The following is a 72,089-nucleotide window of genomic DNA, read 5'->3' on the forward strand; positions in this document are numbered from 1 at the left end:
AAACACACATCTATAATGCATGAAACAATGTGAAAATGCAATTGTGATGCAATGCATGAACATATAGGATCATTTAAGCAAAAACCAACTCAAAAATTTTGCAAAAACCTCATCAATTTTGAAAAATCCCAAAATTTTTCAAAAACCCCTAAAACCTAGATCTATATGAATGAAATGCATGAAAAAGAGGAAAAAGAGGATCATACCAGAGATGGGAAGATCAATCTAGGCCGAAGATCCACTAGGTAAGAGGTTTAGAGAGAGAGAAAAGTGTTTGGAGAGGTGAAGGGTTAGAAACTATCAAGAGAGATCGGAGAAAATGAGAAATTATCGCAAGCTATATAAAGAAACACGAAGCTCAATGGATTGAGAGGTGTCGAGAAGCTATTGAGCACTAAATCTCCACAGATGAAGCTGTCGAGGTGTTATCGAGAGCTGTTCACAGCAAAGTGACCTCGATGGATCGGACTGCTATCGATCATCTATCGAGCAATCAGAAACTTTCTCGATGGATCGAGAAACTATCGAGATAAATTCTCAAAAACTTCGATAGATCAAGATTGCGATAACAGCTATCGAGAAAGAAGATCAAGAGGCTCGATAGATAGCTTAGCTATCGAGATGTATCAAGAAGATGTCAAGAAGTGCACAAAACAGTTTTTCAAGGAAGAGAAAAACACAAATGAATGCAATCAAGCATGCTACTCAACCAAAGATCCAATCAACATTTTAAGCTCTCAAAAACATCTCTAAAAAAATGACAATCATTTAGATCTAAAACACACACACACACACTAAACAAGTCTAACCAATTTTATAGTTCAAAAACAAGTCAAAACAGTTTAGTAAGCATACATTAACACATGTATCCCTTGTGATGGCCAAATCACATTGTACCTGCACATGTATCAAAAGTAGCAAAGAATATTGTGTGTTGTGTGTTAAAAATATCGCAAGATTGCATAAGTGTCTACATGTTATGACGATTTGAGATATGAAAGAATCAATTTAATTCACACACAATCATAACTACTTGATGGGAACTATCACCTTTGAGGTACATCCTATAACTCCCACATCTCCTAGAAGACACGCTTGCAATCATATATAAAACATTTTGATTCTTTTTGCTTTTGATTTCTTTGCATATTTTTCTTTTAAGCATACCATGCATAGGCATATAAGAGAGAGAAGAAAATACCTAATTATGTTAAGCTCTTGACATTGCACTTTTGCTATGTCGAAGCATACAGATATCATTTTATGATTGGCGAGCAACAATGGTGAGATAGTTATTTATGCCTTTCTCTTAGGATTTTTTAGACCTTCCTGTCAAAAAGAGTGATATGAGAGTTAAGTACAAAAGATTGCTTAATTTTACTTATCACAAACACGAGCCACAAAACTCACTTGCTTAGTTGTGCATTGAAATGCTTATCTAAGCTACAAAAGATACAAAGTTTAGAAAACTTTGTTCCAATGGCCATCCTAGGTACACAAGTACCAATGTACACAAAACACACACTGTTTTTGTATTTTTCTAATTTTTCAATTTTTTTTATTTATGAAAAAAAAAAAACAAAATTGAAAACAAACAAACAATAACATGCTAAACAAAGCAAAGCATAAAACTAGGCTGACTCAAAACTAGAAAGCAAAACACATAAGTAATGCAAGCAAAAAAAAAAAAAAAGAGGGAGAGAGAGAAAAGTGACAAAATCACTTCGAGCCTTTTTCCCTCCACACCTTGGAAGAACCTTTCCGTTTAGCAAACCCTTGATCTGGCGGCGAGAGGAAAGAATTAAAACCGTTCAAATTCGAAAGGAACATAAGGGCTTTGAGAAGATCTCCAAGATAAGCAAAAGAGGATGGAAACTGATTCTGGTTTTCTGATGAGATCATATATTTTTTTGTTGAGTGACTAACCACTTATAGCGATTAGGTCAAGTATGTCCAATCACTCCACATTGATAACAGAGATGCTACTTCTTCTGTTTAAACTTTTGATAATTACTCTTCTTAGCTCTAGGGTTTTTAGTCTCTTTCTTATCAAGCTTAGGGGGTGCTCCTAAGATAGATTTACCTTTGTCTATGTTCTTACTAGCTAAAACAGTTTTTACGTCATTATTCTTAGATTCAACATTATTAACAGGTGAAACAAAAACAGTAGTACTAGAAGAAGTAATACTAGAAGAAGAGAAATCATACCCTAAACTGGTTCAATCAAAAGCAAAATTCTAGAAGCTAAGCATCTCGTCAAGTTTTGCACTTAAAGTCCTCTCCAAACGAACTATGACTTGGAACAACTTTGTCTCAAGCTTCTTGGTCTTCTCAGCCAAGAAATTGTTCTCAAACCGCAATGCTCCAATAGTATGATTAGCTTCATCAAAATTTGTGGAGATTTCTTCTTGTTCAAGCTCCACATCACTGAGCTTCTTGGTGGCCAACCTATACAATATCTCATGCTTTTCTGAGACCTTGTACAATTTTGCATAAGCTGTATGGATGTCATCTTGTTCATCCATCTTCTCAAACTTAAACTCCACCAATTCCTCCTCTTCATCCACTGTTTAATTAATCCCCTCAGTAGGATTTATAGTGATAGTGAAGGCATTTTAGGATTCCATCATCCTTATTATCCGAGTCATCCTCAAACTCGGTGCCACTCAAGATTACAGCAAGGGCCTTGCTTTTTCCAATGGTCTTAAGATATGTTGGGCACTCTTGTTTCATGTGTCTAAAGCCTTGACATCTGAAACACTTAGGTCCGAAGGGAACAGTGTACTGACCGTCATCCCTAGCATCCTTCCTCCCTTTATCTTGGCTTTTTAACTGAGATGAATTGGACTACTTGCGGTCTTTGTCAAATCCTTTAACATTGGCATTCTTCATAAACTTTTTGAACTGCCTTGTGATATTGGATTTCATCTTAGAATCTTCATCATCAGAAGACTCATCCTTGTCACTGTTTTTGGCCTCTAATGCCATGCATTTACCTTTACTAGATTTCTCAATCCTTATCAAACCCAACTCATAGGTTTACAGGTTGCCAACCAACTCTGTCAAAGGAATTTTATCAATGCCCTTTGATTCCTCAATTGCGGTGATCTTGGCATAGAGATCTGAGCACCTTTCTAACAATTTTGGGTTTGGGAATGGTTTCCTCAAGATTAAAGGCTAAGTTTACTATGTCCTTGAGCTTGGCATAGAACTCATCGAACGACTCATCCTCCTACATCTTGATTTCTTTAAAGCTTGTAGTAAGCCTCTGAAGTTTTGAATCCTTAACTGCCTTAGTTCTTTCATAGGTTGTCTAGAGGATGGTTCATGCTTCCTTTGCAGTTTCAGTAGAGGATATCTTCTTAAACTCCTCATTCATGAACGCACTGAATAAAGCATTCAATACCCTGCTATTGAAGTTAGCCGCTTTGATCTTTGCATCGTCCCAATCAGCTGGCACTTCCTTAGGCTTGGTCCAACCTATCTCTATCGCTTGCCACACTTTTTCATCTAATGATTGTAAGAAAGCTCTCATGTGTACTTTCTAGTATGCATAGTTAGTGCCATCAACTAAATGAGGTATAATAAGAGAATGTCCTCTATCCATGACAAACAGGGGTCAATGGATCACACAGCAAAGATTAAAACTTAATCAAGGTGTGCCTGCTCTAATACCACTTGATAGGCCAAGAATGTATTGACCCCTTTGGTAACTCAATCAATTAATTTAGCCAAATGAAATTAATTAGATTCAATTACATGTAATACGCATGGTAGCACAAACAAATCACCAACTAAGTTAAATGCAGCGAAAAATAAAGTTAACATGGTGATTTGTTTACGAATGGGGAAAACCTCCAAAGCAAAAACTCCACCGGATGATTTTAAGGTCACCACTCCCAAAAATCCATTATTATCACAACAAGCGATTACAAGTAAAGAAATCTTAGTACCTTATACCAACCTACAGTTGAATCCTTACCCCAATACCCAATTGGACTTGTTCTGTAGTGACAATCTCTCATTTAATATGCACGGCTCACAGTACGTGACTAACCAATCGAAGCACATATTTAAGTACATGACTAACATACCAACTTGAGAAGGATGTCGACTGCAAAGTTCTTCAGTTCATCCACACGATGAAGATCAAGAAACTCCTTGGTTACAAAACCCTACGGCGTACAAATGCAGCAGCTTCTTCACGAGAAAGATGAAATAGGGCATATGTCTCTAGTCACAATATGCTTTTAGAAAACCTTTTGCATTTACTTGCATCATCTTAGACTGCCCTTAAAATAATTCTTATATATGTTTATTGTTGTGAGAAAAGAAAGCCTAAACACATACACATGGATATGAGTGAAATCAAATCTGAAAAACTAATTTTCGTAAATCTCGATAGATAGGGTATTTGTCGAGCAGCTGTCAAACATCGGACTAAATTTGCATTGGACTAAATTTGCATTTTAAATCTCGATAGATGCTAACTGTCGAGTTTTAAAATACAGCACTTCGTCACTTGTTTCTTTCACAGATTTGTATGATTTTAACTCTTGACTTGCACAACATGTTTCTTGAAGACTTAAACCATCCTAGATGTGTAGCAAAGAGAGCACTTAGCCTTTTTGTTTCCTCATCTACTTTAAGCTTCTTCTCCATGTCTGGTAAGGTCTCACTATCACAATTAGCTTCCTCAGTTTTACGCTTTAGGCCTTTACTTCCAATAGGGACGTCCACCATCATCTCTAAAATGGGCCTGCTCGTAAGCCTAGTCCACTGCCCTTTTTTTGGTTCTTTTATGATCAGGGGCCCATCTGTTGATTTACCTTTTTCACCTCTCCTTTTTTGAATTTTTTTCCTTTTCCTGATTTCGCGCCCTTACATTTCTCCTTAGTTTTAGCCCACCCTATTGAAAACCATGCATTCCCCACATCACCATCAGAGTTTTCAGGAAAGTGATTAACCTGCTCATTTAAATGACCCGCTACTCTCTCCAATAAATCAGCTAGCTCCTCCCTCCCCTCTCTCCTTAAACTACTTCCTTTGATCTCGTGAACAATTTCAGCAACAATAGGATTTGAATTGAGTTGACCCTCAAAGAGATCCTTATCAATTTCCTCTATTATAGCCTCAAAATCCGTAGGTTTTTGGTTCAAATTTGAACTCCCGTTAATCCCAAAGGAATCCAAATTTGAATCTAATTAAGCTCGTCCTTCGGCCACCATTAGCCCCTCCACCGTTCAGTTGTCCTCCCCCACCACACCCATCACATCCCCGTTGGTTAATAATGGAGGATTACTACTACCTGTCTTATATTGCTGGCCCAACCCACTAGCACTAACTTTGAAGCTTGGTTCTTTATGCCCTTCGCTTCGAAAACCTTCACCTCTATGGACCTTCGTCTTGTCGGACTAAAAGGACTAGCTCTAATCCAATGCCCAAATTGTTGTTAATCCATCGAGAGGGTGCCCTTGCTTTTTAGCCATATTTCACAGTCCTTGTCATCATGCCATAACATGCCACACCAAAAACATAGATTAGGCAGCCGTTCATACTAGAAAGAAACCCAACCCTCCTGACTTTCCCCAAACGTTACTCTCCTCCCCTGACAAAGTGGACAAGTAGTATCAACTGTAACTCAGACACGCATGAACGTACCACCCTCCATTTCAGTTAAGTCTTGTGGAGAAGTAACTGGCCCAATAGTCTCCCCAACTTCCAACGCAATCTCTTGGGTCATGAACTAGAAAGGAATATCATGAATCTGAGTCCAAAACTTACAGAACTTGAATTCTAGCTCCTTCACCGACTTACTACCATCAAAGCGTTGTATTACCACTAAGTGCCTATCATATGCCCATGGTTCACCCAGAATGACTTTTTCTGCATCCACCTTCAAATTGAAGGCAAATAAAAGAAGATTATTTCCCACGTTTGTACTGTGAAAACCCTCCTTTGTACGCCATAGGGGTCGAAAAGTACGTGCCATTGCCTCCATATTTAAAGCTCTCTTCGTATAAAATTTTGTTGCTAAAACAAACCCTGATGCTTGGCGTTTCTTCGACAAAACAACCTTCCTACCCTCCCTCACATATAGAGATAGATTATCACATCTGCGAGTTAGGTCTTCCATCCCTACTCTAAATTGTTTCCCCACCCCACATAAGGAAAAAACCCTAGCCCTACTAGTAACAGTATTACTATAGGGAAGCAAACCTCTTTCTCGAAGAGAAATGAAACAAAAATACTAAAGACTAGAACCAAGAAAGCATAGCCCCCTTAGCCTCTAGGCCGAGAACTATTTTTTGTTTGGGACTTGGAGAGGATATGTTTTACTTTGAGCATAACTTTGACATAAGGATAAGGTAGAGTAATGTCAATTACAAAAGAGCATCTATTTAAAGATTATGATTCAAAGTTTTAAACTGAAATGAATCTAATTTAGATTTTACCAACTTGTTTTACTAAAAATAAAAAGATTATATCTACTTATTAACTCTAGTTTAATTTTATCATAGTTAAATTTTAGATAACTCGCCATAAAATTGTGGCAAATTATCTATCCTAGTAATACTCGGTCGCACTTCTAAACCCTAGAGTCATTCTCTACTCAAATTATACGGAGTAGGATTTAAATAGACACCCTCAGTTGAAACGGATAAGACTTTCAAGTGAAAATCGGATGAATCCAAGACCACTAGCACTCACTCTGATCTCTGACCCAATCAACATTCTTTCCGAAATTCTCATCAATCACACACTTTCCGAATCCCATAACTATGGGACCACCTTAGTTCGCTGCACTCTCAAACACCTGAGTCCCACCCTTCACTGTACAACCTCCCCCCAACAACCTCAAAAATTCACAACAGAGGAGAGGACAGAGCTCACAGAAAAATCAGAAAATGGCAACAACAAAAGTGAAACCAACCATTCTCGTCGTCCTATTATGTTTTCTCGTCACCATTACCTTATCATCTCAGCCGTCCCTCGCATCACAGCCTTCCAAATCCAACCGTCCCTCCTCCAAATGGGCCCCACGCTTCCTCGGCAGATTCTCACAACCACCGAATCAGCAGCAACAGTACCGATACGAAACCAAGTACTTTTCGCAACGACTCGACCACTTCAGCTTCTCCGAGCTCCCAAATTTTCCGCAGCGGTACCTCATCAACACCGAGAGCTGGGTGGGCCCGGAGCGCCTTGGGCCCATCTTCTTCTACTGTGGCAATGAGGGAGACATCGAATGGTTCGCCGAAAACACCGGCTTCGTCTGGGAAATCGCTCCTCGTTTCGGTGCCATGGTCGTTTTTCCCGAAGTGAGAACTTAGTTATAATTCGAAATTTCTTTGTTGATGTTATCGTCTCTGTTAGAAATATTAAGAGGGTGTCTATTGGCGTGAAATTTCATGTTATTAATATTGGAAGTGTAATTACTTAGTCGTAAGAGGTTGTTTGATTAGAATGTAAAATGTGTGATTGAGGTTGAATCAATTTTGATGGGCAGCACCGGTACTATGGTGAATCGATGCCGTATGGAAGTATAGATGTGGCATATAAGAATGCCACTACCTTATCCTATCTTACGGCTGGCCAAGCCCTCGCTGATTTCGCCGTGTTGATTAGGGAGCTGAAGCGAAATTTGTCAGCGGAGGCTTGTCCTGTGGTGTTATTTGGTGGATCCTATGGTGGAAGTAAGTGAAATGTTGTTATTTGTGGCACAACTTTTTTGTTTTTGGTGAAATAGTTATGTACATTGATAGTCTTTTTGCTTGGAAAGGAAGAAATGATGTTTGCAATTGCATTCTTTTCTATAAATGTTTGCTAATATGTGTAGTATTGGTCGATTGAATAAAGGAATATGTATTGGGTGTGAGTGTCATCTAGAAATGTTCTTATATGATCTCTTTTTGAATTGAAACAGTGTTGGCCTCATGGATGAGGCTCAAGTATCCTCATGTTGCGATTGGTGCACTGGCTTCTTCGGCACCAATTCTTCAGTTTGAAGATATTGTGCCGCCAGAAACATTTTACGACATTGTTTCCAATTCTTTCAAGGTTTGTGTTACTCTGCACCTTTTGTTTTCATCTTTGTTATACTATTTTTGTTTATATAAATGTGCTGCATTATAACTATGTTACTTGCTTTATTTCAACAGCGTGAAAGTACAAGCTGTTTTAACACAATAAAGGAATCCTGGGATGCATTAGTATCCGAGGGTCAAAAAAATGATGGACTCCTGAAATTGACTGAAACTTTCCACTTATGTCGGTAAGCAAAAGAAGTAAACAATGTATGCCCTATTGGTTTATTAGCTAATGATGATAGAAGATATGCAGAGTTTTTTTTTTTTTTTGGGTATGTTGTGTCTTAACTGATCGGAGGCAGTTGACAGGAAATTAAACAAGACACAAGATCTGGCAGACTGGTTAGATTCTGCTTATAGTTATTTGGCAATGGTGAACTACCCTTATAGCGCCAATTTTATGATGCCTTTGCCTGGTCATCCCATAAGAGAGGTTAGTTGGGAGTTATGATACAATTTGTAAAATATCTAATGGGCTGTACACACATATACGGAGGTTTTCATACTCTTAACTGTAAGTCCTTCCATACCTATTATTTGCCACACCCTATACTAAAAGGCTAGACGCCACTCTGCAATACATAGTATGTCAATGTTCTGTAATATTGTTTAAATTTCTCTAGGACCAGCTATTTTCTAAGTGAGAATCTCTTCCTGTCCATCATTCTTTCAAGTTTCGATGAATATAGAATTTTTATCATACTACTTTCTGTATAAATTTGAACCTGTATGCTTTTAAGCATTCTAATTTTGATGTAGCTCTAAGTCTGTTTGTCTATGGCCTCATCACTGCTTTTTGAAAAGTCATCTGAATTCTATACTGTCAGGGTATGCTTCAAAAGCTTTGCATTTTGTTATTATGAATTAAAATATCATTTAATTCTTCTTGCAGGTTTGTAGAAAGATTGACAGTCTTCCTGATGGTACTAGCACTCTAAAGCGCATATTTGAAGGAATAAGCGTCTATTACAATTATACTGGAGATGTTGACTGCTTTGAAGTGGATGCTGAGGATCCTCATGGCTTGGATGGTTGGAACTGGCAGGTCTAGAGTTCTGTGGTATTTAAAAAAATAAAAACAATAAAAAATAATGGTTGGATAAGAATTCTCACAAATAACTTCATCAAAATATTTATTATTAATGCAAGTGCCTTTTCTGTTTCCTTTCAAAATATAGGCATGCACTGAGATGGTTATGCCAATGTCTAGTAGCAAGGATGTGAGCATGTTTCCAACATTCGATTATAATTACTCTTCCTTTCAAGAGGAATGCTGGAAGGACTTCAGCGTGAAACCCAGGCCTAGATGGATAACAACAGAATTTGGTGGACATGTAAGTGGATGGTGCTTTTCAAATTTATACCTTCCATTTAACTCAAATTGTATTGTAATCTTTGCTCTTGCCTACTACTGTTTCTTTTTGTTGGCAGTATGTATTTGGTTGGGGAGTTACATAACCTATTTTTCTAAGTGGATCTTATGAGAATTTTCATATATTAAAATCAAATGTAGAAATTTTCAGAAACCATTAACATTTTTGTAAAAGCATGGTCTATGCTATTGATTGATTTCTTTGAGTCATCATATGCATATTATGAAGAATGCTTACTTCTCAAATGCTACATTATGATTTCTGGTCTTTGGGATTTTATTTTGAAGGACATCAAGACCACCCTGAAAAACTTTGGAAGTAACATCATTTTCGCAAATGGCTTATTAGATCCATGGAGTGGTAGCAGGTGACCTCTCATTCAGCCTGTATTATGGCTAGTTTTGTTAAAGATTCACGATCTGAATTTGATCTTTGTATGTGACATCTGTTGCAGTGTTCTGCAGAATATATCTGAAACTATTGTTGCTCTTAATACTGAAGAAGGTAATGCTTTGACTGATCACATCTTCTGTTCTTAAATCAACCATGATAGGCTTCACTTGCATCTGTGAGAGGGACTGTTTGGTGGGTTGACATTGACTTTTTATTTTTAATAATATCCAGCATAATAATTGTTTTCAGAGCATGAGAGCCTTTAGCCACCCATCTTATTTACTTTAAATCTACAAATTTTGGATTGATAATAATTTTTCTGAAAACCTACCTGGTCACATTTCAGAAAAATATTGTCGTTAGTTGCTCCCGTTCAACTTGTGGGCATCAAATGTTGAAAGATATGACAATATAGATAATTTAAGAACAATTTACTGGAAATCCTAATGTTTATGAGTTCTGACATGTGGCTCAATCTCAATAGCAACAATTTAATTTAATTGGCTTGTTCTGTTGCATTTAAAATTATTGTGGATTCTTAAATCAACCAACAAAGCCACTTTTCCCACTAATTGTATTTAACTAAATTGATCGTTTTTGTTTTTGTAGGATACATCATGTCTTTTTGGCTCAAATTTTTCTTGTAGCCCCTTCAATCTGAGTAATATAAATGGTGTCATGTTATGAAAATTTTTTAAAGACTTCTCTCAATTTTTCCTCATACATTGTTTCCCTATATATTTCATATAGTTGATTCTAAATTTATATTTGTTTTTTCTTTCTGTTTTAATATTCTCATTTCAAGGAAATTCATCTTAAGTACACATTATAGAACTTTGTAAGAGACATTGCTGAAAATATTCAGCTAATACTTGGTTGCTATCTTCAACAGCCCTCTAATCCAATGGAACCTGCTACTGAAAAATCATACTGATGTAGGACAGGGAACAACAAAATCTGATTTAGAACACCAAGGGCAGATCTGGTATAGCTTGGGTTTTGAAGAATTTGGGTTAGGTTTTGGTGGGGAAAGGATAGAAAATAATAGGGGTTATAGGGTTTCCAAAGGGTATAAAGATTAATAGAGTTTGGGAATGAAAACAAAGGTGAAAATCATGATTTGAGTTGCTGTGAACAGTGATGTGAATAGTAACCGTGGATGGTAAAATTAAAGAAAATAAATAAATTCTAGGAATCACACCTAGACTTCCTAAGCATCACATCTAAGGTTCCTTAGCATTACACCTCGGAGAAGGTCGCATCACACAAACCATAAAAGAAAGCTTCATAACTCTTAAATTTTGAAAACATTAATCGGTAACCAACTTAATAGAAAGTACTACAACTCTTTAAATAGAAGACTAATACCTAATCCTAGTTTAACTAGGATTTCTTAAGACCCTAATAAGACTTGGACTTGGACTTGGACTTGGACTCCTTAGGTTGTTACTACTAAGCCTAACTAAATAACCAAACTTATAATAAGACTAAAGACCCAATGGACTATAAGCACAGCCCATTCCAGAATATTAGGAAATTACATAAGTGCCCTTGATAAATCAAATCAAATAAAATATCAAATCATACCTACCTCATTTCGTATGCTTGTTCAGCTTTAGTTGGCCAACATCGGTTTACACATCAGTTTGTAATTCCTTGATTAATTGAGCCAATCACCCCTCCTAATGAACCATAGTGATAATGAAGGTTTGTTCAGATTGGTTGGACTGTGTTCTTTAGCCCTTTTACACATTAATTTATCATTTGTATTATTATATATTGCATTTTGTGAACTCATCCTTGATTAAGAATATTGGTTTTGACCCTCCAGAGATTACTTTTATTGTTTTACTACACCAAAGTAGTTTTGGTGTGGTGCTAAATTATGGCTGCCATAACTGTATGACATGAAACCAAATCCTAGAAAACAGTTGCAGTTTAGCGTTAAACCAGCTTTCCAACTGCATTGTTTTATTAGATTTAAAATTATGATTCTATGCTTTGTTATGGCCTAGCAAGTGGGCTAAACAATTTGATGTGGGTGGACATCATACAATCTCAATGCCTGTTAGTTCTTTTTTGAAATTTGATAAAATCTCCATGCTTCAATGTCTAGAAATTTTAAAGAAGTGATCTCTACAATGTTAAACCTTGTTTCGTGACATCCCTTGCTATATGCTATTGCTATCTGGCAAGTTCACTATAGCTCTCTCTGTTTGTGTGTGTATGAGGGGAAGAGAGATGACTATTTAACCTGCAATGTGATGCTACTATCAGCTAAAGGACACTACATCCAAATAATTTGATTGATCTATTTTGTTATATGGAGCCATTAACTCTACGGTTGGTTGGAGGGAGGGGAAGGGAAAGAAGAGGAGAGTAAGGAGAATAGTTGAATCATAGCTACACGTAATTTGGCTAAATGTAATTGGTTCCTTTTCCCATCTCTATGTCAGGTGCCCATCACATAGATTTACGTGCTGCAACTGCAGAGGATCCTGATTGGTTGGTAGAGCAGAGGGCAACTGAAATCAAGTTGATTGAAGGCTGGATAAATAACTACCATCAGGAAAAGAAAGCGATTTTCAATATGTAGAGGAATGCTTGGTGGATGCAGATCTTTCTGCTAGATACTTCTTTAATCTTGTTGTCTGTGTTAACCCTGCAGCCATCACCAGATGAACAGTGTAAGACTTCTCTTTTCTAATGTCAAGGCCATCATGTTCATCCTTACCACTTATAAACCTTGTCTGCAATAATTATGTATGTTAAAGGTTATGAATTGGTCCAAGAGGCTTAATTGTATTACTCAGTCCATGCAAACCTAACCTTAGACTCTACAGTTATTATATAAACCTAGTAGGGTCATTGTAATTTAATATAGTGTTAATATCAAAGATGTAGCCAACAAAGACTTTATCTTGTGGACGAATCACGTAATTCCCTTTGTGTTATATCTTTCTTTCTCTAGTTGTCTCTGCATTTCCTACAATATTTTTTTTATTTCAAATTTCATTTCAACAATGTAAAAATAAATAATAAAAAAAAAGGGTAAATAAATACTCATTACGAGATGGCAGTTCAATTGTAACTGAATTTTTAGTGCACCAAACTCGAAAGAGATGCCAATTAGAACTCTGATTTTCCAGTCCGTTAACTGTCTTTTCCTCGGCAAAAAGCAAGCTCAGGGAAATCTGATGATTGGAGATCGCAATGGATAGCAGTATCTTGAAATATTGGTTTAAATATTTGCGTATTGGGTTGGCAAATGGGAAGCATGCAAAGATTTGAAATGTGGATCATGGTTCATGAAGTCTCTGGCTTCTTGTCCAGCATTGTCATGTCAATTCCTTTACCTACGTTGATGAACTATAATATTGTTGACAATTCAAAGAGAATGTTAAATATTAGTATTGATATACCATGTTGAATATGCTAGTATAGATGCGGAAGCGAAAGTATAAAGTATAGAACACAATAACAAACGAGAATTACGTGGTTCAGCTTGACGGCCTACATCTACGGAGGAAACCCTAAAGGGCTACATCAATAATATATTAGAGTGTAGTACAAATCCTGTATTACAATGAACCATAACATGTGTATATATAGTAGACTAAACCCTAGACTAATAGACTTCTAGTACAAGTAGGAGATTTGGTTTGCACACAAAGTATAATTAGGTTTGGGCTTATACTAATGGACTAATATATCTCTAACACCTTCTCTTAAATTCAAGATGGAAACTTGATGAAACCTTGAGATTGGATAAGGTTGAGATGATCCCTTAAATGAAGTTTGGCTCTGTGACGGTGGTTTGAGAAAGGCAATGGTCTTGCAGTGTTGATGCGACTTCTATCGGTGGCATGACTATACCAAAGAGATTTGACGGCAGCAGTAGGAAGTCAAAGAAGATGAACGCAGCAAAGAAACACCGAGGAAGACAAAGATTGCTTTTAATATACCATAAGGACAGAAAATCATAGCCATAGAAAGGTGGCTCTGATACCATGTTAAATATTAGCATTGATACACCATATTGAATATGCTAATATGGATGCGGAAGTGAAAGCATAAAGTATATAACACAATAACAAACAAGGATTACGTGGTTCAGCCTAACGGCCTACATCCACGTAGGAAACCCTAAAGGGCTACATCAATAATATATTAGAGTGGAGTACAAATCATGTGTTACAATGAACCATAACATGTGTATATATATATATATATATATATATATATATATATATATATATATATATATATATATAGTAGACTAAACCCTAGACTAATATACTTCTAGTACAAGTAGAAGACTTGGCTTGCACATAAAGTAGAATTAGGTTTGGGCTTTTACTAATGGGCTAATATATCTCTAACAGAGAATAATGAAGATGGCTCAAATGGTGGCCTTTTTATGGCTATATTTCTAAATTGTTCTTTCACAGTTAAAACTTACTCTTTATGGTGCATCTGATTTGTTTTTGCACACACGGTCCCTTTTTGCCATGTTGATGAAAACTTGAAATATTTGTCGGGAGAGCACGCATAAGAACAACTAATGGCCTTGACCGGCTTACATCCAAAATAAATAAATAAATAAATGGAGTTATATATCTTTGATAATTTCTATGTTTATGTTATTAAAAAAAGAAAAAAAAAAAAGAAAGAAAAGAAATCTACGTTTACAATGATGGGTTTATATAATAGATTAATTGTAGCTAACCTTCTATTGGAACCTTACATTTACAAAGGGCTGGGTCCCGACCTTAATTCTTTAACATCCCTCTTAAACTCAAGGTGAATGCTTGACGACAACTTTGAGTTTGGAAGGAAATTCTTTCAAATGGCAAGATAGTTGGGAAATCGCATGAGGTGCATGGAAACGCGTAATGAGCTCCTCAACACTAAATTTAGTGAAGGCATATGGCCAAAAAAGGAAAAGAGCATAAAACATGTAAGTGTATCCCCAACATGCGATAGTGTGTTATGTAGGAACACACACATTAAAGCATCCATATCAGTGGATGCAAAGTCTTGCATAATAGAAAAAGACACAAATTTTACATATTTTGCCTCAAAAATGCTCTATATCAGTGCTTCTAAAAGTATGCATATTTGCACATTTGCTACAGTAACCGTGCATATATGCACGGCTAGAGCATTCGCAGTGGGCCTGCGAAATGCCAAATGTAAGGTACATTTGGCATTCAAGCCCAAAACGTGCTCAACATCTGGAAGTGGGAAAGTATAAAAATCCAAATTTTTTTAGCATAGTGCTATAGTACCATCCTAAATGTAGGATGGAACTCTAGCACTTTACCAAAACGTTATATTATATTTTATTCCTCTTTTCTCTCTCATCACACAGTCTCTCATCTCTCTGTCTCTCACTCACTTTCCTCTCTTTCTCCCTCTTCTCTATGATCAACGGAGCTCCACCATGATCATCAACCTATGGGTAAGCACCAACAGAGCTCCACGGATTTGGTTGTGGGTGGTGATGGGTTTACTATTCGATTTTGGCCATGGGTTTGGGGCTGAGTTTTGGTGGTGGACGGTGGTGGCATCGGTGTGGTGGTTTGGTGGTGGCCTGGCGTGGCGTGGGCGTTGATCAGCGTGGAGGATCATGATGGGTCTCTCACAAGGATCGGCGTGGCGTGAAGGATCATGACCCACTCAATCTCTCATGGGTCTCTCACGGTGTGATGCTCACGGGCCAGGTGGAGGCTGATCTCGTTGTGGTTGTGGTGGTGAGTATTGTGGTGTTAAATCTTGTGGTGGTGGTGGGTCTTGCATTGGTGGGTATTTTTTTTGTTTGTGGGTGAAGATCGAGTGGGTTAGTGGTGGAGATCGTGGCAAATCGGCATGGGTTATTTTGGCGTGGGTTTCTTCGGAGGCGTGGTTTAGGTGGTGGGTTTTGTTTGGCATGGGTTGTGGTGTGGAGATTTGCTATCCGGTGTGGTGGAAATCAGTGTGGAGCTGCAGTGGCTGTGGCGTTGTGATTGAATCCGATGGCTCCGTTAATGGGTTTTTTTTTTTTTTTTTTTTTTTTTCTCTCTCTCTGGGTTTGCTAGTATATGTAGGGTGTTTTGGTTGGGTTTGATGGTTTTTTGTTAACATGGTTTGCTTTTGGTTTGATGATCCGGTGGTGGTGTTGGGATACATGAGGGTGGTAGTGTGTTCACTATGTTGCTATTTGGAGGTTGTTTGGTGGTGAGAGAGAAATAGTAAAAAAAGAATAAAAAAGAATATTTAAATAAAGGAGCAAAAAATATAGAGTTTAAGGATGTTAGAAGTGTTGTAAAATGGTATGGTATAAATAATAAAGTATGTTTTGAAATAGTAAAATAGAATAGTTTGAAGATTCCAGCTGTGAATGCTCTTAGTGTAGCACTTGCATTTAGTATTTTAATAATTTTTTCTCTCTTCTTGTCTCTATTGCTCTCACTCTCACATCACTCTCCACTGCTGCCGATCACTCTTCTTCTTCCTCAACAGCCATGACTTGAGTGACTTGAGCCGCCGATCTCACTGTACTTCTTCTTCCTCAGCCGCAAATCTCTAATATTCAGTCGTCGATCTCTAATATTTAGTCGCCGATCTCACTATACTTCTTCTTCCTCAGCAACCGTGACTTGAGCCGCCGATCTCACTGTACTTCTTCTTCCTCAACAACATCAGTTGAGACCCATCTTCCAGATCGCTCAAAAACTCTCGACAACCCATGAGACCCATCTGCCAAGTTAAAGTCCAAGCAAGCTGCTTGGGGTAGCTGCATGAGAACCATCTACACCTTCTCTACCTAGTTTCTTTTACTTTCTTTCTTTTGCTTTTTTTTCTATCTGGGTTTTGTTTGGCTGCTCAGAAAGTTAGAATTGTGTTTTTTTTTTTTATTTATTGTTTATGTGTTTGATAGGAATGAATTAGCTGAAGATTTGTGGGTTGATGATGGTGGCTGGGTGGCTTGATGATGGGTGTGAATTAAATATTTTATTTGAATAAATGTTTATAATAGACGATGTGGGTGTTTTGTAAAAATAGAAGTGTAAAATAGAAAAAGTAGGTTTTAGATGTGAAATTTACAAAAATTTTGCATCCAGTAAAATGCATTACTAATATAAAACCTACATGCAAAAGCTTGTAGGACCGCATGAGACACATGGAATGCATCTCCAGAGCTGTAAAGAAGGTGATGCTTTAGAATGCACTAGCCGTAAACCCACGCAATGCACGGGAAATTTCAACGTTGTTTTTATTTATTTATTATTTAGTGAAAGAAGAAATAAGTACATGGAACTTATAAGTATTAGTCTTAAACTCAAAATTATATAATTATTTTTCTAATGGAGTAAATTGATGAGTAATGCTACAACTACAAATTATTTTACGATGTGATCAATCTCTTATTAGTTTTTTTTAGGCCCATCATTACTATCATTTTTTCATTTACCAATAATCATTCACCACTTCAACAGTTTGTAAATTTTTTTTATAAAATAGTTTATATCTCTAGTATTATTCATAATTGATATAATGTAATATATATTTAGTTAGCTAAGTGGTTCATAATTGTTAACCTGCATAATAAACAGTTTGCTTTTATAAACTCCATTTATAAACAATTTACTTTTATAAAATGCAAACTTATTCAAGACAAAACTGTTTATAAATGTCCATTTTTTTTAACCTGAATTGTTTTGGGAAAGAGAAATGACACTATGGTCAAAGCAACATTTAGATGTGCACATTTGAACATGATTTAGTTTGCAATTTATCATACAGTCTATGCTTTTGTAAAAAAGTATGTAAATTATTTGAATATCTAGATCATGCATATGATCATATGCTAAATCTGGTTTGACACCAACGTTTGTTTTTGTGATACCCTGGAATAATGAAGAATCGCTTCATTATGCTGAGGTACAGATTGGAATATCATCTTAATTTCTAAAAAATCACATAATTGGAATATCATACATGTGCAATACGGAAATGGCAACTCTTAGTCGGCTACTTTTCCAGGAAAATTTGTAACTATATGCCAAATTCCCATCTCACGGAGAAGTCAGAGGGAAAAAAAATGAAACACTTATGAGCAAAAAAAGTTATACATTTTACTCATTGCTTATTGAAATTTAGTTACATGGACATTGATTGACTTTAAGAAAATCATGATTCTTCCAAAGCAACTTTACTACTCTTGTTCTCTAAAGATTCATTTAGTAGCTTTGGAACCGCCTACCTCTTCAAGGTATTCGGCTTTCACCCAAAGCACAACATTTAAATTTGTGATCATAGAAAAAGAACCTAGCAACTTAGCAAGCTAAAGACAAACACATCTTTTATTACATAGAAGGAAAATGGTTACATTGATTGTGCATAGAGAGTTGGACATTGTTGAGAAGAGGGGACCTCTTTGTGATGCATCGAGCCTAAACAAAAAAGTTAACTACAGATATAATTCAACATCTGTAAGAAAAATTTTAAGTAATCAAAATGTGTTCATTACAAAGAGTCATTGGAAAACATCCAAGTAAGAAGTCTGGCTATGAAAAACTTATTCCTTACTTCACATCAAAAAAAAAAAAAAACACCAAAAGAGTTATATGCATATACCATTTTTCTGAGTCATACTCGGAGAGCAATGTAGTATTGACTGATTTGCTAACGCTAAAGATCGTCCCTATTATCTTGGTAATACTTCTTGAGCTTCATATATTAACCTTCTCCATTCTAATCAATTTAAAGAGTTTTTAAGAACATTTAAAATGTTTATATAATTGAATATAAAGAGACACAAAAAAAATATGCATAAACATTGACATTTTATAAAATAAATCGACATGGTCTAGGTGCTTTCCTATTTTATCTATCTATGTTATTTTTATCACATTTTTTAATATTCCAAATGAATCAGGAATTGAACAATAATATATCATGCCGTGAGCCTTGTAAAACAATAATAATATATTTTTGAAAGGCCCATTACACAAAAAGCCACCTACAAACGCTTTACACTTGCATCTTCTCTATTACCACAACACTTTCCTTCGTCCAGTAGCGAGCAATTAGAGTTTTTATAAGGTTGAAATCAAACATTTAATCTTTTAATGGGAGAAAATGTAATTTGTACCAAACAAACCAATGAAGATGGAGGGGAAAACTAAAAAGGCAAAACTCACCTCAAAGGGACTTTCCAACTCTGCTTGTACTTTGGCGACTTCTGCATGGGTCGAGAGAGAATTGGAAATCTATATATAAATAAAAAAACAAATGAATGGGTTTTAATTCCAAAGGGGCAGGCATTGAGTTAAATGGGGGCCAAAATGATGAATGTGATTTAATGGGAAAGTAAATAAAGGGAGAATTGTTAACCATTTTGTGTTTTGATAAGGAGATGAGAAGTCACGTGAGTGGATGGATAACATATAATACGTGGGACACTCGAATAGAATTAATAGAGAGTTGAAGTAATAAATGAGGAAGGAGAGTTATTGGAAATATTAGAGGGAAATATTGAATAATTGTAATTGATTACAGCAAATTTGGGGAAAAAAAAAGGAGAAGAAGAAGGAGACAAAAGCTAAATGCAAATCACTCTAATAGAGTGCCACATGGTAGAACCTCATGCTTTCTTACATGAGGTCTCTGCTTTTATATATATATATTGATTAGATTACATGAGAATTATAAGGTGATGCACGTCGATGGACAACAAAGCAGAATTATCTAGCCGGTGGATACTTAAGGTGGTGACTCTAAAAACATGTTAGAAAATGAGGCATTTCTCATATACTATGTTGAAAGTTAGGATTAATTGTGAAACAAAGAATAAAGAGAAAATACACTGGGAATAATGTGATTTGACTTGACAATCTACATCTACCACAAAATTAATATCCTACTTGGGGAGATGTTGTTGGGTCCCAAATAATGTTATCAACAATATTAACAATCCAAAATAGCAATCACACACAAGAATACAAATATTTACGTGGAAAACCATTTTCTCTTTGAAGGGAAAAATCGTGGAACAAACTCTAAATAATTTCATTGTTATCAAATCAATTATATTAATTCTTGTGTGTGCCTCACGGTTAAAGAAAAAAATATCTCTCATTTTTCTTTACTCTCACACACAAATTATCTTTCTCAAAGACGACAATCCTTTCTCTTCTTTTTTCACTATGCGGCAACCCCAAAATCACATATAATCCTTATTTAAATAACCCTAGCCGCAAACCCCTAGTAACACACAAATACTAAATCCACTTGAACTGGGAATACTAGCTAGCTACGGAATAATAATAGAAGCCCATCTGTGGGCTTTTGCTTTGTGGGCTGAACCACGTGCTTTATGCACCCAACAAATGTTTTAGTTACAACTTGTTTGACCTAGTGAGCCCAATGCTTTTGCTTTGTGGGCTGAACCACATGCTTTATGCACCCAACAAATGATTTAGTTACAACTTGTTTGAACTAGTGAGCCCAACCCTTCTCCTTAGTTTCTAAACTAGCAGAATTGTGGGACACAAAAAGTAAAAATAAATTCCAACCCCACATTACATAATTCACAAAATATTTGGCCTTATATAATAATGAAATGTAAAATGTAGTATGTTTCTTAAAAAATTAAATACCTTACAAAATTTAAAACAATTTCTTAATAAGAAATATAGATAACTTAGTATAGAAAATCTAATACATTGTATCAACTATATTTTGTTAAAAAATAATCACATTATTTTAAAATGAGTTTGGAACTAACACTTAAAAAGTATAATTTAATATTTTCATTTTTCCTTAACAAAAAAAAAATAGTCAATTTTTTTTGCACGTCGCGCGGATCTGCAACTAGTATAAACTAAAAGATCAAATGCTAAATTAATCTTGTTATACATTTGGTATGCAATCCCTGCAAAATCATGTTCTGGAAACACAACTCATGTGGCAGTATGTGTACAATGAGTATGCAATAATCAATGTGTAATATTAACCATTACTCAAGATCAAATATTACGTGTCCAACTCACTATGGAACAATTGTGTGATTTGCTTTGATCCTAAAATTATACACTCTTAATCCTAAGGTTTTCTAATAACAAAAAAACAAAACAAAAATCCAGCAGTTTATCTCATTTCCCTTTCCCTGCATATATGTGTGTGTTTCTCAAAAAAAAAAAAAAACCAGCAGTTATTGCTACAAATAATAGGTTGAAGAATTCAGGCCTAGCTATGAGTCTGTCCTGAGCTTATAGCCTCGTGGATGCTTTTTGGCGTGCACAAGTAGGAACCCTTAAAACATTTCTCTGCAATAATCCTATTTCCTGCCTCGGTCAGATGATGATTCATGATCATACTCCAAAATAGATTTGCTTCTCTCATTGCGCATTTACCTTCATTCGGGAAGCATAAACCTAATGCATCATGTCCAACAGCACAACAAGGATTCCTAGTGTCTGTAAACCCTGCATAATTAAAGAACCACCAAAGATGTATCAAATTTCAAAAGATTTTATTTAGTTACTCATTAAAATTATAAATTAAAGCCTCTACCCTCAATTTATTTGAATTAATTCAGTGCAATTATGTATATGATTTTAATTGAAAAACCTATATATAATATATTACATTATTTTTAAAAACAATATATATTGCATTTAAAGTACTATATATCTAAGAGTAATGCTTATTGCACACATTTGCACACACATCAGAATTGCACAAAAAATGTAATTGAATTCACAAAATATTTTCAATTTCTCAACAAAAAAAAAAAAGTCACTATTTTCAAGTTTGAAATCAAGATTTCAAGTTATGATTTTAGTGCAATTTTTGGGGGTGTGTACAAATTTGTTTGTAACAAGGCGTTTGCATAAATCATTTTCATGTTTATTGCTACACCCTCCAAAATAATTGGAAAAACGATTTCAAACTTGAAAAATTATTTTGGATAATGTGTATTTGCACATACTATGTGCAACGGGTTTTTCCCCTACCTGAATGACAGATCCTCATTTCTGTACACACCACTACATCAATGTTCCAGTTTACCTAGCCAGGTTCAGGTGGCTTCCAACCACAAATTGTAACCAAAACTGCTAAGAATGTGTGTATTGAGCATGAACCTCTCTAAAAACAAACCAATCAATGAAGCACATTTACTTAGTTTCTTTTCTCCTAATTAATTAATACAATTAAAAAAAAAACTGTGATATTTATTTAGAGAAAATGTAGCTGAAACTGTAGAGAATGTGTGTATTAAACACAAACTTACTAATTAAAGCACATATACTAGCTATAGCTAAGTTCTTTTGTCTACTTTTAGTAGTTGTAAGTTATAACAGATGCTAGGCTAGAGTTACCAACATTCATATCTACATATATGTGTGCTTGAAGTTGAAAGAGAATGAGTAGCCTGGTTTGCAACGAACAGACAAATATATTGGATAACGTGTCTAAGAGGGTTTTGCTTTGTGTTCTGGGTCTTGGCCTGGCTCTTATTTGCCATGCCCAAAACAGCACTCAAGTCTTTCTTGACCTCCATAACACTGCACGTAGAGCGGCTGGCGTTGGTCCCTTGCAGTGGAACTCAAGCCTAGAAGCATACGCAAGGAAATACGCAAATCAGAGATATGATTGCCAGCTGATTCACTCAGAAGGGCCTTACGGCGAAAACATCTACTGGGGCTATGGTGAGGGGTTCATGGACGCTGAGGCCGCAGTTAGATATTGGGTTGATGAGGACTATTACAATTACAACACCAATTCTTGCTTGATGGGCAAGGACCGCTTGCATTATACCCAAATAGTATGGAAGAATTCTAAAAATCTTGGTTGTGCTAGCTCCCATTGCTCTAATGGAGGAATGTTCACCACGTGTAACTACTATCCTCCGCGGAATTATGTTGGAGAAAGACCATATTGAAAAGAGCCAATTATGAAGCATATTACTGATGCTTCTACTATTTGTTTGATGAATAACAGCTAAAATGTTAATTGATAATGTGATGTATATTTGTTGTTTAAATTCATTGTTGGTGTAGAAAGGCATATGACATTTTAACCTGTTTTTGCAATCATTTATTGAGTCCCAGACATTCATTATAGACTCCATAATCCAAATTTATTTGAATGCAATGGGTAAAACCGCAGCTCTTATTTCTTTGTGAATGCTTAAAGCTCAAGGCTGTGGTTTAGGAAAGCCAATGAGAGGAGGTGGTATTATGAGTGTGTTTGGAATGAGCTTATAAGTTCAGTTTTTAATTTTTAGTTTTTTTAGCTTTTTTGTATAATTTTTTAAAATATCATTTTTTTTCTGCATTTTTTTATATTTTCAAAAAAATTTTAGGGTACAAGCATATTGTAATACACTTTTAGCAAAATTTTTTTTACTTTTAACTAAAAAAATTGTTCCATACAGACTTTATGTGTAACTGCCCAAGGCAACATCCCAAACTTTTACATAGACTTTGATCCTAGAGTTGCATGCAATTATTATATAAATAAATCAATCTAACGAGAGGATGTGTCCTGCAAATTAAATGTCTTTCTTTTTTTTTTTTTCTTTTTTGATGGGTTTAAATGTCTTTCTTATGACTTATAAGCGACGGAATTATCAAGTAATCGAGTGGGACCATGGCCCTTTTGAAAAAAAATTTATATGAGCAACGGAATTATCAAGTAATCGAGTGGGACCATGGCCCTTTTGAAAAAAATTATAAATAGTGTATTTTAATATATCTATTGTTTGAAAATTTTGGCTAAAAATTCATACTTGACCCTCCAAATAAAAATTAGCTCCTTCAAACCCAAAAATTGAAGTGGTCATCTATCCCATATATGCATGTGTTTCGTGGCCCTCTTCCAAAACAAAAAAAAAAAAGATAAGATCCATTTTTTCTTAAGAAATCATAAACAAATCTCTTGTAAAAAATAAAAAATAAAAATAAAAACACAAATGACTATAACTATGTGTTTTGTATGACATTTTGGTTATTTTCTTATTTGGAACTCAAATTTAAAAGTTTGGGACTTCAAGAATAGAATGTTGTCGTGATATTTAGCTCTACCAAAAAAAATTGTTTCCTTTATTATTATTTTTTTAGCAATAAAATGACTTTACAATTGAGCATTATAATTTTCTCACATCATTTTTTTTCTTAAATGGTAGAATAAATAATTCAATATAAATACACAATAATAATAAACACTTATCAATAATTACCACAATTATCAAATTTTATATTTAGACAAAATTTTAAAAATAGAAAAAAATATATTTTGTTGAACAATCACCATGCATTACATGGGTTACTAACTAGTTTTTGATAAAAGAGACGTCTTCTCCAACAAACAAAAAAAAGTTTTTAATAAAAGGGTAGACAGTACACACTCTGGACAAAGAAAGTGTAACCACTTACCATATATACTATAGATACTTAGGTGTTGTTTGGAAGTTCATAAATGAATGAAATTGAATGATATGAATAAATTATAAATGAGTGGAATAGAATGGAATGTATTTAAGTAATGAAAAATAAAAGAAAGGAAATTAATGGAATGGAATTAAAAAATATTGTTAGGATATTTTTAATATAAGTGTGTGGGGGGTAAAAGTGTTTGGATATACGTTTGGGCTTTGGGCCTGATTAGTTGGTACAAATCTGTTTAATCAGGGTCTCTAGGCCCATAGGTCTGTCCGCACTATAGTGATCCGAGAAGTTGTCCGAGGAGGAGTATCTCCTCGGACAGGCCCAGCAAAGGCCTTAGGACTTGCTAAACAGTTTGGAGGCAAAATTTTGGAAGATCTGTTGGGTAAAGGTGTGATCCAAGCACCCTTTAGAGGTAGGAACGTGTGAAAAATATCTGAGGAAAAAGCTGCTACTACCGCATTAAAGGCCCTGCATCTACCTCCCTAGCCGCATTAATGGAGAATGACCTCTGAACAGTAGCATTCAGCCTTCCAGCTATTGTTTGAAGACTTTAAGGGAGTGGTAGATGAGACAAGTATCTGGGAAAAAGATCTGTGTTACACGTGGACGAATCAGGTAAGAAGAAGAAGGATATAAGAAGACGAGAGAGGAGAGAGAAAATGGGGTTTTTTTCTTCTTTTTGGAAGCTAAGAAATTGTAATCTTTTGCTTAGAGAAAAGAAAGGCTATACAATTTGTCCTCGGCTTACGTCCGAGGAGGGTTTTTTGTTACGTTCATCTATTACTTGCATAGACAGCGGCATTCTAGCCTGTTGATCAACTTTCCAACATCCTAAACCTAGGTTTCAAACCCATACTCTACAAATTTCATTGTATAAGGTTCTTTGGGCCTGAGCCCATCACTTGTTTTTAGGTTCGAGTACAAATTGTGTACTTACAATTGGCGCCGTCTGTGAGAATCTAATGTTGAAGGAATTGGAACATCATGGCAGGCTTAGGTTCGCATCATACAGAATCTCAGGGATCCCAGCGCGAAGATCTTTTTGAGCGTCTTGAGCATCGGAGGGATCGAGAGGGAAGCGTGCATACCGTATATCCTGACGCAAGCCATTCGCGTGGTGGAAGCAGTGCCACTCATGAAGATGATGCCAAGGCCATGCAGAGGGAGATTGACCACCTCAAGAAAAAGCTACGCCGTGTCAGACGAAGGTGGGCTTCACCCCCATCCAATCCTTCCTCAGGGGGGTCCCGGGGAAGCAGTTACAGTCCAAGGTCCAGGACTCTCCCTAGTGAAACCTTCTCTTATGAAAGGGATGACCTACCAAGTCGTAACCATAGGAAGCTTCCCTCTAGGGGCTTGGGGAATGATGCTATGAGCCGAGCGTTGCACCAACTCTCCAAGTCACCCTTCTCACGCAGGATCGAGAAGGCAAGGCTCCCTAGACGGTTCACTCAGCCCACCTTCACCATCTATAATGGCAGGACAGACCCGGTTAAACATGTGAGCCATTTTAATCAAAGGATGGTGGTGCATTCTCAGAATGAAACCTTGATGTGCAAAGTCTTTCCTTTTAGCTTGGGACCTGTTGCTATGAGATGGTTTAACGGACTAAAGTCGGGGTCTGTCGATTCTTTCATGGAACTTACCAAGGCATCCGCGTCTCGATTCATTACATGCAGCAGAGTCCCTCGACCTTTGGACTCATTATTATCTATGGCCATGAGGGAAGGTGAGACTTTGAAAGCATATTCCGACAGGTACTGGGAGATGTTTAACAAGATCGATGGAGATTTTGATGAGGTGACGATTAACACTTTCAAAGTGGGCCTCCCAACTGATCATAATTTAAGAAAATCTCTAACCAAAAAACCCGTACGAAGTGTACGTCGCCTCATGGATCGTATCGACGAGTACAAAAGGGTTAAGGAAGATCAACAACAAGGTAAGGGTAAAGCGAAGGTTATCCTACAGGAGAGAAGGGATTTTAGGTAGGACAAGTACCATAACAATAAGCCAAGGAGAGATTACTCTGGGCAATCTGGTTCAGCCACTCCTTAAGTAGTTAATATTGTATTCCGAGAACCAGTGCACCAATTGCTGGAGAAAGTCCGTAAGGAACCCTATTTCAAGTGGCCCAGTAAGATGGCGGGGGACCCTATGAAACGAAATCAGAACTTTTTTTGCCAGTATCATCAGGATGTGGGTCGTACCACCGAGAATCGTCGGACCCTTTGGAACCATTTAGAGCAGCTCATTAGCGAGGGAAAATTGAAGCAGCACCTGTATCAACCCAACGAACAAGGAAATCGTTCGGGTTCAAATAATCAGAAGAACAACTCATCTCGGCCGCCCTTGGGAACGATTAACGTCATCTTCGCTGCACCGAGCAGGATCGGTTCTTGTCCCACAAGGGTGATGGCGGTGTCACATTCCCAGGTCGAGGAGCCTGGCTCAAGGCCGAAGAGGATCAAAGGGAGTACGCCTATTTTGGGGTTCTCTGATGAAGATAAGGTCGGGACTATTCAACCACACGTTGATGCGCTGGTGGTCACATTGAGGATAGGGAATTATGACGTCAGGAGGGTGATGGTTGACCAAGGTAGTGGGGCGAATATTATGTACCTTGACTTATTCAAAGGGCTTAAGTTAAGACTGGAGGATCTCACTCCCTATGACTCGCCGTTGATAAGTTTTGAAGGGAAGACTGTTATACCAAAGGGACAGATTCAATTGCCCGTATAGTCTGGGTCGGAAACGGTTGATGTGGATTTCATTGTGGTCGACGCATATTCTCCATACACGGCCATCCTTGCCAGGCCTTGGCTGCATGCTTTGGGTGTCGTCTCCTCGACTTTGCATGTTAAAGTAAAATTTCCTTCGGGGGGATTCATTGAAGAAATTCTTGGTAGCCAATCAGTGGCAAGGCAATGCATATCGGCCGCAGTACTGCATCAAGCCAAATTAGAGTCCTCGGCCTCGGCTGTGGAAGACTTATAGCAAGTAACAACTCTGGATTCGCTCGACGTGGTGACAGCAGAAGAGGTCATGTGTGAAGATTTGGAAAGATTTCTCATAACTGATGACCCCGAAAAGTTCTTTCAAGTTGGGATACAGTTACCCCACCAAGAGAAAATGCAATTGGTGATGTTTTTGAAAAACAATATCAATGTCTTTGCTTGGGATCCCTATGAGGCTCCGGGGGTGACCCAAGATTCATTTGCCATTATTTGAACGTCAAAATTGTCGTTGTTCCCAGGAGGCAACCACCTCGGTGTTCTTCTAAAGAGCATTCTGAAGCTGTCAAGGAAGAAGTGCTCAAGCTCAAAAGGGCTGGGGCTATCAAAGAAGTTTTCTACCCGGAATGGTTAGCACACACAGTCATAGTGAAAAAGAAGAGCGGAAAGTGGAGAGTATGTGTGGACTTCACAAACCTGAACAAAGCCTGCCCAAAGGACTCGTTCCCGATGCCTTGCATCGATCATCTTGTGGATGCTACAGTCGAGCATCCTCGGATGAGTTTTTTAGATGCCTTCTAGGGTTATCACCAAATACCATTGGCGTTGGGTGATCAGGAGAAGACTGCCTTCATTACTCCTATGAGGAATTATCACTATAAAGTAATACCGTTCGGTTTGAAAAATGCAGGGGCTACTTACCAAAGGATGATGACCAGGATGTTTGAATCGCAACTTGGAAAAACCATTGAGGTATATGTGGATGATATGGTAGTGAAGAGTAAGACAGTACCTATGCATGTGAAAGATCTGGATGACACCTTTCAAATACTTAGGAAGTACAAGCTACGCCTTAACGCCTCAAAGTGTTCTTTTGGGGTGGGTTCTGGGAAGTTCCTAGGCTACATGGTGACTCATAGAGGAATAGAGGTGAATCCGGCACAGGTCAGAGCCATCTAGGGCTTGCAACCACCTCGTAATCCGAAGAAAGTTCAGAAATTGACCGGGATGACTACTGCTCTCAGCAGATTTATCTCTCAATCCGCTGACAGGTGTAGAACTTTTTTCCAACTGTTAAATAAATGGAAAGGATTCCAATGGTCTGAGGAGTGTGCTTTAGCTTTCCAGCAACTTAAGGAATATCTTTCCCGACCACCCATCATGTCTCGACCGGAGGTCGATGAAATCCTATTTGCATACCTAGCTGTAGCTATCCATGCAGTCAGCCTGGTTCTGATAAGGGACGACGGCGGGGTACAAAGACCGTTTTATTATGTCAGCAAATCTTTAAATGAAGCTGAGGTGCGTTACTTACCTTTGGAAAAGGTAATTCTGGCTGTAGTCCATGCCACACGAAAGCTTCCTCACTATTTCCAGTCCCACACCGTCGTGGCTTTGACTCAACTGCCTCTCAAGTTAGTGTTACAAAGTGCTGATTACTCGGGGAGGGTAGCCAAGTGAGGAACTATTTTGGGAGCTTTCGATATCAAATATATGCCACGCACCTAGGTGAAGGGCCAGGTTCTCGTGAATTTAGTGGCAAAATTCTCCGAGCCATCATTAGAAGAAACTGCGAAGGAATCGCACATGGATGAAAAATCAGTTGGCATGATCATGGGCAAAGGACCTCTGATTTGGAAAGCGTATGTTGATGGGGCAGCAAACCAGAAGGGGTCTGGCGTTGGACTTGTTTTGGTATCCCCTGAGAGAATTATCTTTGAGAAATCATTGAGATTAGCGTTCTCGGCCACTAATAACGAGGCTGAGTACGAAGTTGTCTTAGTCGGTATAAATATGGTACGGAGAATGGAGGGAAATGCAATTCATATGTCCTCAGATTCTTAATTAGTTGTGGTCCAAATGACGGGGACCATGGAGGCTAGGGATCCAAGAATGCAAGAGTACCTGACCCAGGTCAAATGTTTACAATCCGAGTTCGATTCTTTCATCCTTTCGCATGTTTCTAGAAGTAGAAACACGCATGCGGACTCGTTGGCCACTTTGGCAACATCCTCGGCTCAGTGTTTGCCCAGGATTATCCTCGTCAAAGACTTGCTAAAACCAACTTTAACCACTGCAAGTGCTGTCTATATCCATCTGATAAGGCCCGGACCTAGCTGGATTGACCCTGTGGTTTTTTTTCTAAAAAGCGATATTCTGCCCGAGGAAAAGTCTGAAGCAGATAAGATTCGTCGAAAGACGCCTTAATTCTAGTTGTCTAAGGATCAGAAGTTGTATAAACGCTTCTTTTTCAGACCATACCTGTTGTGTGTACATCCTAAAGCAACAGAGGCACTTTTGGAAGAATTGCATGAGGGAATTTGTGGAAGTCATACTGGGGGAAGATCCTTAGCCATAGGGCTCTGACTCAGGGATATTGGTGGCCCAGTATACAGAGAGAAGCTCCAGATTACGCAAGGAAATGTGACCAATGCCAAAGGTTTGCTCCCAACATTCATCAGCCTGGTGGAGTCCTTAATCCTTTGTCTAGTCCTTGGCCATTCGCTCAATGGGGACTGGATATAGTTGGGCCTTTTCCGAGGGCTGTGGGAAACAAAAAGGTGGCTACTGGTGGGAACTGACTACTTCACCAAATGGGTCGAAGCTGAGCCTTTATCAAATATTAGGGATGTGGACTCCAAGAAATTTATTTAAAAGAACATTATCACTAGATTTGGGGTACCTCACACACTTATTTCAGATAATGGCGTGCAATTTGACAGTAAAGCTTTTAGGAAATATTGTAATGACTTGGGAATCACAAATAGATACTCCACCCCAGCTTATCCTCAGGGAAATGGGCAGGCCGAGGTTGTTAACAAAGTTATAGTCAGTGGACTAAAGAAGAGGCTAGCTGACGCAAAGGGTAGATGGGTAGAGGAATTGCCACACATTTTGTGGACATATCGGACTACGCCGCGAAGATCCACTGGAGAAACACCCTTCTCCATGACTTATGGGGCCAAGGCAGTGATACCTTTAGAATCTGGTTTCCCCACATTAAGGACGAGCTCTTTTAGCTCGGGAAATAACGATGGCCTCCTTAAAAAAAACTTGGATCTGGTTGAGGAACGGCGAAAGGCCGCCATGGTCCAAATGGCTTATTATCAGCAGAAGCTTAAACGATGATATATTGCTCATGTGAAGCTGAGGCCACTAGAGCCTGGGGATTTGGTGTTGAGGAAAGTCTTGGGTGCTGCCAAAAATCCAGCATGGGGAAAGCTAGCACCAAATTGGGAAGGACTATATCGGATCATCTCTGTAGTGGGCATAGGGTCATATCGCTTAACCGATCTAGATGAAAAAATTGTACAACGCCCATAGAATGTAAACAACCTACGAAGGAATTATTATTAATAAAAAGTATTTTTGTCGTTCATTGTTCAAATTATCATTATACGGCTCGATTTATTTATTGCTACTCATAAGTATCAAACAGAAACTTGGATATGCATGGTCCTCGGACCACATGCCTTGTGGAAATTGATATCCTATTATTTGTTAAACAGAACCTTAGTTATGTCAGGTTCTCAGACCTTCTACTTTGAGGAAATTAAAATTTCAATTTACTATTTCTAAGTATCAAACAGAAACTTAGTCATGCATGGTCCTCGGACCACATGCCCTGTGGAAATTGATATCCTATTATTTGTTAAACAGAACCTTAGTTATGTCAGGTCCCCAGACCTTCTACTTTGGGAAAATTAACATTTCAATTTACTATTTATAAGTATCAAACAGAAACTTGGTCATGCATAATCCTCGAACCACATGCCTTGTGGAAATTGATATCCTATTGTTTGTTAAACAGAATCTTAGTTATGTCGGGTCCTCAGATCTTCTACTTTGGGGAAATTAACATTTCAATTTACTATTTCTAAGTATCAAACAGAAACTTGGTCATGCATGGTCCTTGGACCACATGCCTTGTGGAAATTGATATCCTATTGTTTGTTAAACAAAACTTTAGTTATGTCAGATCCTCAGACCTTCTACTTTGGGGAAATTAACATTTCAATTTACTATTTCTAAGTATCAAACAGAAACTTGGTCATGCATGGTCCTCGGACCACATGCCTTGTGGAAATTGATATCTTATTGTTTGTTAAGTAGAACCTTAGTTATGTCGGGTTCTCAGACCTTCCACTTTGGGAAAATTAACATTTCAATTTACTATTTCTAAGTATCAAACAGAAACTTGGTTATGCATAGTCCTCGGACCACATGCCTTGTGGAAATTGATATCCTATTGTTTGTTAAACAGAACCTTAGTTATGTCGGGTCCTCAGACCTTTTACTTTGGGGAAATTAACATTTCAATTTACTATTTCTAAGTATCAAACAGAAACTTGGTCATGCATAGTCCTCGGACCACATGCCTTGTGGAAATTGATATCATATTGTTTGTTAAACAGAACCTTAGTTATGTCGGGTCCTCAGACCTTTTACTTTGGGAAAATTAACATTTCAATTTACTATTTCTAAGTATCAAACAGAAACTTGGTCATGCATGGTCCTCGGACCACATGCCTTGTGGAAATTGATATCCTATTATTTGTTAAACAGAACCTTAGTTATATCGGGTCCTCAGACCTTCTAATTTGGGAAAATTAACATTTCAATTTACTATTTCTAAGTATCAAATAGAAACTTGGTCGTGCATGGTCCTCGGACCACATGCCTTGTGGAAATTGATATCCTATTGTTTGTTAAACAAAACCTTAGTTATGTCGGGTTTTCAGACCTTCTACTTTGGGGAAATTAACATTTCAATTTACTATTTATAAGTATCAAACAGAAACTTGGTCATGCATGATCCTCGGACCACATGCCTTGTGGAAATTGATATCCTATTGTTTGTTAAACAGAACCTTAGTTATGTCGAGTCTTCAGACCTTCTACTTTGGGAAAATTAACATTTCAATTTACTATTTCTAAGTATCAAACAGAAACTTGGTCATGCATGGTCCTTGGACCACATGCCTTGTGGAAATTGATATCCTATTGTTTGTTAAACAGAAGCTTAGTTATGTCGGATCCTCAGACCTTCTACTTTGAGGAAATTAACATTTCAATTTACTATTTCTAAGTATCAAACAGAAACTTGGTCATGCATGGTCATCGGACCACATGCCTTGTGGAAATTGATATCCTATTGTTTGTTAAACAGAACCTTAGTTATGTCGGGTCCTCAGACCTTCTACTTTGGGAAAATTAACATTTCAATTTATTATTTCTAAGTATCAAACAGAAACTTGGTCATGCATGGTCCTCGGACCACATGCCTTGTGGAAATTGACATCCTACTTTTTGTTAAACAGAAGCTTAGTTATGTCGGATCCTCAGACCTTCTACTTTGAGGAAATGAACATTTCAATTTACTATTTCTAAGTATCAAACAGAAACTTGGTCATTCATGGTCCTCGGACCACATGCCTTGTAGAAATTGACATCCTACTTTTTGTTAAACAGAAGCTTAGTTATGTCGGGTCCTCGGAACCTCTACTTTGGGAACATTAGCAGAAACCATACCACGTTAGTGTCGAGGTGTTGATGAGCCACAGTAAGTTTGATGGATTGCTTTATGCCCCAAAATGAATCCTAAGTTAAATTTTTGATTGTATATTGTTGTGTTACATATATTACGCTCTTAGGGCATGATTTACAAGTATACACTAAGTATATGTACTTTTGTTTAAAGTTACGGCTAATTGAAATGTTGAAGGTGGAGTTAGGTGTTCCATTAATTCATTTTTGCGCTAAAAAGAGGCAAATGAGTATTTTTGTACTAAAGATTGGAAGCCAAATGAAGATCAAACCAGTCAAAGTTTCTCATTAATTTCTTTTAAAATGTACATTTGAAGCAAAAGCCTTAATACAAATTTTACTGCGTAAGAAAAGGGGAGGAAGTCCTAATTAGCCTAAGCCTTAAGCCTTAGAAGGGGGGTCTTGCTCGGAAGTGTTGGCAGCCTCTATTGGTTTGCGGTCCGCCTCTGTCTGTTTCAGCTCTGCTTCAAATGAGGTCTGGATTTGTTTCCCTTTATCTTTTGCCACCGGTGGAGGGACATTGGGCTCGGCATTTTGGCTCGTAGGCTTCTCGGCGCCATCGCCCTGTTCCTTCTCTTTGTTAGAACCCTCAGGTTCTTTAGGAGTTGGAATGGGCTCTGGAATCATGGATGGGAGTGTGGAAGACGCCGTCTCAGGGGCAGGTGCGACAGGAGGAAGTTCTTCGAGCACCTAGATGTCTTAGGGGAGCCAAATATTTTTAGGCTACCTCAACTCGGAGGTTGTGGGAACCCCTGCTGCATTTAAAGCTTCCGCCCACACTTGTTGACAATATTCCCAGCACAGCTCGGCGAACTCCTCAGTCAGTTGGTTTTCTGTCGCCTCCACCCCTTCCTTGTAAGCGGTCTTCTCCGCAGCCTCCATGGTGTCCTTGAAGGTACGAGCCTCTTCCCTCATCCTAGCAAGCTCACTCTTCAGGTCGGAGTTTTCTTGCTGAGCTTTGGATAAGTCTTCGTCTTTCTGACGTAGAAGCTTGCGTTGCCCCTCCACCTGGGTCCTCATTGTCTTCAGGCTGGCCTCGGCACCGTCCCTCTCCCTCTTCTGCTCTGCCAGCTGAGTGGTTAGGTTCTCATTCTGCGCAAGAGCTTGGCCTAGGCACTTCTCAGTCTCTTGCCTAACCTCCAGTTCAGCTGTAGCTTTCTTCCGAGAGTCTTCCACCCACTTCTCGGCAGCGAAGACTTTCTGAATGGCCTGTGGTGAAATATTAAAATAGATGCATTATTAGTAGAGAAAATTTAAAGTACATAAGAATGGTTTTTTCGTTAAAGTGTAATGAAAGCAGTAAAGTGAAGATAAGACCGAGACACTCACCAAAGCCAAGTCCCTTTTAGCGAGAGAAACAGATGTGGTTGGCTCATCTTGTCCAAGGCATCCATGTCCTTGGGCAGAAGAAGAGGACGTTCCAAAGCCTCGGCCAGGTGGTGAGCGTGACCTTACTGGAACGCCCTAATGCTGGATTGGCAAGAGATTGTTGCCCCGTCCAGTTTCAGCTCGGGAGATCAGTTGGCCGGTGTACGGCGTACCTCGGCCAGGTCCCAGTTCTCCCCACTTTCCACTGAAGAGGCACGTCCCTTGCCTTTGCCAGTTTTCTGTTGTTGTTGTTGCTATTGTTGCTGTTGTTTTAGCTTCTTCTGCCTCTCCGCATCTGCCTCCTCGGCCTCATTCTTCCTCTTCTTCTTAGGTTTCGGAATAGGAAGCTTAGGATCGAATGAAGGAGGGGGTGGTGGCAAGGACGGAGGGACCTGGGACCCACCCGCTTCCTTGTTAGAGACTTTCAAGCCCCTCTTCGTCATCAGCTTCAGTAGAGTGGCCATGTCGTCTTCTTCAGAGCTAGAGTCAGGCTGTGCAATTATTTGACCTTGTATGCCTAAAGTTTCGGCGGGCGCGTGCTCTTCGTTCGATAGGATGACGAGTTGATCCTCTCGAGGTCTCTCAGCTTCCTCGAGTCGAAACTGGTCGATCTCCTTGTCCAACGATTATTGCGAGGACGCTGACTCTTCTCGGACTGCGGTTGTCTAGGAATGTGTCGAAAAAGGAATCGCTGCGATAGGGCGAGAGTATAGTATGATGGAGGGGTCGTCTGGGAGTTCGTGGTCAGAAAGGAAGCCTTGTCGTGACAGGTCTATCCTTCTGCGTCGTTTGTCTCTCACAGTGATCGCGTTGTTAATCTCTTGAAAATCCTCTGATAAAGGATCGTATCCTAGTATCAGGTGGGCTGCTCTCACTTGTAGGTCTTCGCTGACAAAGACTTCGGAGCGAAGGACGCGATTCAAGTCTGCGATGTTGCAAAGGCTTAGACGCGGACGTACGTGTTGTTTATCTGTGAAAAGAAACATCTGAGGAGACGAGCATGGTTAGATTAGCGATAAATATCAAGGGAAAAAGCAATAATGTGCAATAAAATTAAAAACGGTAAAAGTAACGGGATTGAGTCATGGGTTAGGAAATCTAACTCCTATGGAGTCACACCTGGCTCTCCCCATTCGACTGGGCAATGAGGACCATCAAACCAGTTTTCCAAGGCGATGAGATAATCGTCTTTCATGCCTTTGTTGGACTTGGGAAGACAGGATATCAGTCTAACGATGCTAGACCTGGATTTAAGGTAGTATCCTATGCTTTTAAGTTTATGGCACTCGTACATATAGACAACGTCGTGCCATGTGAGGTTCAGACTCATTTGCTCGTTTAAAGTATCGACACAACCTAAGACCCTAAATACATTTGGTGTGCACTGATCTGGGCATAACCTATGGTTACGTAGGTATTCGCTGGTTACGTTTTTCATGGGGAGGGTCATCCCACCTTCTAGGAAGGTGATGATGGGAATGATAACTTCTCCCTCTTTCCTAGCGTCACCTATGACTTCTACTGGGCAATATTTCAAGTCTACATCGTGAGAAATCTGATATTTGGCCCTAAAACCCTCTATACCGATGTCAGTATCTACTAAACACTTAAATCTACCCATTTAGTGGGAATGAAAACGAAAGTTTAAAGAGGAAAAGGGATCTAGATGGTGGCCGAGGATAGAAGTCGAGAAGGAATGAGTAGAGAAAATTGAGAATTTACGGGAATTGATTAGGCGATTCTTCACGAGCTTCTTGAGAGGAAAGATAATGATTAGCACTTAGATGTGATTGATTTCTAAAAGAATGGATGGAGATACGGATTCCCAGGCGTTTTGACGTGTGGGAGGCGGCCTCGAATCAAAATTATCCCACCCAATTTTGTAGAGCAAACCTGGGCCGTTGGATGCGTATCTCACCGTTGAACGTTAGGGACAAGATGTAACTTGCAGTTGTAAATGCGAGCGTTTCGGGTTTCGAAACGTCAGAGACGGTTTAAGGGAACGAAAGGACCCCTACACGTGTGGCGGTTTGCAAAGTGTGTGGAGGGTGCGTTGTTTAGTTCAAAACTCTATTTCTCTCCTCGGATAGGAGAGAAAAATAAAGTTTTGAGGGGCTATTGTGGGGGGTAAAAGTGCTTGGATATACGTTTGGGCTTTGGGACTAATTAGTTGGTACAAATCTGTTCAATCAGGGTCTCTAGGCCTACAGGTCTGTCCACACTATAGTGGTTTGAGGAGTTGTCCGAGGAGTATCTCCTCGGACAGGCCCAGCAAAGGCCCTGGGACTTGTTAAACGATTTGGAGACAGAATTCTGGAAGATCTGTTGGGTAAAGGTGTGATCCAAGCACCCTTTAGAGGCAGGAATGTGTGAGAAATATCTGAGGAAAAAGCTGCTACCACCGCATTAAAGGCCCTGCATCTACCTCCCTGGCCGCATTAATGGAGAAATGACCTCTGAACAGTAGTATTCAGCCTTCCAGCTATTATTTGAAGACTTTAAGGAGGTGGTAGATGTGACAAGTATCTGGGAAAAATATCTGTGTTACACATGGACGGATCAGGTAAGAAGAATAAGGATATAAGAAGACGAGAGAGGAGAGAGAAAATGGGGCTTTTTTCTTCTTTTTGGAAGCTAAGAAATTGTAATCTTTTGCTTAGAGAAAAGAAAGGTTATACAATTTGTCCTCGGCTTACGTCCGAGGAGGGTTTTTTGTTACGTTCATCTATTACTTGCATAAACAGCGGCATTCTAGCCTGTTGATCAACTTTCCAACATCCCAAACCTAGGTTTCAAACTCATACTCTACAAATTTCATTGTATAAGGCTCTTTGGGCTTAAGCCCATCACTTGTTTTTGGATCCGAGTACAAATTGTGCACTTACAAAGTGAATGGAATGTTAGAAACTTTATTTGTAAGTACCATTAGAAGGAATAGAACAAAATCATTTTATAACGGCATTATTTACTTATTTTAAAATAAATGGCTAAATGAATTAGGGTATTTTGAAAGTTTTAGTGAAAATTTCATTAAACCTAATTTTATTCCCTTTGATTTTTTCTAATTTTGGGGGAAATGAAAATTTGAGATTTTGAGAGAAAATGGAGGAATGAATATTCTCTCACATCCATTTCATTCTATTCTACTTAAACTCCCAAATAAGGAATGATATTTTCATTTATCTGATGAAACTCTCAAACAATGAAATAGAAAAAAATTCCAAAATAATTATCTTCATTTCATTCTTTTTCCTACCTTTCGTCATTGCACCCAACAATATAATGATAACAAAAGGACAAATTTGATCATTTATCAATGGTAAGATATATTCAATTTCATATTAAAACAATAGGAGATTGTTTTTTTTTAAATAATTTTAAAGAGAGTGTGGGATTTTTCTATTTTAATCCAAAATTGAGGGAGTATTACTTTTGCTTGTTTTATTTTAAAAAGTAAATGTTAACTATTTTCTTTTATAAGGACATAGAATTAGGCGGGTAGTTGCTATAATTTGAAAATAAATATTTTTTCAATACATCGATTTTTGGAAATATAAGAATTTGAATCTTGAATATATTCGTTAGAAATACTATAAAGTACCAGGTGAATTACAAGTCTCCTACCATAACTAGGATTATTTTAAGTACAAATTTTTTCAATAGTCAATTTATGGAAAATATATAATAGTAACCTAATAATTATTTCAAAATCATAACTAAATATGGCAATTCCATTTAAAGTATGATACAAAAGGTTGAAAATATTAATAGCAACCATTATTTAGGTGTCCAAAACTTAAAAAATATATTCCATTTAAAGGAACCCATAATTGGGATGCATGAATTATAAGAGGAAATAAAATTTGGGTTGTATTTTATTTATTTTTAGATAATTAGCTATATTCTAACTTACCATTTTCATAAAATGAATTTTCGACCAACCAATTTATAAATATCAGTCTTTTTTGTTTTTTGATAGACATGATCAAATTATGTGATTTAGTCTATGATAATTTTTTATTTGGTGACAAAAGACTAATTAGAACCCAACTTTACTAATTAAATTACCTTGAATCCAACAACATCAATCAATTCTAACACGTTTGAATGCGTTTTATAAATTTTTTATTTGTTAAAAATCTAAAGTAATGTAAAAAAATTGGAAGAAAATCCTTTCTTTTTTTGGGGTGGGAAACTAATCAAAATAAGCTCAATAAATCAATAGGATTTTTTTTTTTTTTTTGAGAATCAAATCACTAGGATTTTATTTGTATATTTTCCCGCTTGCCAAACGTAACTTTGGAAAGCTGACGTGGAAGGTTGACTCTCACTCCAGAAGCTTCCATGACAAGACTAGGTTCTCTTTATTTTTAAAAATAAAAATAAAAGTTTAAAAAGGCGCAAAATTCCATCTCTACCAAACTTCAATGAAAACGACGTCGTTGGCCAATTTCCGCTTGGAAAAAATGTCCCAACTCATGATCCAAATTCTAGTTTAATTTTGTCAGTCCCTACACACTTGACACTACTACAGTCTTTACTCCTTCACTCTTTCAGTTTTTTTTTTTTTTTTTTGTAAAAAAGGCGCTTTCATCGCAACAACAAAAAATAAAAGTTTTAAAGTAAAAAATAAAGCAAAAAAGCATACTCCGTAGTGACTCCCACACAAACTGCGTTCACAGAATCAAATGTGGAATTGATGTGTGAGAAAGGAAAGTGCGTCAAAAAGCAAGAAAATATCAGATCAGATCATCAACAACAACAGCCAAGCACCGAAAACAAAGAGAGAGAGAAAGAGAATCTTATTAGGGTTTGAGAAGCTGGCGGAGATGGCGAGTCCTCAATCGGAACGACTCGCGATCACTGCTCCGACTACTCCGAGACTTACAACAACAACTACTACTACTACTACAAAGGCTTTGTCGATAACGCCTGGTTCTAGGGTTTTGAAAACCCCTCTCACTGACGAGGCCATCTGGAAGCGCCTCAAGGAGGCTGGCTTCGATGAAGAATCCATCAAACGCAGAGACAAGGCTGCCCTCATAGCCTATATTGCAAAGCTCGAAGCTGAGGTTTCCTATTTTCCCCCAATTCTTTACAACTAAATTTTTTACTTTTTTTGCTTCTTGTTTTTTTTTCAGAATATATGTAATTTTGTTTGATATATGCTTGGTGGAATTTGATTAATTAATAAGATGATGTATGAATGTGTAGAAATTTTGAAATTCTAATTGGTTGCTTAGTAGTTTTAGAATGCGTACTATTTGGACTAGTTGAGTTGATTTTTTTTTTATTTTAAATCTTGATATGTAACTAACTTTTTTCATTGTGTGGTTTAATCATTCATAATAAAAGGAATGGTGTAATTAAGTGTAAAGTTTTCGTCTTTAATAATTACGAGGATAAGGAAGGTAATTATCAATGATATTAGCATTGTCATAACTCTTATGTAGGACTTAATTTAATAGTTCTTGTTGACCGTAATTGTCGGTGGAAATTAATTTATGAGTGCTAGAGTGGGAATTTATTCACATTGTCTATTTGTCTGACAGAGAATCTCAAGTGTTTTGCATTTTCTTTTTTCTTTTTTTGAGTTACTGTTGTGCCATTTTATAAGAATAAGAGTAGCTTATGGTAACATCTCATTGATTTCGTAAGAGTGACGATAGAGATGGTCGTATTTTACATAGATTATTCACATATATTTTATAGTTGGGTTGTTTTTTGGATTTGAGGAAGCTGAATTTAGATCTCTTGCCTGTTCATGGCATTGGTGATAGAAGATACTGAACATATGTATATGTTTAAATGCAAACATATACGAGTTGTCATTAAGTAATCAAATTGTGTTCATCTTTTGTGCAATTTGATCCTGTTTGCAAATTGATGTGCTGGTAAAGTACGGTTTTTAAAATAAAAAAAATTTGCACTAAAATGTTGCCAGTGTACATAGGATATAATATATCTCTCCCATGAGGTGAATCCTAGCAATACCCATTTATAATTCCCTTTTATGTAGATCTTTGACCACCAACACCACATGGGGCTTCTCCTTTTGGAAAGAAAGGAATTAACTTCCAAGTATGAGCAGATCAAAGCTTCCGAAGAAACAAATGAAATAATGCATAAGCGTGATCAAGCGTTGCACCTATCTGCCTTATCTGAGGCAAAAAAACGAGAAGAGAGGCTGAAGAAGGCTATAGGAGTCAAGGACGAGTGTATAGCAAGTGTAAGCTTACAAATTATGGTCATCCTTAAATTAAAGAAAGTGTGCCTTTCCCATATGAGCCTATCATTGTAATTTATCTTTTCTCGGGGTTTGTTTGATGGATTTCTGTAGCTTGAGAAGGCCTTGCGTGAGATGCGTGCAGAATCTGCTGAAATAAAGGTTTCAGCTGAGAGTAAATTGGCTGATGGACGCATTATGGTAGAGGATGCTCAGAAGAAATTTACTGAGGCTGAAGCAAAGCTGCATTCAGCAGAATCTTTACAAGCAGAAGCTACTCGGTATCACCGTGCTGCAGAAAGAAAGCTGCAGGAAGTTGAAGCACGTGAAGATGAACTCAGGAGGCGTCTCAGATCGTTCAAGTCTGAGTATGTGCCTTACTCATTTATATCATATCTTGTTGAAACCCACTTCCATTAGCTTCCTGTGTTCAAGTTGGTTTGGTTAATTTTAATTAGGAATATGTGCATAATAAAAAGGCTCAAAGAGCACCTTTTCTCATGAGATCCCTTGGCTCCTTTTTATTTATATTTATTAATTTGGTATTATGCTACATGTAGTGCAAACTTTAAAAGATTGGAAAGCAGACTGCATGATGGTTTTTTTCTTTTTGAACTTCATGGCTAAGCTCATTAATATGTCTAAGATAATCTACTCAAGTTTAATGTTACCTCTCCTTTAACTTCGTCATCACCATTGGTGTAGTAAATTTAATTCAAGCTATTTAGGGCTGATCTGACTTAATTGGAAGTGATTTATGGCATGAATTAATGGCTGATTTGACTTTCCAGCTCTGTATCAGTTAAGACAGATTTTTTTCCTATTTTGGATCTGCTAATTTCAGACCAAATCAACTTTTATTTAGGGTTTTATTATTTAGTACGTTTTTTAGGTATTTTCCTTGTTTTTAGGTGCATTTAATACTTTTTAGGTCAAACTTGATTCCTGAAATGGTAAGGTATTAATTAGTAGTTATTTTAGAATATATTTTCTTGTCTGTCAAGTTTTGTGGAGTCCTTACATAGGCCCTGAAGTCTGTAAACGTTTTTCAGAAAATTATTGAATAAAATTCAGAAAAGGTGAGGCTTTGCTCTCTTTTGGTTCTTCAAGAACTGTGAACTTATCAAGGATTCTTCCTTGTGGCGTTTAAACTTTATACCTTTGGTTCGTGATTCTTTATAATCATTGGGTCAAGGTCAACTTATACCTTTGGTTCGCGTTTCGATTATAAACGTTGGGTCAGGGTTTCTATCATAAATCTGATTTTTAGCTTTCCTGGGTTAAATATTCTAATATTTTTGTTGGGTCTCAAAGCGTGTCGATTGAGGTTCGCATCATTTGGTATCAGAGCACAGGTTCTAAAATCAGTTTCCTATCCCTTCATCTTTTGTTTCTTGTTATCATCCTATCCTGTTTCTTTTGTGTTCTTCATTCATCGTTCTTATTTTTTTTTTGTTTTTATTGAAGTGCATTAGGTTAAAATCGTGCACCTAGTTCCCAAAAAAAAAAAAAAAATTTGTTTGTAGTTTCAGTTCTCTCAAACCAAAATATTGTTTTCTTTTGTCTTCTTCCTTTGATTTGGTATTTCTGTCATATTTTCTTGCCATTGGTATTTGTTTTAACACTACAAGTTGAATTTCTTGATCAAGTTTATTAGTTCATTGCAGAACTGAAAAGGCGAAGCTACGAGTGGAAAAAGGCAAGAGAGTGTGAGACTAATATCGGGAAAAAGCCAATTTAAGAGTGAAACACGAGTGAGAGTGACATAATTTGAGTGCAAACGCGTGAGGGAGTGTTGTGAGGAATTATTTCTAACAATTCTCTGTTGTTTCAAAAGTATGTCTTTCAGGTGTGAAACATCAAATAGGGAAGGAGGGGAGGAGTCGTCCATCATTTTACAAGCTATGCAACAACAATTTGAACGCATGAACGTGGTGTTTAATGAGATTCGGGATCGGATGGATAGTCAAGACACTGTTATTGCTACTTTGCGTGAGGAGCGTCCTCAAAGAGGCCCTAATGCTAGAAGGCAAGAAAGGCATTCTCGCATGAATGATTCTGATGACTACCACGAGGATGAGTTTGAAGATGAAGAAGATCAATCTTCATTGAACAATGAGGGCAGGTTTGTGCCAAGGAGAGAAAGGCGTGGTAGAGGTTTCCGAAGAGATCCAAGATGGCAAGATGGGACTGACAGGAACCTAGGAAACATCTAGATTTTTCCCAATTCTTCAATCTAGGGTTCTTTCAGTTTATCAAGATTTTTGTTTCATTCTTTAATCTTCTCTCAATTTTTTTTTTCTTTAAAGAAATTTCTTCTTTCAACAATGGCTTCAGCTGATACAACTCCTCCTACTACTACAGCTGAAACTGTTACTTCGTCACAAGATTCACCAATGAATGATCCTCTGTTTTCGCACCATGGAGAAAGCACCAGTCTCGATTTGTTAGAAAAGCATTGGTTACAAAGAACGAGTTGGGATTCATTGATGGCACTCTAACTTCGTCATCACCATTGGTGTTAACTCAGAGCTATGATGAAATGAAACTTCCAGAACTGATTAATTTAGAAAAGAATTACCAGGTGTTTATTTACACTGGGTACAGAGCTAATAGAAGAAACAGAAAAATAACCACCTACACACGTATCTATCCACAGCTATAACTCATCAACTCATGTGCCACGCTTAACATTCTACTAAACTACAAGTCATATATACATTGTACAAACAGAAGTTACTGTCATTTTAGTCCTTAGGAAATTCTCCAGCTCCTTCTACATTTCTGGACAGCTCATTGAAACTCTGCTACTCTTGTTGCTTGTTGCTGCCTTTATTCTGATATTGCATGCCACATCGGTGCTCGTCAAGTGCGGGTGCAACAGCCCTAGAGCTGCACCCGTACTTTCTAGGTTGTAAATAGGGTTTCATACATGTAGAGTTTATGCTTGAGGTGGCTGCACCAACTGCTATGGAAACAAATTTTGGAATTTCCATAATAGGGTCTTGGTTGATGAGTGTCTAATGAGGCTCTATCGAAATTTTCAGCCAGCTCTCGCTCAATTGAGGTCTTTAGTTTTGCACAATAAACATATGCTTCAACTTCAGCCCTCATTACCACAATTTACAATACAATTAAAAACCAACAAATACAAATAAATTTTTCATGGATTTATCTAACACTTATAGGAAGACCATTGATGAAGGAAAAACAACACTTGTATCTAAGTTAAAAGAGTGATGCGATCAACTGGCGGGATGACATACAAGAAAATACAGTGCGTCAAGGTAAACATGAAGTACATTTTTGACAAAGAATGACACAGGTATTAGTTTTTCAAAAATTAAAAACATGAAATTTATTTTTGACAAAGAACAAAAAAGACGTTGATTGTTCAAAAAATAAAAAGAGGTTTGTTAATTTCATTTCCCCCTCTGCTCCAGCTTCAATTCACTTTTTGGTCATACATCCAATCAAAGCAAGCTCCAAGGATTAAATCCTTGGTAGCATTGTTGTTCAATAATTGCAATAGAATTGACATGACTTACTCAACTGTAGGTATACAATTTACAAATTATATTGATGATTCGTTTTGTATCGACAACTTTGTATAGTTACAGTAGTAATGCATTAGTAAAATATTCTTAACGAGCCTCCAATACTGTAATTGTTATTTCATTGGTTGAAGGCAATTCGTGCTTACTTGAGAAACCATGTGCTACATTTGAATCTTTTTCCAAGAAGAAACCAGGTTTTTTGACCGAGGCAATGCACACTCACCGCCTAAAACCACAACCACAGATGACATGCTTGGCCTATCCTGCGGACGCCGTTGCACGCATAGGAGGCTAAGATGGATACAACGGAGCACTTCCGATAATGTGCATGTTTCTCCTAAACATTCATCAATCAAATCTAAAGGCCTTCCCTCATTCCAAAGTATCCATGCCTGAAAATAGGAAAACACTATTTGTCATTCATCAATCCAACTTATCTGGATAAGAAATCCAACTGTTTGAAACTTACAATTCCAATAAGATTATGGCTGTGGTTTGGATCATAAAACCCTCTACTTTTCTTCCCGCTAATGATCTCCAACAATAAAATCCCAAAGCTAAAGACATCAGATTTGGTTGAGAATTGCCCATCAAAAGCATATTCTGGTGCCATGTAACCACTGCAAGGCATCATCACTAGTTTAAAGTGAAAATATTGATTAGGAAATGAAGTAGATTTACATAAAGAGCATGTGAATTTTTTACTTATTAAGTTCCAACACTCGATTTGTGTTTCCTTCTGATTGATCTCCTCCGAAAGTTCTAGCCATGCCAAAGTCTGAAATTTTAGGATTCATCTCACTATCAAGTAAAACATTACTTGCTTTGAGATCCCTATGTATAATTCTTAATCTGGAATCTTGATGAAGATATTGAAGCCCCCGAGCAATTCCGCATATGATGGGGAAGCGCTTGGACCAATCTAACATTTTACTTTTTGTTTGATCTGGTAAGTTTCTAGCTCAAGTTAATTATTTTTTCCCATATTTCAAGAAAACATGGGAATTTCATGTATTTCAATATTAATAACATAGGTACACTAGCTAAATAAAATGTATTAGGTTTTGGGATTCAAACCGAAAATGAAGGAGTCCAAGCTTTTGTTCGGCATGTATTCATAAACCAGCATTTTTTCTTCCTCCTGAATGCAGCAAGCAAGAAGCTTTATAAGATTTCGGTGTTGAAGCTTGGCAATCAATCTTACTTCACTTTTGAACTCATTCAATCCTTGTCCAGAACTCGTTGAAAGTCTCTTGACAGCAATTTCTTGTCCATCCTCTAGTATACCCTGAAATCATTTGTAGAAAGCTAGCTAAACAGTGCTTCATCATTTGTCGTTGTTTTTGTACAAGACGTCACAAATTTACCTTGTAAACAGGTCCAAAACCACCTTCCCCAAGCTTGTTATTGATTTCAAAGTTATCAGTGGCACTAGCTATTGTTGAGAAGTCTAAGAAAGGGAGCTCAAGGTCTTCGTTTTGGCCTCCATTATTCTGATGGACCACAACTTCATTCCTTTCTGTTTTTACAGAAACAGAAACGAAATGATGGGGGAGGGGGGGGGGGGGGGGTGAGGAAAGGAATAAGAATCAAAGTACTGGCTGAGATATTCAAGAGGTAAAAAACAGTATGAGTTACTTTAGCTGAAATTATAACCAAAATCTCATATTACTACTTTCGTATAATTAATAAAAGTATTAACCTTCTTCATGTCATATATACACATTCTCTCCGAAAAAAAGATACTATCCAACTTGGACAATGAGATTAGCATGAAAATGAATACAATATATAGCAACATGAGAAGAGTTGTACTTATATGTAAGTGATCTCAAAGAAATCAAGGTACCATTATCAAAAACCATCTACACTAATCAAACTTGCAAAACTTTCAAATTCAAGGTGTATCAATCAAAACCAGGCCAAGCTATAGAAGATATGTTGACTGAGAACTCAAGTCTAATAAGCACCCTGCTATTTTAATTATCATTCCTACAGATATCAACTAAAATGAGTACCTAGGCCTAACCATAGAAGACACGTCCATTGAGAACTCAAGACTAATAAAGGTCTATATCATAAACTTTCTCTGGATTTGTAGAGGGCTAAACTAATAAAGGTCTAACAAATCTCAGCGTTTGAACCTTGAAATTAGATGGGGGTTAATCATGCAACAAATTGTAAAAAGTTTGCTTGGTCTGATGACACTGTTCAATTTCTGAAACTCTTTTGCAAAGCACCGACAAAATATAACGTGGTTGAATTATACCTCATAGCAATCCTTGTTCTAAATACTGTATTATCAAAAGGGCAGAAGCTGATTCTGCTTATATTACTAAGAGATTTAAAAACGAAAAGCATTTTAGGTAATTCCATAAGACAAATATTACCATATGTTTGCAATGGTTGTCAAGAGAAAAGTTATTTTACCTTTTAACTTTGTCCTGCTTCTGCATATGTAAAAGCCAATTATTAAGAGCATTCCAGAAACTACAGCAAGGGACACAGCAACTATCACTGCTCTCTTCATCCTACGACCTTTTTTGGCCTCTTCATGGTTGAATTTGGCACATCAAAGAACATATAAATAAAGTTTATCAAAAAAAGAACATATAATTAAACTACAGCTAAAAGATATTGAAAAGCAAGGGAAGCACTGCAGTTTCTAAAGAAACAAAATGAAACAGAATTCAAAACACAATGGAAACAATAATTTAAATTCAATAAGGATTTTCCTATGAAAAATATTAACCCCACACCTATCTCTGAGACTGACATTCTGATATACAGTTCTTGCCCACCAGCTGGAAACTGTCTAATATCCACTAAATCACCAAACCAAAGCGCACAGCCACTACCTTCTCCTCTAATATCCGAGTTTGTATAAGCCATACAAGAACAATTGTTTAAGCATTTGTCCCTGCATTCTTTGAGGCTCATACTTTTGTTCACCCAAGAATTTGTAGTATCTGGCAATTTCAACTCATTAAATTTAACAAACCCATCTTTATGGCAGCTCAGTGGTTTATTGCGTACACAACCTTGAGACCAGTCCATTACGCTCCATTTTTCTGGTGATTTAGGCTCGAATCCTTCTAAACATTGGCAAACTGGTGACCCACTAAGGATACAATTTCCATTGGCTCCACAAAGGCCATAATTGTCACAGTAGTCTCTAGGTACTGATGAATATAGCCTCCAAACATTCTCTGCTTCAATCCATGTATAGCGTTCACGAGAAGAGCTGGTTTGGTTCAAAACTATCCTTGTGATTAGAGAATTATTTATGAGGCTGTAGATGTAATAAACCTCATCATCATTAGAGACAAAGTCGAAAGCATAAAGCGGATTAGGCTTCAATTCTGGCGAACCACTATACCGAAGGCCATTCCATGGACCAGTCCGGTAGAACTTTTTGTTGCCTTTCCTAATATAAGCCTCAGGGTATGAATGAGGTTGCATTTCAATCCCATATGTGAAATCTCCAAGAGAAGGATCATCTGGACTTTTCCAAGCTGTAAAACGCCGCTTAATACCTTTCCTCAAGTCCCATCCCATCTTCATTCCTGGTAACAATGTATCAGACGGATAATCAAAGCTGTCCCACAAAGAGATTCCTGAATTTCCATCTTTTAGTACAAGATTTCCAGAGTCTAAGAGCTGCAATACAGGATTATTGGCTTGTATTTGTGTTCCTAATCCTATGGACCAAACAACACTCTTATTGTTACTCATAAGCACAAGACTGCTTGTTCTGTTTATCATTAACAAGCCAGATGAATCATTGATTGGGTTGAGTCTGTTTGCAACCCAAACAACAGTTCGAACTGGGATATTCTTGTACCATATTCCCAAATACCTATTCTTGGAACTACCAGGACTGAAGAAACCCAGTTCAAAGCTTCCCTCTTTGCTAACTAAGGTACTTCCATCGCTAATAGATTGGGATGGAGTAATGCTATCTACTGCAAATGAGACTTTGAAGAACAAAAAGAGTAAACAAGTAAGAATAGAAATAAAGGAAAGCGTTCCCATTGACTTCTAGTTTTAGACCTCCTTGATTATCCCTCTAAAAACTCAAAAGATAGATCATAAGCCCACCCCCCCCCCCCCCCGCCCCTATGATTCATAAACCCCAATGGAGTACCTAACAAGCTAAAACGACATAGACCTTGAACACTACATGTATTCGACAAAAAGAAGGGTCAGGACAAATGCATGTGTATAGTGCTAGTGCTTACAGATCTTTTTCCCAGATACTTGTCTCATCTACCACTCCCTTAAAGTCTTCAAACAATAGCTGGAAGGCTGAATGCTACTGTTCAGAGGTCATTCTCCATTAATGCGGCTAGGGAGGTAGATGCAGGGCCTTTAATGCGGTAGTAGCAGCTTTTTCCTCAGATATTTTTCACACGTTCCTACCTCTAAAGGGTGCTTGGATCACACCTTTACCCAACAGATCTTCCAAAATTTTGCCTCCAAACTGTTTAGCAAGTCCTAAGGCCTTTGCTGGGCCTGTCCGAGGAGATACTCCTCCTCGGACAACTTCTCGGATCACTATAGTGCGGACAGACCTATGGGCCTAGAGACCCTGATTAAACAGATTTGTACCAACTAATCAGGCCCAAAGCCCAAACGTATATCCAAACACTTTTACCCCCCACACACTTATATTAAAAATATCCTAACAATATTTTTTAATTCCATTCCACTAATTTCCTTTCTTTTATTTTTCATTACTTAAATACATTCCATTCTATTCAACTCATTTATAATTTATTCATATCATTCAATTTCATTCATTTATGAACTTCCAAACAACACCTAAGTATCTATAGTATATATGGTAAGTGGTTACACTTTCTTTGTCCAGAGTGCGTACTGTCTACCCTTTTATTAAAAACTTTTTTTTGTTTGTTGGAGAAGACGTCTCTTTTATCAAAAACTAGTTAGTAACCCATGTAATGCCTGGTGATTGTTCAACAAAATATATTTTTTTTTTCTATTTTTAAAATTTTGTCTAAATATAAAATTTGATAATTGTGGTAATTATTGATAAGTGTTTATTATTATTGTGTATTTATATTGAATTATTTATTCTACCGTTTAAGAAAAAAAATGATGTGAGATGAATCCTAAAATTTCAGACTTTGGCATGGCTAGAACTTTCGGAGGAGATCAATCAGAAGGAAACACAAATCGAGTGGTTGGAACTTAGTAAGTAAAAAATTCACATGCTCTTTATGTAAATCTACTTCATTTCCTAATCAATATTTTCACTTTAAACTAGTGATGATGCCTTGCAGTGGTTACATGGCACCAGAATATGCTTTTGATGGGCAATTCTCAACCAAATCTGATGTCTTTAGCTTTGGGATTTTATTGTTGGAGATCATTAGCGGGAAGAAAAGTAGAGGGTTTTACGATCCAAACCACAGCCATAATCTTATTGGAATTGTAAGTTTCAAACAGTTGGATTTCTTATCCAGATAAGTTGGATTGATGAATGACAAATAGTGTTTTCCTATTTTCAGGCATGGATACTTTGGAATGAGGGAAGGCCTTTAGATTTGATTGATGAATGTTTAGGAGAAACATACACATTGTCGGAAGTGCTCCGTTGTATCCATCTTAGCCCCCTATGCGTGCAACGGCGTCCGGAGGATAGGCCAAGCATGTCATCTGTGGTTGTGGTTTTAGGCGGTGAGTGTGCATTGCCTCGGCCCAAAAACCTGGTTTCTTCTTGGAAAAAGATTCAAATCTAGCACATGGTTTCTCAAGTAAGCACGAATTGCCTTCAACCAATGAAATAACAATTACGGTATTGGAGGCTCGTTAAGAATATTTTACTAATGCATTACTACTGTAACTATACAAAGTTGTCGATACAAAATGAATCATCAATATAATTTGTAAATTGTATACCTACAGTTGAGTAAGTCATGTCAATTCTATTGCAATTATTGAACAACAATGCTACCAAGGATTTAATCCTTGGAGCTTGCTTTGATTGGATGTATGACCAAAAAGTGAATTGAAGCTGGAGCGAGGGGAAATGAAATTAACAAACCTCTTTTTATTTTTTGAACAATCAACGTCTTTTTTGTTCTTTGTCAAAAATAAATTTCATGTTTTTATTTTTTGAAAAACTAATACCTGTGTCATTCTTTGTCAAAAATGTACTTCATGTTTACCTTGACGCACTGTATTTTCTTGTATGTCATCCCGCCAGTTGATCGCATCACTCTTTTAACTTAGATACAAGTGTTGTTTTTCCTTCATCAATGGTCTTCCTATAAGTGTTAGATAAATCCATGAAAAATTTATTTGTATTTGTTGGTTTTTAATTGTATTGTAAATTGTGGTAATGAGGGCTGAAGTTGAAGCATATGTTTATTGTGCAAAACTAAAGACCTCAATTGAGCGAAAGCTGGCTGAAAATTTCGATAGAGCCTCATTAGACACTCATCAACCAAGACCCTATTATGGAAATTCCAAAATTTGTTTCCATAGCAGTTGGTGCAGCCACCTCAAGCATAAACTCTACATGTATGAAACCCTATTTACAACCTAGAAAGTACGGGTGTAGCTCTAGGGCTGTTGCACCCGCACTTGACGAGCACCGATGTGGCATGCAATATCAGAATAAAGGCAGCAACAAGCAACAAGAGTAGCAGAGTTTCAATGAGCTGTCCAGAAATGTAGAAGGACCTGGAGAATTTCCTAAGGACTAAAATGACAGTAGCTTCTGTTTGTACAATGTATATATGACTTGTAGTTTAGTAGAATGTTAAGCGTGGCACATGAGTTGATTAGTTATAGCTGTGGATAGATACGTGTGTAGGTGGTTATTTTTCTGTTTCTTCTATTAGCTCTGTACCTAGTGTAAATAAACACATGGTAATTCTTTTCTAAATTAATCAGTTCTGGAAGTTTCATTTCATCATAGCTCTGATATGGTATTAGAGCAAAAGCTCTAGATTTTTCCCAATTCTTCAATCTAGGGTTCTTTCAGTTTATCAAGATTTTTGTTTCATTCTTTAATCTTCTCTCAATTTTTTTTTTCTTTAAAGAAATTTCTTCTTTCAACAATGGCTTCAGCTGACACAACTCCTCCTACTACTACAGCTGAAACTGTTACTTCGTCACAAGATTCACCAATGAATGATCCTCTGTTTTCGCACCATGGAGAAAGCACCAGTCTCGATTTGTTAGAAAAGCATTGGTTACAAAGAACGAGTTGGGATTCATTGATGGCACTCTAACTTCGTCATCACAATTGGTGTTAACTCACTCAGCCACTTAAGCTTGGAGCAGGTATAATAATATGGTTGCCACATGGCTAACCAATTCAGTGTCTCCCAAAATTCAAGCCAACATTGTGTATGCTCTGGAAATCTGGAATGATTTGAGAGATAGGTTTTCCCAAAAGAATGGCCCAAGAATCTTCAACTTGTAGAAACAGACAGCAGAATTGCATCAAGGTGAAGTTTCTATTACTGATTTCTTCACTCAACTCAAAGTATTTTGGGATCAATTGCAAAGTTATAGCCTTTTCCCTTCATTTACTTGTGGAAAATGTGTTTGCAATGTCAGTAAAAGGCTGACTGAGTTACAAGCTAGAGAATCAGTAATGAAGTTTATCAGACCGTGTGCCTTACCGATCTATCCAACGACCAATTGGTGAAGGATGAAGGGGCACAAATATTTTATAGCATTTGATCGCAGACCAAGCCCATTGGTATTAGAGTGAATTGTGAAAGTCCCTCACAATCCCTCCCTCACAATGTGGCTCCAACGACTCGAACCTATGACCGGGCTCTGATACCACTTGTCGAACCGTGTGCCTTACCGATCCATCCAATGACCAATTGGTGAAGGATGAGGGGGCACAAATCTTTTATAGCATTCGATCGCAGACCAAGCCCATTTGTATTGGAGTGAATTGTGAAAATCCCTTAAAAAGTTCTTGATGGGTGTGAATGATTCTTTGTCCCAAGTCATAACACAAGTGCTCCTAATGGACCCTCTAACCTCTCTTAACAAGGTATATGCCTTGTTGATTCAGGAAGAAGTACAAATAATTTGTGACTGTTGGTGCCAATCGTCGTGTTGAATCCACTACTCTTGCTGCAAAAGGTCAAAACTTTACCACTATGGGAAGCTGGGACATGCCATTGATAAATGCTATAAATTGCATGGGTTTGCACCAGGTTTTAAGTTTAAGAACAAGCCTTCAATGGCACATCAGGTGTCCTCAAGTCAAGCTTAAGAATCATTGCCAATGGCTTTTCTTTTTCATAATCGTCCAAGTCTTACTCATGACCAATATCAGCAATTGTTAACCTTGATCAATGGTTCAAGTTCACCGTTGACATCAACACCCTAAGTGATAGAAGTTCCAATGACAAGTATTGATTTTTCTCAAAGTGTCTTTTTTGCACAAGTGGTTAACAAAAGGGCCTGTGGTAGAAACACTTGGGTGTTGGATACTAGTGCTACTGATCACTTTTTTTGTTCAGTGCATTTGTTAACCACAATAACTACTACTACACAGTCTTTGGTCCAATTGCCTAATGGGGAATTTGCACAAGTAACACATATAGAAGCTTTTGTTTTATTTTTTTTCTCTTGTTCTCACAAATGTCCTTTGTATCCCATTTTTTACCTTCGATCTTCTATCTATTAGTACAATTACTCAATCTCAGCCATATTGTCTTGTTTTTCTTTCCACATATTGTTTCATTTAAGACCTTTTCTCTTGGAAAATGATTGGAGTGGGGCAAGTAGCTGATGGATTGTACCTGTTGCAGTGTGAGAGTCTTCCACATACTCCTAGTTCATCCCTTGCTGATTACTTGGTTGCTTTAAATAAAGCATTGTAAATAAAGACATAAACTGTGAAAAAAAACATATGTTAGACTATCTAAAAGATTGTGTGGCTGTAGCTTAGCTTCCTCCTTTTGAGCCCACTGATCTCCCCCTTTCAATATGCACTCCCCTTTACTCTATGCCATAGTCATAGTATTCATAGTAAGTGTTCTTCCCCTTTTTGGCACGAATAGTTAAAGGCTCTCCTTGAGCTTGCGCTGAATCTTATCCAATTGTGTATCAATGGTGGTCAAGCGAAGTTGAACATGATTGTTGTGAGAGTACATGACATTTCCAAGTCCAGGAAAGTGATCATGTAACCCTTCTATCAAAGTTATCAACATATCTGAATGAGGGATAGACGGTCCTGACTGAGTGCTAGATGAGTAAGGCTCAGGAGTGTGAGGAGAAGTTGTCTTGAGAAGTTTGGAGACATTAGGAGCAGCTGAGCTCTTCCCAATAGGAGAGGCGTGATGGAAGGATTCGCTCTTTAAAGGCTTAGAAGGACTTTTCTTTACACTTTCAGCAGATAAGTGACCCTTGCTACTTTAGAGAGAATGCAATGAAATTGGTCTTTGACGAGGCAAGATCGTTCCATCTTTCGGAGGATGGATGCCGTTAAGAGTCATGATCTTCATAATAAGGCTGCAAAAAGGTAGACATGTTCTTGCAGCTAAGTTCCTCGTAGTTTTTCCCATAGTCTAAAATATGTGTGCACAAATATCTATTTGAGCTCTATTAATCAAATCACATAGGAATTTTGCTCTTCCAAGGTTAATAAAACTTGTGTTGGACAAAGGGTACAAGTTGGAGTGCATAATCAAGGTGAGAGTCTTCATTTCTAGCTCGAATCTCGAAGTACCAATGGAGGTGCCTGTGGAGAAGACTTCATGATGCACTCCTAAAGTTTCAAGGATCTCAACAACGGGTGCTAATCTGTCATCATATGGGGAAGTGTCTACATTTTCCGGACGATTGATGAGAAGGATCTTTGCTAGATAGTTTGTAGTGATGACAAAATCCTTTCCTCAAACCAAACACTTCAGTTCTACTCTAGTGAACCATGCATTGAAGTAGAATTTTTTGACTAACTCTTTAATGGGATCTTCAAAGCTACCAAACAAGCTTGCCCAATCTTTGCCCACAAAGATTTTAGGGATGAAGGTTAATCCCAATGTGTCAAACCTCACAATCTTTTCCACCACAGTAGGAGCATTCTTGAAATTGTTGTTAAAAGATTGAGAGTCCAAAAGAGTTTTAAATCTCTTGTTGTCAAAGTTTCTCGTTGATTGACATGTCCTCTTTGATATTGGAGATGATGTGAGATCAATCAAGGGTTCCTTACCGCATGAAGATCTATAGGACATCTGCAAAATAGTCACACAAACAAACAAACCATACACACAAATGGTAACAAACTTAATTAGATACAAGTTAGTCCATAAACAAGAAAAAATAAGAAAAATGTCCTAAAATGGAAATAGACAAGCAAAACATAAACATAGGAACATGTTATAAATGCTAAAAGGTCTAAAAGACTTAACTAGCATAAGTGAATGCAAAACATGTCAAGTGTTAAAGTGTGTGCATCAAGGGTGCATCTAGTGTGCATATGAGATGCATGATTAATGCATAAACAAGCACTCGTGGGGCAAAGTGTGTAAAACACACAAACAAAGATCAAAACATAATAAACATGCATAATCATAATAATCCTCAAAAATTGGTACTCATTGGAGTCCAAAAGAATGAAAAAAAAAATACCATATAGGCATTTTATCTGAAAGCTCAAATTTGCACTAAAACACAAGAGCTTGTTCTGGCCCCCAATTAAAAATTACGGCTAGCTAGATTTTACTCTAACTTATACTAAGTGTGGAACAAGAGTAAATAAGCGCAAAGAACCGTTATCACTACCCTAATCAAATGAAAGCTTAAAGAGTAGAGAAGAGAGATGTAAACACAAGATAACACCAAGACGTGTTATCGAAGAGAAAACCGAAGAATGCGCAAAACCTCTCTGCAACCCTTCAAGTAAAAATTGATCCGCTAGAGAATAAAGTTGGAGTACACGAATAATAAAAGAGCTTTCAAGCCTAGTCTACCCCATGTACTTGAGCCCTCCAAGCTCCTACTACCAATTGACTTCTCGGAGCCTTATCTTCTCTACCTTTCCAGATCCCGCAATTCAGCTCGATTGCATCCATCAATGAATGGCTCCTTCCAATGCTTCCTAGTGGCACCGAAATCTCACTTTACACTCAGAATGGGTGTGGTAAGTGTTTGGGCTAGCAACCTCTCAAAGATATAGAGATGGAGAGGTAGGAGTTAAGGAAAACCACAAGGAAATGTGTAGATGATTTTGGGTATAACAATCTCTAACTCTCAAGCGTATTGTCTAGGGTTTTCTCTATGAAAAAACACTCCTTACAATTTGTGGGTAATAAGGGTATATATAGTGTGAATAAAGACATGGTAAAACAAAACATAACTTTTTGTCAAACAGAAACTTTCACGAGTCCTTTGCGGGTTGGCCTTACCCACGAGACACTTGCAAAAAATACAACTTGGCACGACTCTTCATCTTCCAGTCATGTGTTCACGTGGCTTTTTTTGCAGGTAAGCTTCTACCGAGACAGTCGCGAGCCAGTTGCGAAATCCACTTGATCATTCTTTAAAGCTTGAGTCTTCACCGATCTCTCACACTCATCCCTTACAATTAATCTCACATACATACAAGGAAAATGATTGAAGAAATTACAATCAAATTTGGCACAGAATTAAAACAAACACAACATAGTTGGAAATCACAACTTTACATTATCAAACACTTAGAGTACACACACTACACTTATATATTAAACAATGCATGAACACGTGAAAAACTTGTCTAAATAAGTCTTAAAATGCCACTAGGGGCCAACAAAAACACAACCAAACACAATGGGACACAGCCTAATCAAGAAAAAATCAAAAAGATTTGACAAAAATAAAATTTTCCCAACCCTATTTAAAATAACACCAACCCTTGAATTTGAAGAATCTAAGACTTAATCTAAGGATTCAAAAGATAAAAGTTGTTAAAACATTCCTTAGAGAAGGCTTAGAGATGAAATCTAAGGAGTTTTGGTTGAGATTTGAGTGAAAATGGTGTTTTGGGTTGAGAGAGGCACGAAGAATGCAAAAATAAACTTTTGAAAAACTGCCACTTTGTGCCCCTTCAAAAACTAAAAATCCACTCATTTTACGAGATAGCTACTCGTGAAGTACTTGCAAGTTTCTCGCGAAATGCCTCAAATGCACAAGGTAAGTTTCACGAGAAGCTATTTCTTGTGAAGAACTCGTGAGGGAGTCGCGAAACTCTCTATGTAAAATTTTGTAAGAAATGAAAATTTGCTTCCTCATTTTTGCGACTAAGGTGCGAGATACCTTACTTGCGACATACTCGCGAATGTGCTTTAGGAGGAGTTTTTCAACAAAACAAATTTGGCTTTTTGGAAAAACTTTCAAAACACACGTAATACACAAAAATACTTTAAAAAAAAAATAAAACACTCAAAAATATGTTTGGGTTTGATCATTAGGTAATTGAGAATACACATATCACATTTGAACACATACAATCGCACAAATGAAATAGGCATTCATTGAACATTAGACTTGTGTGTTGTGTGTGTGAATCAAGTATGAACTAGTCCATAGTATAGTATGAAGCTTCAATATCAATTCAATCAAGTCATACACAACTAGCACGAACTCAAGTGACCTATCTCACTAGTAAAAATGAACATATATAACCCCCACCAAAGTGTTTACATTGATTGAAAACTATTCATTTGGCTTCCATTTTTCGTACTTTTTTATCAATACAACTCAATTCTTTGAGTAGTGATACCATGAAATTTTTTATATTTCTTTGTGGAATAAGCCTTTGGCTTTGGCATCATACATGTTGAATACATTCTGCTCCGCCTTGTCATGATCAACTAGTTTTTGAAGTAAGGCTTTTTCAGCTCTTTCTCTTTTTAGAAATTGACATTTGTAGAGCTTTTTGACATAAAAATAAATGTGAGGAGATATATAGGTACAAGTCTACGCATGTATCAAGATCAAACAAAACTATTGACCAATCATTCATGATGAGCTTGAAGATCTATCCACAATAATCATACATAGGTTTCTAGATTTCACTCACACTTAAAAATGTGCATACATAACAAGTTAAGCTCGTAAATGCACTACGCCATTAGTACGGAGGTACTAGGTCAAACTCAACATGTGATATACACAACACAAGCAATCAAACTTTTTGAGATTTTTACTTTATATGGATTTTTGAATTTTTTTTTTTTTTAACACTAAAAAACAAAGCAATAAAGTAAAATCAACAAAACAAGGCAAACAAACCAAATACCTATAAAAGAAACATACTAGGAGGGAAGCAATGACTTTAGAAGAATGCATATGCCATGATGCATGAAACTATGACCCTAATACATTGGAAGTATTAATGCATAGGCATAGTGTGAGATCATACATAAGTACCCTTCTTCACCCACGCCGTACGAGTGTTTTGGTTGAGGTCCTTAAAAGGAGGAGTACAACTGACATAACTCTCAAACTTCGGGGTGAAGCTAGCTAGGCATGATGAATTTTTCTTCAACATCTCCATAACGTCTCTGATGGGTTGACCCTCATTTTCTCCTTTAGCTTGATTTTCCCTTGGCATTCTTCTAGAGTTTCCTTGATCACGCAGAGAATCAGCCCTCTTGAATGCTTGAAGCTTAAAGCAATTTGGTCTTGTGTGTCCTCAAACTCCACAATGATGATAGAAATGCTTCACTTGAGGTCCCCTTTGATTCTTAGACAATGACTTCCCTTTTGCCTTTGGTTTTGGACCAATGTCTTTCTTCTCAACAGTAGGGATCTCAACCTTGGGCTTCTCTACGTTCTTTGCCAACATAAATTTCATCTCTTTTTTGGGTTCGCTACTTAAGCTTCCTTCACTGGTGTAGCCCAATCTGGTCTTGTCCGAGGAAGGCTTTTAAGATAAGAGCACGCTGTTAAGTTTCTTGGTTATGATGCGTTCCACTTTGACATTTGTTTGAATTACTTCGAGTTCAAGAAACTTAATTTTGGATTAGGCATTCAGCAACTCTTCCTTCAGCTCTTCAACTTCACACTTGGCATCCTTAAGTTGAACAAGAGTAGATTTGTGCTCTTCTTCAATTTTCTTCATCTTCTTAACAACACTCTTGGCAACCTTAACATATTTGCCATAATCTTCAAGCAATGCATCGTACACTTGTTGAAGATTCTTCTCACCCTCATTGAGGTACACATTCTCATCATCCGAAACTTCAAATTCTTTGCCTTCGGAGTGTACACCAAGTTTATCAACCAAATTGCTCAAGTCATCTTTAGAATCAACCGTGGTAATCGTCATAAATGCTGAATAGTTTCCATCACTATCACATTCTCCTTCTGCATCAAAATTTGAGTTTTCCAAGTCACTAAGGGTAGTTGTTAGCACTTTAACATTTCCTCTCAAATAGTTTGGACATTCTTTCTTTAGATGCCTATGGCCATTGCATTCATAGCACACGATTTCTTGGGTTGATGATGAATCTTTCCCATCCTTCTTCTTGAAGTCTCTTTTGTCATTTTTGGAGGATGAGAATTTTCCTTTGCCAAACAACTTCCCATTGCTCTTCATCTTGAGAAACTTCAGAAGTTCTTTGCAAGATATGCCACCTCTTTTTCAACATCATCTTCATCGGAGGAATCACTAGTTTTCTCATTTATGGTTTTGAGAGCAAGTGATTTGCTAGACTTGTGAAAGAGTAGTCTGAGCTCATAAGTTTGAAGAGAGCCAACAAGCTCTTAAATCTTGATCTCATCTAAATCTTTGCTCTCCTCAATGGCGGTGGCCTTAGCCCAGAAACTTTCGGGTTAAGAATTTCAAGATTTTCCTCACCACTTTGGTGTCTTCAATCTTCTCTCTAAGATTGAGCTTGGCAATAACAATCTCATTGAGTCTCCCATAGAATGAATCAAATGACTCATCATCACTATCTTCACTTCCTCAAATCGAGTAGTGAGCATTTGAAGCTTAGTGTCCTTGACCTTCTTAGTCCCCTCTTAGGTTGCCTCAAGAATGGTTTATGCCTCTTTGGCAATCTTCACATGAGATATCCTGTAGAATTCATCAGTAGAAACATCACAAAAAATAGCGTTAATATCTTTGCTATTGGCATTTGCCAAAGCAAGTGCAGCCTTATCCCATTCACCCTTGGCTGTTGTAGGTCTCACCCAACCATTCTCAACAGAATCCCAAATGGTCTTATCAATAGCACATAGAAAAGCAAGCAAACATACTTTCCAAAATGCATAATTACTCCCATCAAAGTAAGGAGGAGCGTTGAGAGATTAAGATCTATCCATCTCAAACGGGGTCTAGGATCACACAAGGATAATGAAATCCAAAAAGTGTACCCGCTCTAATACCAATTGAAAGCTTAAATTAGTGTGGAACACTAATGTGTTAGGACATATGTGTTTCACATGTTAGGAACATATGTCATTATTTTATGTAATTGGCTAATCCTTTGACAAAACGCATTTTACTTGTAATTGGGTAGATCTAGGATGTGTTTAATACTTCAAGAAACCTTGTTTCAAGACAAAGTATTAAAACCATACAAGTCTGTCCAAAATTCAAGTGTGAAAAGTGTTGTTCATTAAAACTTGACAGCTAGCTTGACAACTAGCATCTATCGAGACTTGAAGAGCTGCTCTAGCCCATGGCTTGATAGCAGCTCGACAAATAGGGTATCTGTCAAGATTTATGAAACTCGAATTTTCGAGTCTGTTTTTCATCCAATCCGTGATTGTATGTTTGGACTTTCTTTTCTGACAACCCTAGACATATAAAATGATTATTTTAAGGGCCGTAAAAGGTGACACAAGTAGCACAAGTGTTGAGCAATTTGTTCAAGCAAATTGTGACTAGAGACCTAGTTTTTCCCTAGTTCATCTTTCTTGTGAATAAGCTGCTGTGTTTGTACACCGTAAGGTTTTGTGACCAAGGAGCTTCTCGATCTTCGCCATGTGATGAATTGAAGAACTTTGCAGCCAACAATCCTTCTCTAGTTGGTGATTGAAGTTGTGTACTAGGATTCGAGCAATTGGTTAATCATGTACTGGAATCCGTGCATTGAAAAGGAGAGATTGTCACTACTGAACAAGTCCAATTGGGTATTGGGGTAAGGGTTCAACTGTAGATTGGTATAAAGTACTAAGATTCCTTTACTTGTAACCGCTTGTTTTGATATAGTGGATTCTCGGGAGTGGTGACCTTAAAATCACCCAATGGGGTTTTTGCCGTATAGGTTTTTCCCATTAATAAACAAATCACCGTGTCAATTTAGTTTCTGCTGTACTTTAGTTTATTAGTGATTTGTTTGTGCTATTATGCGTTTGCATGTTAATTTGATTAATTAATAAACTTGACTAATTAATCAATTAATTCATCACAATGGGTCAGTACGTTTTTGGCCTATAAAGTAGTATTAGAGCATAGCACTAAAGGCCAAGAGCAGTGACACTGATGAGTCTTCCGATGATGAAGATTCTAAAATGAAGTCCTACATCACCCAGTAGTTCATGAAGAATGTCAATGCAAAGGGCTTCGACAAGGACCGTAGGCAATCCAGTTCTTATAAGTTCAAGAGCCAGGACAAAGGAAAGAAGGATGCAAGGGATGGTGGTCAGTACACTATTCCCTCAGGACGTAAGTGCTTTAGGTGTCAAGGCTTCGGACACATGAAATAGGAATGCCCTGCTTATCTCAAGTCTATTGGGAAAAGCAAGGCACTTGCTGCTACATTAAGCGACATCGAACCTAAGAATAATTTCGAAAATGAGGATGACGGAATCCTGAATGCCTTTACCGCCACTGTCAATCCTACTGAAGGTATTGTAGAAGATGTGGAAGAAGAAGAAAACTTGGTGGAGTCAAAATTTGAGAAGATGGATAAGCAAAATGACATCCACATAACCTATGCAAAGTTGTATAAGGTATCATAAAAGTATGAGAAATTGAATAGGTTGACCACCAAGAAGCTTTGTGATGTGGAGCTTAAGCGTGAAGAGCTTTCCGCAAAATTGGATGAAACCAATCAGACTATTGGAGCACTGAGGTTTGAGAACAACTTCCTGGCTGAGAAGACCAAGAAGCTTGAGGCAGAACTGTTTCAAGTCAGAGCTCAGTTGGAAAGGACTTTAAGCGCTAAGCTCGATAAGATGCTCAGTCTTCAGAAATCTGCTTGTGATCAAACCAGTTTAGGGTATGATTTCTCTACTTCCAATATTGCTTCTACTAGTACTACTATTTTTGTTCCTCCTAGTAATAATGTTGAAATTGAGAACACTAATGTCAAAACTGATTTAGCTAGTGAGAACATAGACAAGGATAAATCCATCTTAGGAGCACCCCCTAAGCAGGATAAGAAAGAAGCTAAAAATCCTAAGGCTAAGAAGGCTAACTCTCAAAAGCCTAAACAGAAGAAGCAGCATCTCTGTCATCACTGTGGAGCAGCCGGTCATACTCGACCTAATTGCTATAAGTGGTTAGCCACTCAACAGAGCAACGGCATGATCGCATTGGGAAACCAGAATTAGTTTCCATCCTTTCTTGCACCTCTTGGAGATCTTCTCAAAGCCCTCATATTTCTTTCAAACTTGAACGAGTTCAATTCTTCCCCCTCACCACCGATTCAAGGCTTTGCTCAAAGGAAAGGCTTTTCCAAGGTGTGGAAAGAAAATGACTCCAAGTGATTTAATCAGTTCTTCTCCCTCCCTATCTATTTTTTATTGCATTACCTGTGTGTTTTTGCTTTCTTGTTTTGAGTCAGTCTAGTTTTATGCATTGCTTTGCTTTGTTTATCATGTTTTTGTTGTTATTTTCAATTTGTTTTATTTTATTTTTTTCATAAAAATAAAAAATTTGAAAAATTTGAAAAATACAAAAACAGTGTGTGTTTGTGTACATTGGTGCTTGTGCACCTTGGATGGCCATTAAAACAAAGTTTTCTAAACTTTGTATCTCTCGCAACTTAGATAAGCATCTCTATGCTCAACTAAGCAAGTGAGTTTTGTGACTCTTTGTTTGTGATGAGTAAGGTTAAGTAATCTCTTGTACTTAACACGCGTATCACTTTTTTTGACGGGAAGGACTAGAAAATCCTAAGAGAAAGGCATAAATAGTCATCTCACCACTGTTGCCCGCCAATCATGAAATGACATCTGTATGCTTCAGCATAGTAAAAGTGCAATGTCTATGACATCGGTATGCTTCAGCATAGTAAAAGTGCAATGTCAAAAAGCTTAACATAATTGGGTATTTCTTTCCTCTCTTTTATATGCCCATGCGTGGTTTGCTTAAGAGAAAAATATGCAAAGAAAAATAAAAAGCAAAAAGATTAAAAGGCTTTAAATATGATTGCAAGCGTGTATTCTAGGAGATGTGGGAGTTATAGGATGTACCTCGAAGGTGATAGTCCCCATCAAGCAGTTATGATCGTGTGTAAGTTAAATTGATTTACTCATATCTCAAATCGTCATAACATAGAGATATTTATGCAATCTTACGATATTTTTCATACACAACACGCAATATTCTTTGCTACTCTTGATACATATGCAGGTACAATGTGATTTGGTCATCACAAGGTTTACATGTGTTAATGTATACTCACTAAACTGTCTTAACTTGTTTTTGAAATATAAAATTGGTTAGACTTGTTTTGTGTGTGTGTTTATTTTGGGATCTATGTGCTTAGTGTTTTTGTTGAGAGATGATTTTGAGAGCTTAAAATGTTGATTGGATCATTGGTTGAGTTGCTTGTTTGATTCCATTCATGTCTGTGTTTTTCCCTTCTTTGAAAAACTGTTTTTAAGCAATCTCGACAACTCCTCGACACCTCTCAACACCTGGCTTATCTATCGAGCCCTTTAGTTGCTTTTATCACAATCTCGACACCTCTCGATAGCTATGTGGATCGATCGAGAATTCTTCTGTCCCCTTGATAGCTCCTTGACAGATCCTCGATCCATCGAGCTTCTTTGTGAAGAATTCCTTTGTTTGATCCTCGATAGATCCTCGATAGCTGGCTCGACAGCTTGAAGACGCGTTTTAAAGCTCGACAGCTCCTCGATACATCTCGATCGATCGAGCTTTATGAGGTTTCTATATATATGCTTGTCGCGATTTCTGATCTCATTTCTTCGATCTCTCTTGACAATTTCTCATCTCTCTCACTCCCAAACACTCCCAACTCAACCACTTCATCTTCCCTACTCTTTCTTTGATCATTTGCTTGCCTTTTCATAGGTATTATCTCTTTTCTTGTCTTTCTTCTTACATGTTCATGCATTCTGACCTAGATTTTGGGATTTTTTTTTTTAATTTGGGGTTTCTCGAAATTGATAAAGTTTTGGTGGAATTTTTGGGTTGGGTTTATGATAATGTGATCTTAACACTTCATGCCTTGCATCTCATGTGCATTATAACTATATTTTCATGCATTTAGATGTGTGTTATATGTGTTATCTGATTGTTTGCTAGTAGGATTGGATTGCCCATGATGCAATTACTTTGCATGTCACATGTTCATGCATTCCCATACATACGTCCTTTCTTTTCAATATATTTTGATATATTTGAAATGCTTAAGACTTTTCTGATTGTCTCTTTCTCCCTCTCTCTCTTCTGTTTACATTAGTTTGTTTCTATGGCACCTAAACGTAAATCTATTCCGTCCCGAAACCCTCTACATTTTGGGGCATCTTCCTCTTCTGATCCTACTCCCTTTCACATCTGGTTCCGTGATGAAAAGGCCAAATCGAACTTCTTTAAGAACTTTTCCCAACGAAGCATTCATTCGGAACGCCAAGTCATTCTATCAGACTTCTCTGACACTGACCTTCCCACTGTCATCCATAGTAGGGAATGGGAGTCACTATGTGACGTCCCGGTCACATCCATCCGTGCTGATCCAGGAGTTCTACTCCAACATGCATGGATTCGATTATTCAGTACCTCAGTTTTCTACTCGCATTTGAGGTACGCGCATCGTGGTCACTCCAGCTCTTCTAGCCGACGTGCTCCATGTCCCTAGGGTAGCGCATCCTGACTACCCTGGTTGTGAGCGTCTTAAGGTTGTGTCTAAAGACGAGCTTATGTCTGCTTTTTGTGAGCGCCCTTCTGATTGGGGTGAGCGTCAATTCACATATTGTTCGACCTTTGCTAAAGGTCCGCGTTTTCTTAACATGGTCATGACTTTTGTGTTACATCCCTTATCTCATTATAACTTTATTACAGAGCCCCATGCTCAGTTTTTGCTTTCCCTTCTTGAGCATCTTAGTATAGATTTTTCCTCTTATTTTATTCATTCTATCATAGATGTGTATAGAGATACGGCGACCTGTGACAAGCTCATCTTCCCTTCTGCCATCACGAGGATCTTACGCCATTTTTCTATTCCCTTTCTCATGTCCGACCACTTTTCTACTATGGGTGCTATAGATGCCGCTACCGTTAAATAGAGCAAGGCACAGTTTCAATCGAGGAGGTCCAGGTTAGTAGCTCCTCCTACTCCTTTAGCTTTATCCACATCCGCTCCCTCTCCTTCTACGAATGGTGTGACTCTCGAGGACATCATGGCCCAGCTTTAGCGCATGGATGCTCACCTCGACACTCTCAGTGATAAGTTGTGTCAGGTGAACACCCGTGTTGGTCGTATTGCATAACGGCAAGAGGTCATAGGTGGCTTCGTGGCTTCTCCTCCACCTACTCTTGAGGCTTTTAAGGATGAGGATGATGGTGATACTAGCTCTTCCAGTGCTGACGAGATGACTACTTGACACTCTTACCCTTTGTCACTCGTGACAAAAAGGGGGAGTAATTTTTGTTATGAGAGTAGTCATAGTTAGGGGGAGAGTTAGTATAGGAGATTTTTGTTAGGAAGAGTGTTGATATTGAGGGCTATAGTAAGGATACTTGTATCTTTTCTTTTCTCTCTATCTTTAGATACATTATCTCTTGTACATGGGTCTTGTGACCATTTTGACATACATTGTACTTATATTCTTTATATGTTGATGTATGTATGTTTTTCATCTACTCTTACATGTGCAGTTTCTTTTCTATCTTTATGCACCTGCTTCTTATATATTGTATGCAATCTTTTATTTCTATTTAACACAAAGATGCCTTGATGAGTTTTGTTTAAATGTTTCAAAAATGTAGGTTGTCAAAGTCTACTTGCCATGAACTCTCTTCTTGCAAAGTTTTTCAAGAGTTTGTATTAGGATAGATTTTATTGTACGTAACAATTGAATATGAGTTGAGTGATTTATGACTTCTCCTATATGTTCATTTATTTGTTGTGATTTTGTCACGAATTGCCAAAAGGGAAGATTGTTAGGACATATGTGTTTCACATGTTAGAAACATATGTCACTATTGTATGTAATTGGCTAATCCTTTGACAAAACGCACTTTACTTGTAATTGGGTAGATCTAGGATGTGTTTAATACTTCAAAAAACCTTGTTTCAAGACCAAGTGTTAAACCTATGCAAGTCTGTCCAAGATTCAAGTATGAAAAGTGCTATTCATTAAAGTTCGACAGCTAGCATCTATCGAGACTTGAAGAGCTGTTCTAGCTTGTGGCTCGACAGCAGCTCGACATATAGGGTATCTATCGAGATTTATGAAACTCAGATTTTTGAGTCTCTTTTTCATCCAATCCGTGATTGTATGTTTGGGTTTTCTTTTCTCACAACCCTAGACATATAAAAGGATTATTTTAAGGGCTGAAAAATGTGACACAACTTGCACAAGTGTTGAGCAAAGTTTGTTCAAGTAAATTGTGACCAGAGACCTAGTTTTACCCCAGTTCATCTTTCTTGTAAAGAAGCTGCTGTGTTTGTACACTGTAGAGTTTTGTGACCAAGGAGCTTCTCGATCTTCATGTGATGAACTAAAGAACTTTGCAGCCAACAATCCTTCTCTAGTTGGTGATTGAAGTCGCGTACTAGGATCCACGCAATGGTTAGTCACGTACTGGAAGCTGTGCATTGAAAAGGAGAGATTGTCACTATAGAACAAGTTCAATTGGGTATTGGGGTAAGGGTTCAATTGTAGGTTGGTATAAGGTACTGAGATTCCTTTACTTGTAACCGCTTGTTTTGATAACAGTGGATTCTCGAGAGTAGTGACCTTAAAATCACCCAGTGGGTTTTTTGCTATATAAGTTTTTCCCATTCATAAACAAATCACCGTGTCAATTTATTTTCCACTGCACTTTAGTATATTGGTGATTTGTTTGTGCTACCACGCGTTTGCATGTTAACTTGATTAATTAATAAACTTGGCTGATTAATCAATTAATTCATCATAAGAGGTCAATATGTTTTTGGCCTATCATAATGCTTGTTTAGACCCCCAATTTTAAATTACGGCTTAATTACTTTTACTCTAACTTATCTAAATACGAAACAAGAGTAAATGAAGTGCAAGAAACCGAAACTACTCTAGTGCATAAACATGAACAATAAACAATAAATGTAAAGCACAAAGAGTAAGGGAAGAGAGATGCAAACACAAGATAACATCAAGACGTGTTATCAAAAAAGAAACCAAAGAACTAGGCGAAAAACCTCTCCACGACCTTCCAAGTCGAAATCGATCCACTAGTGAATAAAGTTGGAGTACACGAATAACAAAAGACCCTCCAAGCCTTGTCTATCCCATGTACTTGAGCCCTCGAAGCTCCTACTAGCAACGGACTTCTCGGAGTCTTGTCTTCACTAGCTTTCCAGATCCCGCAATTTAGCCTGATTGCATCTGCCACTAAATGGCTCATTCCAATACTTCCCAAATGCACCAAAACTTGACTCAACATTTAGATTGGGTGTGGTAAGTGTTTGGACTAAGAACCTCTCAAGGATGTAGAGATGGAGAGGCAGGACTAGAGGAAAATTAAGAGGAAATGGGTAGATTATTGTGGGAATAACAATCTCTAACTCTCAAGTGTTTTTGCTAGGGTTTTCTCTCTGAAAAGCACCCCTTACATTTCCTAGGTAATGAGGGTATATATAGCGTGAGTAAAGAATTTGGTAAAACACTTTTTTTTTCCAAACAGAGAGTTTTGTGGGTACCTCGCGAGATGGCCTTTCTCATGAAGTACTCGTGAATTTGACAGCCTGGCATGACTCTTCAGCTTCTAGTCATGTGCTTCACACGTGGACTTTCGTGGGTTACTCTTCTCGTGAGCTAGTCGCAAACTCCACTGATTCTTATTTGAAACTTGATTCTTCACCAATCTCTCACACTCATCCCTTACAATTAAACCCACATAAATACAGGGAAATGATTAAAGAAATTACAATCAAATTTGACATAGAATTAAAGCCAACAAAGGCTAGTTAGAAATCACAATTTTACAACTTAAAATATAAGTTTAAATTAAAAAAGTATGACCATTGGGGAAGATAATAAAAAAATTGATGAAGAATGAATATTTTATTGAAATATCTTGTAAAATATATAAACTGATGTAGATGTTTTGGAAAAGTGATTGTGTAAAATAGAAAAAGTAGATTTTTATGCTAAAATGGATGGAATATTTTACACGGACTAATGCGGTTGCTCTTAGCCCCCTAAAATAGCCTATGATCCAATTTTTATCGATTACATAAAGGAACATAAGCATTATTTCATAAACAATTTAACTAGCACTGTTGCAAATCCTCATGCTAAGAATGGTACAGAGCATGAAAAAAAAAATTCAAAAGTGAACTTCTAATCAATCTAAAGAAGTGATTGGGTCTGGCATTATCTCCCTCTCTTTTTCTTACGCCTCATCCTAAAGGATAGTGTACTGACCCAAGACTCAGAGCAACCGCATCAGTTCATGCAAACTTTCCATCTATTTTGCACACACAAAAAAAAAAACTACTTTTTTTTTTATTTTACACACCAATTTTTACAAAACACTCACATCTGTCTATTTATTCTACACATCTATTCAATAAAATATTCATTTTTTTACAATTTTTATTATTTGTTCACTCACTACCCCTCTCTCTCACACACCCAACACTACCAAAAAATACTAAAATATTAAATGCACAAGTTATAGTAACCGTGCATATATGCACGGTTACTGTAGCTTTTGTGAATTTATGCACCATTTTACACCCACTAATGTGGGGTTTATTTTTTTTTTTGCTCAATATATGTAAAATAGACTACTTTTTGTATCTTGCAAGATTATGCATGATCTGATGCGGTTGCTTTAGACAGGAACTTAACCGTAAGGACAAGGATAAAGAGACCAATTTTAAAGTTCTGCTAAGATGTAGGTTATTATTTATTTATTCAATGACAGTGTCTTTCAATTCTTTATTGGTTTCTCTGTTTGTGAATTGATTCTTGATAGAATCAAATTTTGGATGTTAGGGTTCAATGTCGATTTTCAAGTACCTTAACGATGATTAATGTTTGCTAATCTTAGAGTATCTTCATTTCATCAATGATTATTTTATATATGTTAGCTTCAAAAAAATTAATTTGGGAATTTTATGTTCTGTTGGATTTGAAATGGGAAAGACCCAAAAAGAAACGGGTTACTTCTTTAGTGCAAGCATATGTGTAATTTTTCAATAATAAAAAAGTTGTCAAGTTATTTAAAAATGAGTTGTTCACCATCAGGAATGGTTAGTCCAGTGATTATGAGCTCACTTCTAAGGGTTAGTCCAGACTTAGCAAGTAGAGTGTCACTATATTCACGTGGTACTAGAATTTTTGGTTAAAAATTGTCATGTCATTACTAGTAGTGTTGATTAGAAAATTTTACTGTAGAAACCTAACAATTTATTTTGATAAAGATGAAACTACATACGATGCATAACTCGTGCGTGCTTGACAGGGCTTAGTTGTAGTCTTGCAGAAAGTAACTATGGGCCTATGGCTGTAATTGAGTATTGCAAAAATATCATCTTTATGGTCTGTTTGGATTGAGGGAGAAGGAGGGAGAGTAGAGTAGATTTAGCATAAAATTAACTTATTTTTAGCCAACTATACTTTAGTCCCCTCCACTCATCCTCCTTCCCCCCTCCATCCAAACAAGCCATTAATTTCAACTAACCATTTCTCTAAAAATAAAAAATAAATTCAACTCTATCCACATACTTTCCATTTTATCATTACACTCAAAAGAGATAGATATCTACTACACAGCACATGGTCAAGGTCTTCATCAAATGCTTAATATTTTCTTTTGTATCTTACTTGGAATTCACGAAATTAAAAATCCCTCCATCTATCCCTCAATTGTTTATAATTATTGTCTTTATAACATATTCTTCCAATTACATTCTGTTGCAGGAGATTTTCGTGGTATTGACTTTGTCTAGATGCAATTAATAAGTGAAAAATATGATTACCGGAACCAGTGAAAATGAGTTTTTAGTCTTTAGATTGAGTAACGACCCGGAGTCTTCGTCAACAGATGCATTCAAAATCAGGGAAGTTATTGGAGATGATTTGATAATGTGTAGACATGACAATTGTGTACAAAATAAGTTGATTCAAGTTGGAGAGAGAGAGAGAGAGAGAGAGAGAGAGAGAGAGAGAGAGAGAGAGAGAGAGACTTGACCTAACATTACTAGATCTAGAAAAAAGAGCATTGCAATTAAGGGTGTATAACCTATATTCTATATATATCTAAAATGTATAGTATTTATTGTTGTTACACTCCAATTAAATCACATCAGCGTTCACGCCATTATCTTTTTTCTTTTCAATTTTCGTATAATTATTTTTAACATTCCTATTTAATTTTTACACTTCTCTAACTTTTCTCCCTCCCTCCCTTACCTTTTCATTTCTCCACTACTTCTCCAACCTTTCTCCCTCCCTTATCTTTTCATCTCCCCACTACTTTCTACATTAATATCATTCTTCCTTTTTTCCTTCATTCATCTTCATTTGTTTTCATCTCTTCTTATTAACAACCTTTTACTAGAAATCTGTCATTATCTCGTCCATTCTATGCATAGTTTTCCCTCACAAAGAAAAGGTTTTCTCTCTCTCTCTCTCTCTCTCTCTTGCAATTTTTTGGTGGATTTTTATTTTTTATTTTTCTTGTATCTCTGCTTTAGGTTGATAATCTTTTATATTCTTTAAAACTCTACTTTAGGCTAATGCGATTTAGTTTAGTTTAGTTTTAGTTTTTTTTTTTTTTTGTTCTCTTTAATTGTTAAATTTTATCCTATTGCGTTATAAAGAATTAAATATAGCACATATTATTCTATTACATAGCATGATTTGGATAATTTGGTACTTATTCTATTGCCCAACATGATTTTTTATAGTGCTTAATTTAGATGTTAAATTACCATACTTTTTTGTTTATCTTTTAGTCCTTTGTGGTGGACAAAGTACTCATAATAGTTGTATTAGAAGTACTCTGTAATGCCATTTATTTAGAGAAAAACAAATGTTAGCCAAACGAAAATAATCAAATGGGTGACAAATCTATATACATCTAAAAGCTGAAGTATAGTATTTATTATGATTACACTTTAGTTGAGCCACATCAGCGTCCAATCATTATCTTTTTTCTTTTCAAGTTTCCTATAATTGTTTTAACATTTTAAAAAAAAAAATTACACTTTTCCAACATTTCTCCCTCCTTTACTTTTTCATCTCCCCCGCCTACCCTTTACATTGATATCATTCTTTCTTTTTCCCTTCATTTATTTTCCTTTATTTTTGTCTCTTCTTATTCACAACCTCTTACTATAAATCTGTCACTATCTCTTCCATTCTATGCATAGTTATCCCTCACAAAGAAAATGTTTTCTCTCTCTCTCTCTCTCTCTCTCTCTCTCTCTCTCTCTCTCTCTCTCTCTCTCTCTCTCTCTCTCAATTTTTTGGTGAATTTTTATTTATTTTTATTTTTCTTGTATCTCTGTTTTAGGTTGATAATCTTTTATATTCTTTAAAACTCTACTTTAAGTTAATACGATTTAGTTTTGTTTTGTTTTTTTTTTTTTTTTTTTTTTTTTTTTTTTTTTTTTTTTGATTGTTAAATTTTATCCTATTGAGTTATAAAGAATTAAATATAGCATATAAAAATATAATATTATTCTATTACATAGCATGATTTGGATAATTTAATATTTATTCTATTACACAACATGATTTTTTATAGTGCTTAATTTAGATGTTAAACTATGAGACTTTACTAATTTCTATTTATTTTTTAGTCCTTTTTGGTGAACAAAGTACTCATAATAGTTGTATTAAAAGTACTCTATAATGCCATTTATTTACAGAAAATCAAATGCTAGCCAAACGAAAATAATCAGATGGGTGACAAATTTTAGCTTTTGCAATTTTACTTTAATTGTTATTATTATTTTATAACAATGCATATATAGAAATTTAATTCTTAGATTTTTTTTATAATTGTTTATTTCATAATATGTTTTGGGTTGATGAAATTACAATTTTTGCAAAGAAAATAACCTTAATAGATTATCCACAACAAATTATTTTTCTTAATTGGTTCAATTAATCATTGTTAAGTTTATTAATTTTCTTAATTACATTTTTCAATGTTTTTGACTGCAAGTAGAAAAAATAAATTTGAGAGTTTTTTTAAAACTAAAAGAATAATTTTCAAATTTTATATACTTTTTAATGATTCACAAAATGTTATAAATAATTTTTATTAAAAAATGAATATTTTCATTAACTTGCCTTTTGAATTTTTGAGAAAATTGTATTGTTTTCATTTTGGTATGGCAAAATTTATATTTATAATATAATTTATGATTGTTCCTATAATAAATAAAAATATAATTATGAAATACATTATTCTTTATTAAATTAGTTTAAAATGTAAAAAATAATAATAAAAAAAAACCACCATAAAATTAATTATCATGTGCAACGTGCGGGTTCGTAACTAGTTTCAAATAAAATATGTGATGCTCAAGAGTCCAAATCCAGATAATTAATTGAGTGTGTTGTGTAAATATGTGTTGAGTCTCACATTGGGTAGAAACTAAGCTTATCTGAACTTTATAAACATCTATAAAGAGTCTCAATTTTGATTAAACTAATCATTTTAGTATCTAGTGCAGATGTGATCGACCCTTTTTATTACAGATAATATTTGACAAGTACTTC

At 36.9% G+C, this 72,089-nt stretch overlaps 3 protein-coding genes, 1 long non-coding RNA gene and 1 pseudogene across 4 annotated transcripts; 4 read left to right on the plus strand and 1 right to left on the minus strand.

Annotated features, from left to right (window-relative positions):
- The first annotated feature begins 6,669 nt into the window (after positions 1 to 6,669).
- On the plus strand, positions 6,670 to 12,810 carry LOC142624751 (uncharacterized). Its single transcript, XM_075798490.1, has 10 exons — positions 6,670 to 7,322; positions 7,511 to 7,697; positions 7,928 to 8,061; positions 8,163 to 8,275; positions 8,400 to 8,523; positions 8,983 to 9,135; positions 9,269 to 9,424; positions 9,751 to 9,830; positions 9,918 to 9,967; positions 12,313 to 12,810. Exons 1-10 carry the CDS (start codon positions 6,909 to 6,911, stop codon positions 12,450 to 12,452), a joined length of 1,551 nt encoding a protein of 516 aa, XP_075654605.1. The 5' UTR covers positions 6,670 to 6,908; the 3' UTR covers positions 12,453 to 12,810.
- Positions 12,811 to 22,271: 9,461 nt separating this feature from the next.
- LOC142625326 (pathogenesis-related protein 1C-like) lies at positions 22,272 to 22,790 on the plus strand. Its single transcript, XM_075799003.1, has one exon. The coding sequence runs from the start codon at positions 22,272 to 22,274 to the stop codon at positions 22,788 to 22,790; it is 519 nt and encodes a 172-aa protein (XP_075655118.1).
- A 15,949-nt stretch (positions 22,791 to 38,739) lies between these two features.
- On the plus strand, positions 38,740 to 43,337 carry LOC142623746 (protein CROWDED NUCLEI 4-like). The gene is made up of 4 exons (XM_075797204.1): positions 38,740 to 39,238; positions 40,186 to 40,395; positions 40,507 to 40,760; positions 42,230 to 43,337. Exons 1-4 carry the CDS (start codon positions 38,996 to 38,998, stop codon positions 42,606 to 42,608), a joined length of 1,086 nt encoding a protein of 361 aa, XP_075653319.1. The 5' UTR covers positions 38,740 to 38,995; the 3' UTR covers positions 42,609 to 43,337.
- A 446-nt stretch (positions 43,338 to 43,783) lies between these two features.
- On the minus strand, positions 43,784 to 48,026 carry LOC142623655 (G-type lectin S-receptor-like serine/threonine-protein kinase At4g27290; annotated as a pseudogene).
- A 1,046-nt stretch (positions 48,027 to 49,072) lies between these two features.
- Positions 49,073 to 49,630, plus strand: LOC142623656 (uncharacterized). Its single transcript, XR_012842176.1, has 3 exons — positions 49,073 to 49,166; positions 49,256 to 49,406; positions 49,484 to 49,630. It is a non-coding gene; the product is annotated as an uncharacterized LOC142623656 (long non-coding RNA).
- The last annotated feature ends 22,459 nt before the right edge of the window (positions 49,631 to 72,089 follow it).

Source organism: Castanea sativa, chromosome 2 (assembly GCF_040712315.1).
Source record: "Castanea sativa cultivar Marrone di Chiusa Pesio chromosome 2, ASM4071231v1".
Classification (NCBI taxonomy): domain Eukaryota; kingdom Viridiplantae; phylum Streptophyta; class Magnoliopsida; order Fagales; family Fagaceae; genus Castanea; species Castanea sativa.

Excerpts from the sequence above, each read along its gene's own strand:
- LOC142625326 (XM_075799003.1), top strand. The coding sequence starts at position 22,272 with ATGAGTAGCCTGGTTTGCAACGAACAGACAAATATATTGGATAACGTG.
- LOC142623746 (XM_075797204.1), top strand. The coding sequence starts at position 38,996 with ATGGCGAGTCCTCAATCGGAACGACTCGCGATCACTGCTCCGACTACT. Across the intron at positions 40,396-40,506 it reads AGGACGAGTGTATAGCAAGT|CTTGAGAAGGCCTTGCGTGA; the intron begins GTAAGCTTACAA and ends GGATTTCTGTAG. Across the intron at positions 40,761-42,229 it reads CTCAGATCGTTCAAGTCTGA|TATGTCTTTCAGGTGTGAAA; the intron begins GTATGTGCCTTA and ends TTGTTTCAAAAG.
- LOC142624751 (XM_075798490.1), top strand. The coding sequence starts at position 6,909 with ATGGCAACAACAAAAGTGAAACCAACCATTCTCGTCGTCCTATTATGT. Across the intron at positions 7,323-7,510 it reads CCATGGTCGTTTTTCCCGAA|CACCGGTACTATGGTGAATC; the intron begins GTGAGAACTTAG and ends TTTGATGGGCAG. Across the intron at positions 9,425-9,750 it reads CAACAGAATTTGGTGGACAT|GACATCAAGACCACCCTGAA; the intron begins GTAAGTGGATGG and ends TTTATTTTGAAG.